This window comes from Capra hircus (assembly GCF_001704415.2).
Source record: "Capra hircus breed San Clemente chromosome X unlocalized genomic scaffold, ASM170441v1, whole genome shotgun sequence".
NCBI classification, from domain to species: Eukaryota; Metazoa; Chordata; class Mammalia; order Artiodactyla; family Bovidae; genus Capra; species Capra hircus.
The window spans coordinates 16,708,337-16,780,425 of NW_017189516.1; the positions used below are offsets into that span (position 1 = coordinate 16,708,337).

The 72,089-nt window shown below is 40.3% G+C and overlaps 2 protein-coding genes and 1 pseudogene across 5 annotated transcripts; 2 read left to right on the forward strand and 1 right to left on the reverse strand.

Moving 5' to 3' along the window:
- Positions 1-19,292: 19,292 nt before the first annotated feature.
- ZNF182 (zinc finger protein 182) lies at positions 19,293-42,561 on the reverse strand. 4 transcript variants are annotated; one of them, XM_018043933.1, is made up of 6 exons: positions 42,447-42,561; positions 41,165-41,224; positions 26,576-26,708; positions 26,170-26,262; positions 24,419-24,499; positions 19,293-21,517 (listed from the first exon to the last, which is right to left on the reverse strand). In XM_018043933.1, exons 2-6 carry the CDS (start codon positions 41,177-41,179, stop codon positions 19,887-19,889), a joined length of 1,953 nt encoding a protein of 650 aa, XP_017899422.1. In that variant the 5' UTR covers positions 41,180-41,224; positions 42,447-42,561; the 3' UTR covers positions 19,293-19,886. The 4 variants fall into 4 exon arrangements, with proteins under 4 accessions (XP_017899422.1, XP_017899421.1, XP_017899423.1 ...); XM_018043932.1 differs by lacking the exon at positions 24,419-24,499 and having other exon boundaries at positions 19,293-21,514; XM_018043934.1 differs by lacking the exon at positions 24,419-24,499.
- A 6,215-nt stretch (positions 42,562-48,776) lies between these two features.
- Positions 48,777-51,068, forward strand: LOC102179274 (sperm acrosome-associated protein 5). Its single transcript, XM_005700799.1, has 4 exons — positions 48,777-48,962; positions 49,391-49,549; positions 50,705-50,783; positions 50,887-51,068. The coding sequence occupies exons 1-4, from the start codon at positions 48,827-48,829 to the stop codon at positions 50,981-50,983; spliced, it is 471 nt and encodes a 156-aa protein (XP_005700856.1). The 5' UTR covers positions 48,777-48,826; the 3' UTR covers positions 50,984-51,068.
- A 9,288-nt stretch (positions 51,069-60,356) lies between these two features.
- Positions 60,357-61,377, forward strand: LOC108634346 (annotated as a pseudogene).
- The last annotated feature ends 10,712 nt before the right edge of the window (positions 61,378-72,089 follow it).

A 72,089-nucleotide genomic window follows, 5' to 3' on the forward strand; every position in this document is an offset into this window, starting at 1 on the left:
ATATCAAAGTCTAAGAAAAAGAATACATGAAATAAAAGCATATGCTAGGTCACTCATGAGGACACACATAATCCTAAACAAATTATTAGGACATAGATTACTCATGACAAAATTGGTTTATCTTAGGAATATAAAATTGGCTTAAACATAGAAACCTATCAATGTAATTCAACCTATTATATTAATAGAGGGAAGTGATCATCTCAATAGATGCACTTTAAGTGTTTGATGAAATTCAACATATAATCAAGATGACTACTCTAAGCAAAATAATTATAAAATAGAATGATAATGATAAAGTATCTACCAAAAAAAAGCAGTTACACATCATGGGGAAATACTGAAAATTTTCCATTTCTCATCAGAGATAAAACAAGGATGTACACTATCACCAGTTCTATACAACATCATTTTACTAGGTGAGTCTACCTAATGCCATGAGAAATGGAAATAAAAGCTATAATGCTTAAAATGACAGGAACAAAATTATTATTATTCAAAGATGATATGATTATGTATGTTGAAAATTGAAAATGACCTAAAGGTAAACTTTCAAACTTAATAAGCATACTCAGCAAGGTTGCTGGGTAGAAAAAAATGACACATAAAAATTATGTCTCTATATACCAGATCAAACAAAATACAAAATTTCCCAAAAAGGGGTAATTTTCAGTAGCATCAAATACCTAGAAATAAATTTAACAAAAGATGTATAAGACTTCTTTGGACAAAACTGCAAGGCTTTATTGAATTTTCTGTCTCAAACTTTGTCAATGTTATAGTCGTTTCAGATGCAATATTGAGAGAGTTTTAACAGCCACGTTTCCAACACAAGAACAGCCTGCATGGTTACAGTTTGTCTTCATTCAAATCTGCGGTTGCCCTTCACCTGTAAGTTAACAAACATTTGGGATTATTAGTTAGAACTTTATTGAGATGACACTAAAGGGATACAGAGGACACTACAATTTTAGTTTTATAAAATGGACTAAAACCAGAACCCTAAGGATGACCAACCCTTGGCTTATCTACAGGTAAACCTCTGTAGAGACTTTGAAGGTAGACTTTCAGGCACATTAAGAGCATTTGCTAAACCCATCACTCTTTCTGGCAGTACAGAGAAACAAAGAGACTATTCAAGTTCAGAAGCGATTAAACCCAATGCTTCTATTCAGAAGTAGTTTTAAGTAGAAAGTACAATTTTTTATATTTTTAGTAAAAATCCAACCAAACAACAACAAAAAAACCCAAGAAACAAAAAGAACTTTTTAAAAGTTCATTTAAATGTTTTGACTTGAAAAAATATTCTTAATATAGGGTATCTAAAACAATAATGTCACACTTAGAATTGCTTAAATGAAAAACAGAAAGGTTGGTACTGCATTTGTTTTGGCTATAATGTAGAAGAGTACAAAACTCTCTATGAGCCAGTTTAGCCCTTACCTAGTAGTAGGTTAACCATTTGTCCCTGTTTGCATCCATACTCCTGCTGTAACTATGAGTAGTGACTCTTTATACACACTTAAAAGCATTCTAGTTTGCATAATAAATTATGTGGTTACACTAGTTTTAAGCCATTACCATCAAAGGTAACATCACATTGTGAAGGAAAACAGTACCATTTCTCAGTCTAGGAGAAAAAAACCTAGAAAGCCAAATATCCAGATAGATAGATAATATAGTCAATATTTGTCTTTTTCATAATCCTTATTATGGACACTTGGCATTTTGTATTTTCATTTAAATTAGTGGGTCTTCTACTCACAAATATTTTTTTAAAGAGCAATCTCGATTTATTGGTTTTATTACTTTTCCTTCTCCTAATGATTCATACCTGTCTTAAGAATCCCCTTCCTTTCCCCTTAGGTTTATTTTGTTACCTTTTATTATTTTTTTTATATTGAATGTTCATGTAGTTTATTACCTTTTCTTTTTTTAATAGTATATGTATTTAAGGCTATGATCTTCCTATGAGTACATCTTAGCCATGTTCAACAGGTTCCTGAAAGTAGTCTGAAAACTGTCTTGTAATGCAAAATGTCTTGTAATGTAAAATGGACCAGGACTGCAGGGTAACTTCTTCCCTAAACAACAAGTGCTTCACTTCAGTTATGATCTTTGAAATTCAATCTTACCAGTTTGATGCCTCAAGGCACACAATTTTCATGCCACATTTGACATGGTTAGAGACGATTATATCAGTGTCCACATTTTATTAGGAACAATAGCTTAGTAAGACTGATAGTGGAGACAGCATACTCAGTTATGTTACTAACACTAACCTTGAGCATCCCTGACTACATGCACTCTCTCTACTTGATCAGCCACAAAGATCAGAAAACTAGACTGTCTCTTGATATTTTATTATTTAGTCATTTGAGGCTTCCTTCAAGAAAGGATTTAAAATGCAACTGTTTATAATTTTGTCAATTATACATAAATAGAACAGGAAAAAAATAAAATGCAATTGTCATTAACAGCCAGAAAATTCAGAATTCAACAGAATCTGAGAGGCATCAGAACTTGAACAGAAAAACAAACATCAAGCAAAGTGTTTTTGTTCATTTTCTTAGTAGTGATGAAACTTCAAATGTAATTTGACTCAGGTCAGGATTTGATGATTTATAAGAAAAAATCTCATAAACCAGCTTATCTTTGTATTATATGCAACAGAACCAGAATAAGCAAAAATGAGAATTAAAAATAATTTTTCAATATCTGATTTGAAGTCACTATTTTTAGAAGAGCAAAGATGAGTTTAGAAGTTAAGGGGTTTGCCCAAGAGTCACACAAATTATGTTAAGAGTTGGTACTAGAACCTACTTCAGGATTTCAGTATATTTCATACAAATTGATGTGTGTTACAAATGCATTACATATTTGTTAAATGCAGAGCTCTATAAAAATATCTGAAAATTATTAACTGTTAGTTGAAAGGCTTATGCTTAAAAGAAAATGCTTTTATTTTATAATTCACTATGGCTTTGACCCAATTTGTTTCTATATCTGATGTTCCATAAGTCAGGCATTTAAGCTCTTAACTACATTTCAAATCATCTATATTTATGTGAACTGTTGTTAAAATAACAGTGTTATCTCTATATTATTAAAAATATAATATTGTGGAAAACAAACACTCTGTAATTCACATGCTTAATAAGATAACATACCTGCTTCCAGCATTTTCATGGGCTCTGGATTTGGCAGTCCCTTCCCCTCGATATCAGGACCATCTCCGTGCTCAGGACCATCTCCATGCTCAGGACCATCTCCATGCTCAGGATCATCTCCATGCTCAGGACCATCTCCATGCTCAGGACCAGTCTTTGGCTCAGCCAGTTCCTGTTGAGCAGCTTCCAGGGAAGGCCCTTGCAAATAAATAGTTTATAAATTAAAGAAATAAAACATGAGATATGAATAAGGGAATGGTAATATCCATTCCTTCAGGGTTATGAAATAAAAGCCTTAGGCTACTGCAGTAATAAATGTGATGCATGAGAATCACAAGAGCATTATTTCAGGAGTCTGTTACCAAACACCAGGAAAACAGGGCTTTATTACCCCTCTTCCTTTTGCAAGACTGCCCTCAAACAAATTAGGTACTCCTTTTGTACTTATGCATACTGTAATTGTGACTGTACTTACCAATGACCTGTTGGATCTCTCTGACTAGACTATGAGCTCTCTTACATGGCATGAGCAGGTAACAATAAATATTGAGTCGGGGGAAGAAGTCTTTAGAAAATACCTCAAACTGATCAACATTCTGCAAACTGTTACGTTCCTCTTCAAAAATGTAGTGTTATGAATGACAGAAAACCAAAAGAACTATTCCAGATTAAAGATGATTAAATAGACATGACAACTAAAATACATTACATGATCCTGGACTGGACTCTGGATCAAAACAAATTCTATAAAGGGAATTAGCAGGACAACTGGAGATACTTGAATATACACTGTGCATTTAATGATTGCATATTCTCATTAATTTCTTGATTTTGATAACCATACAGTAATCAGCCAAAGAATGACTTTTTCTTTGTTCTTGGGCTATATATACATCACTGTACTTACAGTAAAAGGTTATAATATGTGAACCTTTATCTAAATGACTCAGTATTAAAAATAGCCAACACATCAGTAAGTGTGTATATGTGTGTGTACATATATACAGGGGAAGGGAAGAGGATATGAAACCAATGTGGTAAAAACTATTAACAATTGGTAAATCTAGATGAAAAGTATCAGTTAATTGTTCTAGGCTTGCAAATTCTATGTAAATTTTATGTTTTAGAAATATAAAGTAAAAATTAAAGAGAAGATATGACATCTACATTGTACTTCAGGAAGACAAGAATTATGTTTAATTGTGGTTTAAAAACATATTAACAGGAAATTCCCTGGAGGTCCAGTGGTTAGGACTCTGCACTTTCATTGACAAGTGCCCAGGTTCAATCTATGGTCAGGGAATTAAGATCCCACTAAGTCATGTGGCATGCTCAAAAAAAATTTTTTTAGACAACAACAACAAAATTACCACCTTAACCATTTTTTAAGTGTATAGTTCAGTAATGCATCATGAACAGAAACTAGGAATAGACTTTACATACTTGTTTTCCTGTATTTTGAAACATTTTAAATGTCAGTCTAAGAATAATTATTTCTGTATTTTGCTGTAGTGTACTAAAAACAGTGAGCCTCAGCTATCTACAAAGCCTGAAGTCTACACCACACATAGGATTTCAATTACAATTAAAATGTAATTTTCTGAAGGGTTATCTGAGTGGATTTGTGGGTCTATAACAAATCTTACAGTTGTGATGCCCACCCTCTATTGTGGTAACCAGAAACTTACTTCATTAAAATAAATAATATTTAAGTCCAAAGGTCCAGTATGTAACTCTCCATAAATGAATCCCACTTTTGGTACCAAAAGTAACAGTGAAATTATGAATAACAGTCAAATATACAGTGAGAATAAAGGAAGTACGATAGAAGGAAATGAATGGGCATAGTTGCCCATCAAATTCTAGAAACTTTTAATAGTGGCCTGAGTTATGTAAATGCTTTGCTTCAAAATACTGTATATATGCAGGAGAAATAATTTGTCTTTATGTTAATCTTAGAATAAGATTAACAGTCCTCCTTCTGAGGACTTTCCTGGTGGCACAGTAGAAAGGAATTCACCTTTCTACTTGCATAGGATATGGGTTCAATCCCTGGTCTGGGACGATTCCACATGCTGCGCAGCAGCTAAATCCATGTGCCACAACTACTGAGCCCCCTTGAGGCACAATCACTGAGTCTGTATACCACAACTACTGAGCACACATACTACAACTATTGAAGCCTGTGCCCTCTAGGGCCCATGAATCACAATTACTAAGCCTGTGTGCCACAACTACTGAAGCCCGTGGGGCTAGAGCCTGTCCTCCACAAATAAAAGCCACCACAATGAGAAGCCTGCACACTGCAACAAAGAGCAGCCCCTGCTCACCGAAACAAGAGCGTGCCCAGGTGCTGCAATGAAGACAGAACAAAACCAAAACTATTTTTAAAAAATCATACTAAACCAGTATGCCAGTACCCTGAACTATTCAGCTTTTATCAAACTTTCATGTAAAAATATCAATTACATAAACAATGGCCATCATTCATGACTAATTTCTCGAGTCTCTGTCTTATTACATTGAACTGGGCCAATACTGAGAAACATTACAGTACAGACATTTGAGTTTTAAGCAAAATCATTCACCTTTTTTACAGCCACATGCACGATAAGGAGACTCAAACTTTGGAGTGAAATACAGATTTTGTATTCAATAGTCAAATGCTCTTTGACAAACACAATCCTTGAGCCTCAATTTTCTCATTTATAAAATGGAGGAAATTGATTATAGTGAGGGATTACTAAGCTGCGAACTATACTCTCTTCACTTTTCCAGCCAATTTTCAGGCCATGTTTGAGATCCCTTTCTACTGCTTTCTTTCCATTACTAGTATATGATAATACAAGAGACATAAAAGTGCGTGCATGCATGCGTGTACACACACACACACACAGAGGCATTTCTCTTCCCTTTCCCTTCACCTGGAAATGCAGATGCTCCTTCATCCTTTTTCTCTTGACCAGGTGTAACGTTCTTTCTTTCAATTGATGGCCCCTCTTGAGGCTCCTCAACCTCGATCTACAGATGTGTGTGGCACAAATGAAAAGCTGTGTTACTAATACATGTCAACAATATAAATATACAAAATATAAACATATATTTGATCATAAATAAATCTAAAGACATTTTTCCAATACTACTCACACTTACTCTTAATAAACTTACTCTTCCCACAGTGAGGCTATTCTAAGAACCATTACCCACAGACTTCAGAAGCTATTTAAATCAACGTTGGGATGGATGTGTGCAGTTTTGTTGTTAATTAGCTTGAGAAGAACGTCATCAGTCACATTCCCCAGGAACATAACAGCATACATCCAGGCAACATCAAAATGGAATCCTCCTGGATCAATGTTCCTTATTACATGGAATACCGTTGTCATTATATTGTTCAACAATACTTACAGGAATTAATGTCTAATAATAAAAAAACAAACATCAAATGTTAAAATACTTAAAGCCACACTTACAAGTGCCTGGGGATATGCACGACCAAAACCTCTTCCTTTAGGCCTGTACGTTGACTTTATTCTCCGACTCATATTTCCCACTGAAAATAGAATATTGTCATTTGGAAAATGCACTTAAGAGAAAAATTATATTTGAACACTTCCCTGGCCAAATCATGATGTATACTGTTTTTGTAAAATTGAAAATATTTTCAAAATAACTCTGAAGGTAATTTAATTATGTGTGCGCTTTCCAGTTACAGCAAATCTGGCAACTTGCAAAAGCAACTGTTTATGTTATGGCTAAGCAGACAGAAAAATCATCTTAAAACACACAGTAAAAGAACATATATATATATATACATACACTTTTTTTTAATCACGCCACGTGGCTTTTGGGATCTTAGTTCCCAGACCACGGTTTGAACCCAGGCCCACCACAGTAAAGCATGGAGTCCTAACCACGGAACAATCAGGTAATTACCAAGAATACATTTCTGATGAGTTTTGATTTCACAACTTGATTCACCATCATGGAGACATTTAGTGAAACCACTGCTGGAAATTTAAAACTTTAGTGACTATCGGTAAGAGTGTCATGCTCTCATTTGCCCAGCCCTTTCTCCTCCCTCCCCCACCATAAAATTTTATTGGAACACAAAACCACACTCACTCGTTTACATTTTGTCTATAGCTATTTTTGCACTAAAACGGCAGAGTCGAGCTATGGAAATGAAGATTCTACGAGACACTCACCTTCCTTCGCACCCTTTTCGAGGCATTACAAATCTCGCAATACAGTCACAATCCCCACAGTGGTCAGTTTCTAGACCTTTCCGTCACCTCCTGCCCCGCCCCCAGGTCCCGAGGCCCGCAACCGCCTCAGGATTCTGTGCTGTGGTCAGTTCCAGAACCTCCAAAACCCAGACACAGCAAATAACGTACCCATGACTCGCCCCACCTTCATCTGACTCCCTGACCTCGTCCGCCCACCACCCTCCCTCTCCACCACCAGGACAAGAGCTATGGCGACCGCGACACCTGTGAGGAGAAAGACAACTCGAGGACCTTTCCCCTCAGGGGCTAAAGACCGCACTGCCCGACTCACCAGAAACCCGCTGGCTCACCCTCACACGCACGCACACTTAAACTCCAGGCAAGGAAGATCTGTGGCCCTACCTGGTGAATCTCAGCCAGGTAGAAAGAACCCAGACGTTAAGACGCAACCCGAACAGCTCGGCACCCAGAGCACGTTACACACGCTGCGTGCCAACGGCCGGCGGGAACGCACGCAACCCTGGGCATGCGCACTATGTCTCTCGCGTGCCACGTGGGCCGGTTTCTCCGCCCCTCCCCCCTCTCCGCATGGATGACTCCCCCCCGCCCCCCACCCCCTCCCCTCAATGGGTAACTCCCGTTTCTGTGCTCTGTCGTCAGTTCTAGGGCCTCCAGGACCGATACCTCCAATAACACAACAAGACTCACCCCACCTTCATCTGACTCCCTGACCTCCGCCGCCCACTGCCCTAACTCTCCCGCCACCAGAACAAGAGCTATGGCGGCTGACCTCGAGGGCCTTCCTCTTCAAAAGTTAAAGATGGCACCGCCTGACCTGCCCAAAGCCCACTGGCTCACCCTGACACACATGCACACTTAAACTCCAGACAGGAAATATCGGTGGACCTACCTGGTTAGTCTTAGCCAAATAGAAAGAAGTAAAAGCTAAGATGCGATCTGCACAGCTCGGCACCGAAACCACGTTACACACGCTGCACCGCAAGGGCCAACGGGAAAGTGCGCAACCCTGGGCATGCGCAGTATGTCTCTCATGCGCTGCGTGGGCTGGTTTCCCCGCCCCTCCCCCTTCTCCTCATGGATGACTCTCCCCGCGCCCCCTCCCCTCAATGGGTAACTCCCGTTTCTGTGCTCTGTCATCAGTTCTAAGGCCACCAGGACCCAGATACCTCCAATAGCACCCCAAGACTCACTCCACCTTCATCTGACTCCCTGACCTCCGCCGCCCACTGCCCTAACTCTCCCGCCACCAGAACAAGAGCTATGGCGGCTGACCTCGAGGGCCTTCCTCTTCAAAAGTTAAAGATGGCACCGCCTGACCCGCCCAAAGCCCACTGGCTCACCCTGACACACATGCACACTTAAACTCCAGACAGGAAATATCGGTGGACCTACCTTGTTAGTCTCAGCCAAATAGAACGAAGCAAAAGCTAAGATGCGATCTGCAGAACTCAGCACCCAAACCACCTTGCACACGCTGCACCACAAGGGCCAACCGGAAAGCGCGCAACCCTGGGCATGCGCAGTATGTCTCTCGTGCGCCACGTGGGCTAGTTTCCTCGCCCAACTCCCCCAACCGATTACCACCCCCCTGCAACCACGGATGACTTCCATATCTGTGCTGTGTCAGCAGCTCCAGTTCTTCCAGGGCACAGGTGCCTCAAGTAACACCTCCAAGACTCGCCCTACTCTCTACTGTCCCTTTCCACTCTGGTGTACTGTTTTCCATTATTCCAGCCCTGCCACTAGGACGAAGGCTGTGGTGGCTGCCTGTGAAGTGAGATATAATGCCTGCTAAAACCAAAGTACAATATGCTCCATAGAATTTACACATTCCCTGGTAGCTCAGCTGGCAAAGAATCCACCTGCAGTGCAGGAGACCCCGGCTGTATTCCTGGGTCAGGAAGATTCCCTGGAGAAGGGTTAGGCTACCCACTCTAGTATTCTTGGGCTTCCCTGGTGGCTCAGACAGTGAAGAATCCACCTGCAATGCAGGAGACCTGGGTTCGATCTCTGGGTTGGGAAGATTTCCGGGAGGAGGGCATGGCAACCCACTCCAGTGTTCTTGTCTGGAGAATCCCCATAGACAGAGGAGCCAGGCAGGCTACCGTCCATGGGATTGCAAAGAATCAGACATGGCTAAGCACAAGCCTCAGAACCTAATATTCAAAATGTCCAACGTATGATTCAAAATTGATCAGAAATACTCAAGAAAATAAAAATAGAACTACCATGTGACCCAGCAATCCCACTCCTGGGTATATATATCCAAAAGAAACAAAAACACTAATTGGGAAAGATGCATGTGCCCCAATGTTCATAGCAGCATTATGTATAGTTGTGAAGATATTGGAAACAGCCAAAGTGTACCCGAAGAGATGAATGGATAAAGATGCGTGATAGATACATACAAGGGAATAATACTCAACCATAAAAAAGAATGAAGCAACCTGGAGGGATTTGGAGGGCATTATGCTAAGTGAAATGTCAGAGAAAGACACATATTGTATGATATCACTTAGATGTAGAATCTAAAAAATACAACAAACTAGTGAATAAAACAAAAAAGCAGACTCACATATATAGAGAACAAACTACTGCATACCAGTGGGGGGAGGGGCAATATAAGGGTAGAGGCATTGAAAGTACACACTATAGGGTGCAAGATAGGCTTAATGTATTATACAACAGAGGGAATATAACCAATATTCAAAACCAATACAATAACTGTAAATGGAAAGTAACTTCTAAAATTGTATTAAATTTTTAAAGTGGAAAAAACTTGCTCAAAATGTGAGAAACCAGGAAAGTCTGAACTTACATGGGAAAGACAATCAACTGACACCAATGTAGCAAAGACTAAGATGCCAAGTATTATCTGACATTGTCTTATTTTAAACATGTGTTTATTTATGGCTGTGCTGGGTCTTTATTGCTGCTCATGGGCGTTCTCTAGTTGCAGAGATCGGGGGCTACTCTCTAGTTGTGGTGCACAGGTTTCTCACTGAAGTGGTTTCTCTTGTGGAGCACCGGCTCTAGGCGCCTGCTCAGTAGTCACAGCTCACTGGCCCTAGAGCGCTGACTCAGTAGTTTTTGACACAGGCTTAGTTGTCCCTTGGCATGTGGGATCTTCCTGAACCAGGGATCAAACCTGTGTCCCCTGCCTTGGCAGTCGGATTCTTTACCACTAAGCCACCAGGGAAACCCTGATATCATCTTTAAAGTTTCTTTTTGTGCTTTGGCTGTGCTGGGTCTTGGTTGTGGCACACAGGCTTTCTCTAGTTGTGGTGTGTGGGCTTAGTTGGCCCCGAGGCATGTGGGACCTTAGTTCCTGGACCAGGAACCAAACCTGCCTCTGCTGCTTTGAAAATTGGTTTATGAACCACTGGTCCACCAGGGGCACCTATTTTTTTAATGCTTCAACAGATTAATCATGAACATTTTTGAAACAAATGGAGAAACAGGAAATCTTGGCACAGAGAGAGAATAGTTCAAGAAATAAATGGAAATTTTAGAAGTGAAAAATATGATAGCCAAATAAAAATCTCAGTGCATGGGTTCAATGGCAGAATGGGGGTGAGAAAATAGTGTTCAACACACAAAAACTAAGCTTATTTCTATATACTATCAAGACACAAAACCAAAATTTAAACAGACACACACAATACTCTTACAACAGCTCCTCGAAAAATCTAACAAAACATGTACAGGATCTGTGGATGTTGAAAACTACAAGAAGCTGATGAAAGAAATAGAAGGCCTAAGCAAACGAATGTAGTGTTTATGGACTGACAGATTCGATGTAGTTAGGATGTCAATTTTCCCTGAATTGATCTTTAGATTTAATGCAATTCCATTCAAAATCTCAGCAGGAATTTTTTTAATACAGAATAATTGGTTCTAAAATGTATGTGGAGGACGTTCCCTGGCTTTCCAGTGGTTAGGACTCTCTGCTTTCACTGCCAAGGGCCTGGGGTTCAATCCCTGTTTGGGGAACTAAGATTGCATAAGCTGTGTGGCATAGCCAAAAAACTTTTTTTAATTAAAAAAAAAAGAGAATAAAATATATGTGAAAAAACAAAGAACTACAACTGTCAGAATAATTTTGAAAAGGAGGAACAAAATTGGAGGACTAATATGGTTTTTCGGGCAAAGTTGCTTCAGTTGTGTCCAACTCTATGGGACTCTATGGACTGTAGCCCGCCAGGCTCCTCAATCCGTGGGATTTCCCAGGCAAGAATACTGGAATGGATTGCCACGCTCTCCTTCGGGGGATCTTCCCAACCCGGGGATCAAGCCCATGTCTTCTACTGTCTCCCGGATTGGCAGGCAGATTCTTTACCATAGTGTCACTTGGGAAGCCCCAACATGGCTTTTAAGAATTACTATAAAGTTACAATAATCAAGACAGTGTAGTATTGGCAAAGGGCTATAGACACACCTTTGTAAAATATCAGTCATATTTGTGTGTGAAGGTGTGGCTATAAAGGGACAGCACAAAGAAGTTCTTTAGGGTGATAGGACAGTCATGTATCCTGAATGTGGTTGTAGTTACATGAATCCACGCATGTTAAAACTCACAGAACTCCCAAGGTCAATGTTACTGTATTATTTTTTTCATTTTTAATTTTTTTTGTATTTATTTATTTGGCTGTGCCAGATCTAAGTTGAAGCATGCTTGATTTCCTATCTTCGTTGCAGCACGTGAGATCTAGTTACTTGACAGGGAATCAAATCCATGCTGCCCCCTCCAAATTGGGATGGCCATCTACAAAAGACCCTGACCTTAGACCAGAGTCTTCCAGGGTCCCCCAGTAGCAAGAGGCAGAGCTGACCTTAGGCTGCCCCCAGCTGTCCACTCACAGAGAAGGAGGCTCCAAGGGACACCCAGGCCTGGGGCTCACACACCCAGAGGCCTGTGACCTTCTCAGGTGTGAATGTTTCTGCCTCTGTCCCTCCTCTGTGTTCTCAGACACTTTCCCAGTCTTGGAGATGAGACGCCCCTGCTGGCAAAGGCAGGTATCGATGTAATGTGGACAGTTGGTGGCTGAGCCATGCCTGGTGATGACAAGACCTCCTGTGGGGCCAAGGCTTCAGGCAGGCTTCTATGAATGAAAACAAAAGGCTGATTTAACTTAGCAGCATCCTCGGGTTTGGACCTGGACTCACCCTGCATCACAGACATCCAGAATGGGAAGTGGGGAGGTTATAGGAGGTAGTCCAGTAACAGCCAGGCTGAGGGCTGAGAGCTCAGGACAGAGAGAGAGGCCACTGTGAGATCAAGATACTGAGCCTAGTAATGAGGAGAAAGAGGGAGATCAGAAAGGCAAAGAACTGTACTCAGGGCTGATGAGAACATGGAAGGCACTCAGAGCCTCAGTTTGCCCATCTGTATAGTGGTGATAAAAGTTGAATTTACATCATGCAGTTGGTGTGAGAAAAGCATGATTCATGTAATGTGATCCACTAACGTCTGGTACGGAGTAACTGTGAGATTAATGGTGATGGTATTGTTATTTTTATTATTATAAGAATCAATCAGTCTTAAATAATTGTTGACATGCTCTTCTCCCCTACGGGGGGGGGCACCTTGTCTCCTTCAGTGGTAAACCCCATTGGTCCACCTCTGTGGCTCCAGTGTGGGGACACTGGCGGTCACCAGAGAGGTCTGGTGAAGGAGGGGGTATTTGATAAGGCAGAATAATGCCCCCTCAAAAGATGTCCATGTCCCAAACCACAGGACCTGGAATATGTCACCTTACATGGCAACAGAGACTTTGTGGATGTGATTAAATTTAAGTATTTTGAGATGTGGAGATCATCCTGGATTATCTGGGTGAGCCCAGTGTAATCATGAGGGTCCTTATAAGTGAAAGAAGAAGGCAAGAAAGAGAGTGATTTGATGTGAGAAAGACTCAACTGGTTATTGCTGGCTTTGAAGATGAAAGAAAGGGGCCAAGGACTGCAGGCCACCTCTAGAAATTTGAAAAGGCAGGGGAATGGTTTCTCCCCAAGAGCCCCCAGAAGGCCCAGAAGGAATGCAGCCCTGAGGACACCTTGTGAGGCTTCTGACCTCCAGAACTAAAAGATAATACATTTGTGTTGTTTTAAGCCACTGAGTTTGTTGTAAATTTACTAATAGGAAACCACTAGATGGGGAAACACATATTCTCTCCACTCCCTTCCTTCTTCCTTCTCAGGCCCCCACTCTATCAGAAATGTCCAGTCCTGTGGCCCTTGGCCCTCGGATGAGATGGTGGCTCTGTCCCTTCCATCAGTCTCTGAGACGGGGAGACAGGAGGGTGCAGGTCCCCTGAGGAGGGTATATTGGGACCCAGTGCTTCTCAAGGAGGCAGAGAGCGAAGGGGCCTGGGATACAAAGGAGGCCCCCAACCTGCCCATTATCCACAACTATAATAATACACATACTTGAGGGTAGACACAAAGTGTCATGAGCCAGTGATTGTGAGATCTAGCAGGGGCTGATAACGACTGATGTTTACTTGCTCAGGCCAAACACTGCCCCAGGTAAATGTGTTATCTCATTTAACCTTCACCACAACCCTGTGAGGAGGGAAAGTTATCACTCCTGATGACAGAGGAGCAAAGGGAGGCACAAAGAGATTGTGTAACTTGCCCATCATGTGACATTGTGGAAATTTAGTCCTGGACTGTGTCATTCCAGAGGCCCACCTCTTGCTCACCCTACTCCACTGCCTGGATTACTAGATTAATCAAATGTGGTCATGGGAAATTCCCTAAAGGTCCAGTGGTTAGGACTTGGTGTTTTCACTGTCAAGGGCCCAGGTTCAATCCCTTATTGGGGAACTAAGATCCCACAAGCTGTACGGTGCTATGAAAAAAAAATGTGGTCATAAATAAGGCCATTACACATGTTTTCTCCAAAGCCCAGTGGGCACTAACCCCCTTTTATGAATGAGAAACAAAGGCCAGGAGAGGACAGATGATTTGCCCGAGGTCACACAACCAGGACTTGAGGTTCTGGCCTTTATAGCAGATTTACCAGACTCTAAAACCACATTTCCTCAGTTATTATGAAAGTGAATGAGGTCCAAGGGAAGATGGATTCCAGAGTCTGAGGACGAAATTAGCAGATTCTATCCATCCCCTCAAACCTGTCAGTCCTAAAGGAAATCAGTCCTGAGTATTCATTGGAAGGACTGATGCTGAAGCTGAAGCTCCAATACTTTGGCCACCTGATGCGAAGAACTAACTCATTGAAAAAGACCCTGATTCTGGGAAAGATTGAGGGCAGGAGGAGAAGGAGATGACAGACGATGAGATGGTTGGATGGCATCACCAACTCCATGGACATGAGTTTGAGCAAATTCCAGGAGATGGTGAAGTACGGGGAAACCCGGTGTGCTGCAATCCTTGGGGTCGCAAAGAGTCGGACACAACTGGGCGAATAAAGTGAACTGAACTGATCCATCCCCTCAGAGAGGTATTCCCACATCATCACTGGTAAGAATAAACAATTCCCGCAAATATGACTTCCACAGACAGGGCTGAGGGAACGTCAGTAACTTCCAGGACTGAAGGTAAGAGGACTCTGATTCCAGAAGAGGTTCTGACGGAACTAGTCTACACTTCGTGGTCTAGACAAGGAGATTGGGGTGGCTCAGAGCCTGTGTGGAGGAGTCCCAGAGAGTCATATTACTTCTACTTCTCACTGCATTTTCAGTTGTTTCTTTGGTGTTTTTTTTTTTACTTAAGAAATGTACATCTTAGTGAATATTAATGAATTTCATATCCTTGAACAACCACCCAGATCAAGCAGTAGACCATTATCCACATTCCAGAAGTCCCCTGGATCCCTTCCCAATCATATTCTTCCCTCCTCCAGAAGTAAACACTATTATGACTTGATTATTATTCCCTTGATTCTCTTTATAATTTTACCAGTAGTAATGGATTCGCTTTACCTGTTTTCGAATTTTGTGTAAGTGGGTCATACAGTGTGTAAGCATTTATGTTTGACTTCTTTTGCTCAACAGCATATCTGTGCAGTTCATCCATGCTGTTCCATGTATTCATAGATCTTTCATTCTCATTGCACAATATTCCATTCTACAAATAAACTATTTACACACTTCATGGCACTTTTGGTTTTTCTACTTGTAGTTTTTAATGTATTCTACATTTGAGTCTTTCATCAGTTAAATGTGTTTCAGTTATCTTCTCCCAATTTGTGGTTTTCATTCTCTTTATGGTAGTTTTGATTAATAGGCAGTCTTAATGTAATTGAATGTTTTATAGTTGTCATTTATGGTTAGTGTTTTTTCTGTCTTAAGAAAAACCTCTATACTATATTAAAGTCTTCAAGCTCTTTTGTCTTTCACATTTAGGTCTTCAATCCATCTAGCATTATTTTTATTTGTGTTGTGAGGTAGGGATCCGATTTCATTTTTTTCAATATGGAAAACAGATTGTTCCATCTATTAGAAATCTAACCATGTTGGAAGTCTGATCCCACAGGACTTCCTTGGCCACATATAGCCTGTCAACACACAAGTGGGTCTGTTTCTGAGACTACTGTCTGTCATTGGTCTATTTGTCTACCCTTAAAACAGTACCACACCATCTTAACTGCTATACCTTAGAATAAGTATAGGTGCCCCGGCTTGTTGGAACTTCCACATAAATTTAAGAATTATCTTGTTATGATACACAGACACAAATCTATTGAAATCATGACTTTATTTGTATCGAACCTATGAAACAGTTTAGAGGGAACTGAGAGCTTTATGACATTGAGTCTTCCATTCGATAAATACGTATATCTATTTAGTATTTTAAAATTTCTTTCTATAAAGTTTTATATTTTTTCCAAGAATGTTGGATTCTTTTAATTCCTAAGAAGTTCATAAATGGTATCTTTATTAAAATTTTCTTTGTTGTTAGCATATAAAAGCAGTAGATTTTTAAATATGGATTTTGTATCAGAAATCTTAAAATTCTTTTTTTTTTTGGCCTCACTATACAGCATGCTGGATCTTAGTTCCCCCACCAGGGATCAAATCCGTGGCCCCTGCAGTGGAAGCACAGAGTCTTAACCACTGGACCACTGAGGAAGTCCCAGAAATCTTAAACTCTTAATAATTCTTATAATTTATCCATGGACTATTTTGAATTTTCTAAATATACAGTGGTATCATCTACAAATGGGGCTTCCCTGGTGGCTCAGTGATAAAGAATCCACCTATAATGCAGAAGACCCAGGTTCCACCCCTGGGTCAAGAAGATCCCCTGGAGGAGGGCATGACAACCCACTCCAGTATCCTTGCCTGGGGAATCCCATGGACTGAGGAGACTAGTGGGCTACAGAGTCCATGGGGTCTCAGAGTTGGACACGACTGAAGCAACTGTGCATGCACACACACATCATCTACAAATAATGGCAATTCTGTACTTCTTTTCCTTGCCTTACTGTGCTTGCTAGGCCCTCCAGTATGATGCTGAGCAGAAATGGTGATAGCAGGCATCCTGTGTGTGTGTGTTAGTCGCTCAGTATAACTATAGACTGTGTTTGTGTCCCCTCAAAATTCAGAAGTTGAAACCTAATCCTCAATGCGAGGGTATTAGGAGGTCTTGTCTTTGGAAGGTGACTAGGTCATGAAAGTGGAGCCCTCCTAAATGGGATTGAAAAAGAGAGAATGAAAGTCGCTCAGTCGTGTCTGACTCTTTGAGACCCCATGGGCTATAACAGTCCATGGAATTCTCCAGGCCAGAATACTGGAGTGGGTAGCTGTTCCCTTCTCCAGGGGATCTTGCCAACCTAGGGATCGAATCCAGGTGTTTCGCATTGCAGGCGGATTCTTTACCAGCTGATCCACCAGGGAAGCCCGTGATGAATGGGATTAGTACTTTAATAAAAGACCCCAGAGAGTATCCTTATCCCGTCACTGTGTGGGGACACAGCAAGAAGAGAGCTGCCCATGAACCAGGAAGTTGGCCCTCACCAGACACCAAACCTGCCAGCACCTTGATCTTGGATTTCCCAGCCTCCATAACTGTGAGATATAAATGTTTTTGTCTATTAGCCACCTAGTCTACACTATTTTGTTATAGTAGCCTGAACAAAGACAGGAAGTTTTCATTTAGTTTAAAACATTTACATCTACTTTCTTTTCTAATATTTATTTATTTGTCTGCTTCAGGTCTTAGTTGCAGCATGTGGGATCCAGTTACTGGGGCCCTGCATTGGGAGTGCAGAGTCTTAGCCACTGAACCACCAGGGAAGTCCCACATCTATTTTCTAATTAATATCTCATTAATATTTCTTTCACTCAGAAGGTTTTAGTATCAAGGTTATATAAGTCCCATAAAGTGAATTAGAAATGCTCCCTCTTTTTCTACAATCTAGAATTGCTTTTATAAAATTGGAATTATTATTATAATTATTATACATTATTATTATTCCTCAGAGCATTTCACCACTGAAGCCATCTGAGACAGTGTTGGCAAGTTATATGTTTGCAAGTGATTTGTCCATTTTACCTAATTTTTCAACCCAATTGGCATAAAGTTTCTTTTTCAGACACTGAGCAAATTATCACATCAGTGGAAGGCCAAGGGCACACATCTAAACTTTGATACTTAACAAAGTCAGAGTATCCTCATTAAAAGGTGAAATATGGGTGTGTTGAAAGAATCCTCCTGCCAACACAAGAGACACAGGTTTGATCCCTGGGTCGGGAAGATCCCCTGGTGAAGGAAATGGCAACCCACTGCAGTTTTCTTGCCTGGAAAATCTCATAGACAGAGGAGCCTAGCAGGCTACAGTCAATGGGGTCACAAAGAGTCAGACATGACTGAAGTGACTTAGCACACACAGCTGTTTTCTTGGCAGAGAAACTTGGGTAAACTCCGAGAGATGGTGAGGGACAGGTAATCCTGGTGTGCTGCTGTCCATGGGGTCACAAAGAGTCGGACACAACGTACCAACTGAACAACAACAACAAGCTGTTTTCTACTTCTAGACCTCAGCAATGCTATTCCCTCTGAAGGGACGACACTCTTCCCTTCATCACCTGGTGGATTCCTTCTTGGTTTGTAGGGTAGAAGGAGGGTTGTTGTTAGTTTTGTTTNNCCTGGGAAGCCTAAGCTCCACCTTAAGCACATCTATATTTAAATGTTATGAAATCCTGTATCTGGAATCTGACTTCCTTTAAACAGTAACAGAATAAAACATGTTGTTAGAAGTTATTTTTTGAGAAGCTAGCACATCCACATAGTATAATTTTCAAAAGTTATCTCACTCCCAATTCTTTCCCTCATGCCACCCACTTCCCCATCCCTTTCCCAGAGGTAATCAGGGTTCCCAGCTTCTTGTGTATCTTTCCAGAGATAGTTTATGCATATACACTCAGTTATGTATTTACCATTTAGTCTCCTTTTTATATACAAATGGCAGCATAGTATTCTCACTATCCTGCACCTTGCTTTTCTCACCCAATAATGTATGTTGGATATCATCCCACATCACTACACAAATGGTGTCCAAGTTTTCATTATCTTTTTTTTTCTTTTGGTCTACCTGAAAGGTTGCTGTATGAACATTCCAGGATTTCATGAGCCATGTGGAAAGCTTCCAACTTTTTGTTTTCACAAGCAGTACATCACTGAATACCTCTATATGTCTGTCTTTTGGTACATGCATGAGTATATACAGTCCTAGAAGTGGAACTGCTGGCTCAAAAGCCATGTGTGTTTTTGGTTTTGACTCTTTGGAATCATTCCTCCTTGAGTAAGTTTTCCTGGACTTGCTGTTTGCTGGAAGTTCATGTAGGGGAAGAAATGGGGCCATGTTCTAGGCAGATCAGAGCTTTTACAACTGGAATTTTTTTTCCCATTTGGTAGTTCTTTCAGACTTCTCCAGAGTCAGTAAAGAGGGGCCAGCTGTTGGGTTCTTCACAAGAACACTCCCTTCTATTTCCCTAACCCCTACCAACTGCTCCTCTCACAAGTATAGACTACTTTCTGCAAATATGGCTTGTCTGAGTACTTCCTTGTTGAGGCCCCTGCCTGTCTCTCCTGAGACTTCCATATGGGTTGAGGAAACATCCCACCTGCCCATGCTCTGTTACCACTGTTATGTATCTATATGATCTTACACTTAGAGTACAGACTAAAACTTGGCTAAGAGTCCTTACCAGTGCTATCCCTTGACCACTCCTCTCTAGCCTTTGAAATCTCCTTGCACTGGTGCTTGATTTCCTCTGCCTCTGGCAGCCCTCTCATCTGTTTTCAGCTATTTCCTAATTTGTCAGATACAAAGTCCTTCCTTTTCTCCTTGTAGCTTCTGGGTGAAGACTGAGATGAAAAGAAAAAAAAAAAGGCTGACTTTACTCCTTATATTTAAACCAGCAGTCAGAATATACTTTTTAAATGTTTAATTAAACTGACAAAAATGTCCTTCAATGAACACAAATGCACCATCAACTCTCTAATGTGCAATGAGCTTGGACTTCCAAGAATGGCCTTTCCCATGGGCTTTCTTTCCTGTATGCGTTCTCTGATGTACAATAAGATTTGATTTTTGAGTAAAGGCTTTCCCACATTCTGTACACTTATAGGGTTTCTCTCCAGTATGAGTTCTCTGATGAACAGTGAATGTTGATTTTTCTCTGAAGGCTTTGCCACACTCAGTGCATGCATAGGGTTTCTCTCCTGTGTGTGTTCGCTGATGTATTATGAGCTGTGACTTCTGGCTGAAAGCTTTCCAACATACAGGACATTCATAGGGTTTCTCTCCTGTATGAATTCGCTGATGTATAATAAGCTTCGACTTTTCTCTGAAGGCTTTGCCACATTCATTGCATTTATAAGGTTTTTCTTCTGTATGTGTTCTTTGATGTATAATGAGATAAGATTTCTGGGAAAATGCTTTTTCACATTCATTGCATTCATAGGGCTTCTCTCCTGTATGACCTCTCTGGTGTAGCATGAGATAGGATTTCTGAGAGAATGCTTTCTCACATTCATTACATTCAAAGGGTTTCTCTCCTGAATGAGTTCTTTGATGAACACCAAGGTTTGACTTTTGGGTGAAGGTTTTCCCACACACATCACATTCATAGGGTTTCTCCCCTGTATGAGTTCGCTGATGTACAATGAGGGTTGACTTCTCGTTGAAAGACTTCCCACATTCCATACATTTATGAGGTTTCTCTCCCGTATGAGTTCGCTGGTGTATAATGAGAGTTGACTTATCACTGAAAGTTTTCTTACACTCATTACATTCATGGGGTTTCTTTCCTGTATGAGTACTATGATGTATAATTAGATCAAGTTTCTGTATGAAAGATTCCCCACATTTGGTGCATTCATAAGTTTTTTCTCCTGTGTGGGTTTTCTGATGGACAATGAGGTTTGACTTCTGAGTGAAGGCTTTTCCACATTCATTACATTCATAAGGTTTCTCTCCTGTATGAGTCCTGTAATGTATAATGACAGTAGATTTTTCTCTGAAAGCTTTTCCACATTCTGGACACTCAAAGGGTCGCTCTCCTGTATGAGTTCTCAGGTGTATAATGAGCTGAGATTTTTGGCTAAAAGCTTTTCCACATTCTGTACATCCAAAGGGTTTCTCTCCTGTATGAGTTCTCCAATGTACAATGAGGTGTGACTTCTTGCTGAAAGTTTTCCTACAGGCAGTACATTCAAAGGGTTTCTCTCCATTTTTAATTCTCTGATGTAGACTAAGACCCTTCTTTTGCCTGAGGGTCTTCCCACACTCTTTATATCCATAAGGTTTCACTCTGGGAGTTGTTTTCTCATACTCAGTATGGAAGAATAATTTTGCACATCCATTATCATATTTCTTTCCCACAGAACTTCTACTATATAAGTCTAAATTATCAACCATATTATATCCAAATGATTCATATTTATGGGGCCTTTGTATTGAAGCAAAAAGGTTTGTACTCAGATAAAGTATGTTTCCAAGTTCATTATAGTCAAGGCCTCTCTTACTGGTAATCGTTTTCTTGTCAGGGAATCCAACTTGCATCAGATATTTATCTTGGTCATCCTGATGCTGTCTCTCAATCTGTTCATCAACCTGGAAGGCTTCTTCTAGAAAGAAGTACAATAAACCACCTTTATACTTTGACATTATGGAATGGACTGTCTTTAGAAATGTTTTGCCATATGAAAGCTGATACTGATATGTCATTTTATCAGAGTTCCTGGAGAGAGAATCTTGACCATCAAATCCTGTTCTTTTACTTAACTCCCACTTGCTAGCCTTTTTGTTACCAAGAACAATCTTATCCTAACACTTCAGTCTTTTTTACTTCTATTTTTATATCACTCTGGGGACCTTATCACCCTTTATCTTCATTTATCATATGAACTCTTAACTATTCTTGATATACTGTTGCTGTTAAGTCGCTTCAGTTGTGTCCGACTCTGTGCGACCCCATAGACAGCAGCCCACCAGGCTGCCCCGTCCCTGGGATTCTCCAGGCAAGAACACGAGTGGGTTGCCATTTCTTTCTCCAATGCATGAAGGGAAAAGTGAAAGTGAAGCCACTCAGTCATATCCGACTCTTAGCGACCCCATGGACTGCAGCCTACCAGGCTCCTCTGTCCATGGGAGTTTCCAGGCAAGAGTACTGGAGTGGGTTGCCATTGCCTTCTCCTCCTGATATACTACTTGCACCTAGATAGAAATGCAACACTGTGACTCATGGACTCAAATCTTCCAACAATCCTGAAATCCACATTTTCAGTAAAATGTGAGAGAAAGATTCAGAATAATTAACCTTACAAAAACAAAGAAACCTAATGATCTTTGCTGAATTTGGATTTTTGCATTCATCCTAATGATCTTTGCATTCATCCAAGTTTGCATTCACAGTTCTTCAATACCAACTTCTACTTTTGCCTATACTATTTCCACTAAAAACTACATCTATTATTAATCCAAATCCTTCCTCATGTTTCATCACCCACATAGCCCAGTCCTTCATGTTTTGCTATATGCATAATCTAGATTAAACTTTCAAGAAGCAGTTTAGTCTTTTCAAAAAAAGCTTACTCTGATTTTATATAACTTTAACTTTCATTAACTTCTAAAGTAGTCAGTTATCTGTACCACTCATTTAGATAGTTGAAAGCACAAAGCCTTGCTTTTAATATATCAATTACAAGATGCATATTACTCCACATTTTAATACCCCTGAATCCAGATTCACCTTACAATCAATGACATGTCATTAATTGGTAGCAAATTTTCTTTCTCAGTGGTGTGTTTTAAAATCAATGGTATCTTGGTCAGTAAATACTTTTTGCACATATATTGAATTTTTATTTTTTGTAGTTTAATTTTATTTTCACCTTTTCCTAAAATTTTATGTGAAAAATTTCAAACATACAGAAGAGCTGAAAGAAGGGTACAGTAACTACTCATATTACCACTTAGATTTAACAGCAACATTTAAGAGTAATACTGGATTTTAAAATAGATCATGCAGCTGTGGCTTCTCTTCCTATGACTTCCTTTCTTTCTTTAGTAAAGCACTAGTTCTTAACTGGGTGGGAACATCATAAAGAAAAGTTTTTACAAAATACATTTGATGGGATCCAAGTTCCACCAAAGATCTGCTGAATCTGGACCTCCTTAGGTGTTAAGAAGCAACACAGCACATGTGGCTAGGGCTGTAAGTTCTCTAGCCCAGGATCAAACCCTGGATCAGACTTTTACATGTTCTGTGACCTTAGGCATATTAGCTAATCTACTTTTATCTTACTTTCACATCTGGAAAACAGGAATTGTAACAGTATCCACCAAAATGTATGTCTGTAGGATTAAATTAATTACAATAGGGCATGTATAGCACTTCAAATGTTTACTAGAACAACTACTACTATAATAATAGCTACTACTATTATGTTAAGAATTATTATACTATAAAAAGAAATAAGGACTGTCTCAGGATATTTAATATGTTCTTGAATTAAATGAAAAAAAGATGAATAAAAATATGCACAGTAGACTACCATTTTCTATGGAGGAAATAAGTATTAAGTATATATTTAAAACAATATAGGCTCATTCTGTAAAAAACAGTAGGATAAACTTTCAAATTTTAATAAATGGTTACCTATGGGGTAAGGAAAGAGTAGGATGGAGAGGGAAAGAGGTTGGACTTCTTTGAATATACATTGTTTTCTAGATTTGATTTTGGAATCAAGTAAATATTTTACAAATATTTTATATAATCATAAAGCAAAACTGAAAATAAAAGGATTACCTAATAGTAATAAGTATCAACTCATTCTGTATTTCCTAACAACCATGCTAAAAATTCTTGATTCTCAATGGCACCAACATGATGAGCTCAAGTGAATCAACCCACTGTACACATTCAGCAGTCTCAGAATAATACTAACAATACTACCATCAGATGTAAAATTAATAAATTAAAAAAATTTAAGCCCAGAATTTGATTTGGAAATATACATTTGAATATATGATGTATTTTCTCTTAAAAAATCTTTTACATAGTTCCTAGCTATGTCAATTTAATAAAAAGCCTAGAAAACAATTCCCTACTATCCAAACTGTGGTCACGAAATATTACCACTAAAAAGAACAAATCAAAGCTCCTTGGAGAAATGGCTGATTTCAGGGTAGGTACAGGAAATACATAATATGAGCCTGGAATATCTTGTAACAACAGAAAGCAAGAAAGCTACCAAAGACTCAGGACCCAACTTAAAGGGGAATCCACTGGCCAGAGATGGAGCAGTTTGATTTATAATAAGGATAAGGCAATGGATCAAAACATAAAAGTGTTTAAATCCGTAAGTCCATAAATGATACTCAAAAAAGACATATTAGGCACCTTTGAATGATGCAACAAAACCAACTCATTTTGAAAACTGGTAAATAAATGGAAAAATATATATAACTCATATATAATCAAATACAGTTGACCCCTGAACAACACAGGGGTTGGGGGCACTAACCCTCTGCACAGTTGAAAATCCAATTGTAACTTATTGGCCCTCCATACAGGCAGTTCCTTCTCCAAGTCTGTGGTCCCATATCTGTGGATTCAATCAACCATAGATTGTCTAGCACGGTACTATTAGCACTGAAAAAGGCATAAAAGTGGACCTGCGTGCTCTAAACCTATGTTGTTAAAGGGTCAACTGTAACAGATGGAGGGCAATCCCTCTTTATGGAAGTATTCCAGCTAATCAACAAAGAAGGGAAGTCCTTAAAAGTGCCAACTTACAAATGCAGAACGAATGATAGAAAATGCATAGTTTTTCCAACCATCTTAGTAACACAGTAAGCACACTACATATGAACCTTCAAGTTTTGAACTTTCAAAAGATGCAAATGTGCGTTCACATGTCCATTCACGTAAGTCAGAGTAGTACCATATAGCTGATTGTGTTAGTTGGGTACCAAGGCTAACTTTGTTGGACTTATGAACAAATTGGACTTACAAATGCACTCTCAGAAAGGAACCTGTTCATATGTAGGGGACTTACTGTAATTGATTCAGGCAAGAATCATCAGTGAACATTAAAACCACTGGGCAAAAAATTTTTGAGAAACAGGATGTTCAGAGTTTGGCAGTTCCACAAAATGTTAAACAGTTATCACACAGTCTAACAATTCCACTATGTATGTACTCACAAAAAATGAAAATGTACATTTCAAAACTTCTGCATGAATATTCATAACAGCATTATATTTAATACAGAAAAAGTGAAAATAACCTAAATGCCCATCAACAGATGAATGGATAAACAAAATGTGGAATATCCATATAATGAAATATCATTCCACCATAAAAAGGGATGACACATACTACAATATGAATGAACCTTGAAACATACAAATGAAAGAAACTGGACATAAAATTCCACATTTTGTATGGTTCTATTTATATGAAATGTCCAGAATAGGTAAAATTAGAGATAGAAACTGGATTAGTGCTTGCCAGGGGATGGGGGATGGAGACTGACTGATAAGGGACAGGAGTTTGAGTGGTGATAATAATGTTCTAGAAATAGATAGTGGAGTTAGATAGAATATTCTGTGAACATACTAAAAATCACTGAGTTTTTGAGTTTCACTTCAAAAGCATGAATTTTATTGTATGTGTATTATCTCTTAATAAAGATATTTTTTAAGAGAATCAAGATGCTTTAGGAGACCAAATCTGATAGGAATATCTAAACTGGATAGAATCAGGTAATCCAATCCAGAATTAGACCACTAGTGCCTAGCCTGTGACTAATGTGGGCCTGGCTTCTGATGAGCAGTGGGAAATGAGAACAACAGAAGAGGCAGGGCTTGGGGCCAGGGGGCTGGCACTTATAAGACACCTGTATTACAGGGAAATGGGACTGTGCAGAAACTTATGGGTGAGCACCAACTTAAGGAGAGTGGCCTGGTGGGTGTAGAACAGGGGAGAAGGTGTTAGTCTTAGGTGTTGATATCCCTGTCCTCCATAAACCATCCCTGAGATATTCCTGAAAGTCATTTCACAGACCCTCACCCCTGACTTCTGGAGAAGGCAATGGCACCCCACTCCAGTACTCTTGCCTGGAAAATCCCATGGACATTGGAGCCTGGTAGGCTGCAGTCCATGGGGTCACTAAGAGTCGGACACGACTGAAGCAACTTAGCAGCAGCAGCAGCACCCCTGACTGACAAGCTGGGATCTCCTGCCCCCATAGCCTGGGTCAATGCCACTTACCTGGAAAGCTCCAAATTGGAATTTTTCCTTCTGGCAGGCATTGCTCTTCCACCTCCAATTTGAGGATAAGATCTGGTTTGGTAACATGATACCCTGCTAATGAGAAATGAAAGCAATACCTCCTTGGTCTTCAAAGATTCTGAGAAAAAGAAAGGTGGAGTGTGGGGCAGTACAAGGGATGTATCACTTGACACAATGGTAGTCAAACCAATTCACCTGGGTTTTGAGTTCCCAAACACCTTGTCAGGAAAGCAAAGGAGGAAAAGGAACTCTGATCCTTGGAATTTAATGTCAAACTCTTCTATAGTTCAGAGGCCTAACAAGTTTCCAACTCGAGAAAGGAAAAGGCATTCTGTTGGACAGAGTAATCATAAATAGCAAAATTACCTGAGGAAGCCATTCTTACCTACAGAGACCAGGTTGCTGTAGGTCTCCAGCATCACGTCTCTGTACAGGGTTCTCTGTGGAGGGTTCAGGTACTGCCATTCCTCCTGGGTAAAATCCACAGCCACATCCTCAAATGTCATGAGTCCCTGTAACTGTATATTCTTTTATTTGAAAACGCTGACCACTGAATGATAAGAATGGGATAAATGTAAGGGAACTTCTGTTTGGGTTCCCAGTTCACGATGATGACAATACAGGATGTCTGTCAAGTTACTGACCTACTTGGTGGGGGGAAAAAAATCACAAGTCATGGTTGAGAAACTATCATACTAAATAATAGAATATTTAAGACAATGTTGTATTAGGATGGACAAGTAGTCCAATAGAACTAAAAAGATAATCCAAATGTGTAGGGACACCTGACTAATGATAAAGTTGAAACTGCAAAATAGTGAAGAGGATGATATTTTCAAATAAATATAGATGGGTTACTGGATATCTATGTGGACCAAAAAGATTATATTTAACCCCTAACTCTCACCATACACAAAAATCAGCTACAGGTAAATTGCAAATCTAACGTGAGAGGAAACACAATGAAGTATCTGGAGAATACTATAGGAAAATGTTTTTGTAAGGTTAGGGTAGGGAAAATCAAAAACAAAGACATGAAAAGCACTACTCATAAAGGAAAAGATATATGTTACAAGATTAAAAATACAGCAGTAAGAGAAGAGGAACTAAAAATAAAGAGCCTCTTGATGAGGGTGAAAGAGGAGAGTGAAAAACCTGGCTTAAAACTCAATGTTCAATAAATGAAGATTATGGCATCCAGTCCTATCACTTCATGGCAAATAGATGGGGAAAAAGTTGGAAACAGTAACAGATTTTATTTTCTTGGGCTCCAAAATCACTGCAGACCGTGACTGCAGCCACGAAACTAAAAGAAGCTTGCTCTTTGGAACAAAAGCTATGACAAACCTAGACAGTGTATTAAAAGCAGAGGCATCACTTTGCTAACAAAGATCCATATAGTTCAATCCCTTGTCCAGGAAGATTCCACATGCCAGAGGGCAAGTAAGCCTGTGCATCACAACTACAGAGCCCACCTGCTACAACTCCTGAAGCCTGCATACCTAGAGTCCATGCTCTGCAACAAGAGAAGCCACCACAATGAGAATCCCATGCACGGCAACTAGAGAAAGCCTGTGGGTAGCAACAAAGACCCAGCACAGCCACAAAGAAATAAAAATTTTACAATGCATACCAAAAATCTTAAAAAAAGAATATACAGTACTGTTAGAAAAAATACAGCAGTAAAAAGGTAAGTACAGATGGGGAGATTATCTTCAGCTTTCATAAGTGATAAAGGGTTCTTATCTGGAACATATAAAATAACCCCTACAAATCAAAAGAAACACAAGCAGCACAGAAAAATAGACAAGAGATGTGAATACTAAAATGAAAATCATATGAACATATGTTCTGTGAACAGAAAAAAATGTACTTAACCCCATTAGCACTTAGGTAAATGAAAATTTAAGCTCCATTGAGACACCACTTGGCACTCACCAGAAACATTATAATTACATGATTAAAATGCCATAAAACTGTGTGGACATGGGAACTCTCACACACTGTTAACAGGAATATAAAAACTGGTATAACTGCTTGGGAAAACAGTTGCATTGTTTACTAAAGTCAATGACTGCAAATACTATGATCCAGCAACACCTTAGAGAAAATCAGGCACATGCACTCTAGAAAACAAGCACAAGGATGTTCACAGGAGGACTATTTCTAATGCTAAGTTGTGGGGAAAACCCAAATGTCCCTCAGCAATACAATGGGCAAATTGTGGGACAATCTTTCAAAGGAATACTATGTGGTAACAAAAAGGAATGAACTACAACTGCATATCCAACACAGATGAATGCCACAGATGTACTAATGAGCAAAAGAATCCAAACACAGAAGAGCACATACTGCATGACTCTGTTTATATACAGGAAGAGAACAGGCAGGCCTAATCCATGCTGTTAGAAGTTAGGAAGTGGTTACCTTTGGGGCTGGTACTGATTGGAACAGCATGAAGGGGGATTTGGAGGTCCTGATTATGTCCTAATCTTGACCTTGTTTCCAGGAGTGGCTCCACAGGGTGTTCACTTTGTAATAATTCATCAAGCTGTACACTTATAAACCATACCTCAAGTATGTTATAATTGTATACCTAAAATTATTTTAGACAAATGCAAAGACACTTCAATGGAAAATGGGAGTTCCATTTCAACAAATGGTATTGGAACAACTGACTATCCATATGCAAAAAAAAAAAAAAGAACTTCAATCATACCTCCAACATATATAAAAATTAACTCAAAATGGATCACAAACCTAAATGTAAAATCTAAACCTACAAAATTTTTAGAATAAAATATAGGAGAAAATCTTTTTAACCTTAGATTTGCCAAGTATTTCTCTGATGTGACAGCAAAACTCAAGACACTGTTAAAAGAATAAAACCCATGGAATGGGAGAAAATATTTACAGATTGTACATCTGACAAAGAAGTTGTATTGAGAATACATAAGAACTAGAACTCTCAAAACTTAAAAAAAAGCCAAGAGACATACTTTATCAAAGTTAAATGGCAAATAAGCACATACCAAGATGCTCAACATCATTAGCCATGAGGAAACCAAATCAAAACCACAATGAGCTACCACTACATATGTATTAGAATGGGAAAAAACATGACAATGGCAAGTGCTGGTGATGATGTGGAATAAACAAAGTCTCATTTACCACAGATAGAAATGCAAAGTGGCACAGACACTTTGGAAAACAGTTTTCCAGTTTCTTATGAAGTTAAGCATATACTTCCATAGTATCTGCAATCCAACTCACAGGTATATTTACCCAAGTGAAATGAAAACTTATGTAAATCCCAAATCCTGTACATGAACATTTATAAAGCAGCTATATTTGTAATCACCAAAATATGTAAATAACTCAAATGTTATTCAACCTGTGAAGGAATAAACTGTAATACACATAATGTAATCCAACTCAACAATAAAAATGAAAGAACTAATGATACATGCAAAAACATGGGTGAACCTCAAATGTATTATGCTAAGTGAAAGTAGCCAGACTCAAAAAGCTACATACTATATAGTAGTAGTAAGTAGTGTTAGTCACTCAGTCATATCTGCCTCTTTGTGACCTCATGGACTGTAGCCTATGAGGTTCCTCTGTCCACGGGATTCTTCAGGCAAGAATACTGGAGTGGGTTGCCATTCCCTTCTCCATGGGATCTTCCTGACCTGGGGACTGAACCCAGGTCTCCTGCATTGCAGGCAGATTCTTCACCATCTGAGCATACTATATGATTTCATTTCTATAACATGGAAAAGGCAAAACTATAGAGACCAAAAATATATCAATGATTACTAGGGGCCAGGGTGTGGCAAGGAGTGAACTACAAAGGGGAAATATAGTTGACCCTTGAACAACACAGGTTTGAACTACATAGGTCCACTTATATGCAGATTTTTCCAATTAAATATATTGGCAAATTTTTGGAGATTTGCAACAATTTGAAAAACTCACAGATAAACTGTGTGCCCGAGAAATATAGAAAATATTAAGAAAAAGTCTTGAAAAAATAGTATATATGTAGATACTGTTCTATCCTTACATAGACATAAGGTGATTTTTTTTTTTTGCCACACTATGTGGCTTGCAGGATCTTAGTTCCAGGCCATGGAGTTGAACTCTGGGCCCTCAGCAGTGAAAACTCAGAGCCTTAACCAGAAAGACTGATGTGAGGTGCTCTTCTCTGTTTCGCCTAACTCAGAACTCAGGCCGAAAAGCAGTAGGCATTGCTCTAAAAGACTGCAAGGCAAACTAACATCCCACAGATGCCTGGGGCCAAAGATTACAGTCCAGACAGACAACAGACTGCCTAAGGCCTGAGATTCTGTGGGAAGTTGGGATATTCAAAAATACCCACATACAGGGAAAGGTAGAAAGCCACATACATGCCCAGGATAGGACTTTGGCTCAAAAAAAAAAAAAAGACGTGAGAAGACTAACTGCTCTAATTCTTCATGAGCATAGAAAAATGAAAAGCTTCCAAATTCTTACAGGAATTGAATGTAAAATTGACACATAAACTTATTTAAGATTGTACAAAATAGGAAAATGCAGACTAATCTCACTTATGAACAACAGTGCAAAAATCCTAAATAAAATACAGTTGATCCTTGAACAACTGAGGGTTAATCCCCGTATAACTTATATTGGCCCTCCATATCAGAGGTTCTTCCACATCTATGGATTCAACCAAGTCCACAGGACTGTGTAGTACTGTAGTACTCACTATTGAAAAAATCCACATGCAAATGGACCCAAACAGTTCAAACTCACCTTGTTCAAAAGTCAGCTGCATAAGCAAACAATAGACCCACATTAAGACAATAATACATCATGACCAAGTAAGATTTATTCCAGCCATACGATGATAGTTCAATATTAGAATATTCATTAACATAAATCACCATTAAACAGACCTAAAGAAAAAACTTATATGAATATAACTAATATAAGAAATGCTAATACAAAAATATTGAAACAGAATTCAATACCCAATCCTGATCAACGAAAACTACAGATTAGAATAAATGATAATTTCCTTAAAATAACCAAAGATAGATAAATACTGGTAAATAAGATAGGAAGGAGGGAAGGAATGAAGGAAAGATTAGAATTGAAGGTAGGAATGGAAGGAAGAAGGAAAAGAAGGAAGGAAAGGCAAACTGGAATGGAAGAAAAGAAAGGATGGACAGAGGGATGGACTGGACTGGAAGGAAGGACAGAATGTATGTTTTGCATAGGGGCCTTGGATCACCATGGATAATGTAATGATGTGATTTAGGGTTGGGGCTGGCTATACCAGAAAGATCAACCACATGATTTACGGTAGGGGCTTTGGGTCACTCCCAGAGGGGCTGGACAGAGAGAGCAACCACATAGACAATCACGCCTATAAAAGTGGAAGTGAAAGTGAAGTCGCTCAGTCGTGTCCGACTCTTTGTGACCCCATGGACAGTAGCCTGCACCAGGCTCTTCTGTCCATGGGAATTTCTAGGCAAGAGTACTGGAGTGGGTTGCCATTTCCTTCTCCAAGGAATCTTCCTGACCCAGGGATCGAACCCAGGTCTCCTGCATTGTAGACAGACGCTTTACCGTCTGAGCCACCAGCGAAGTCTATAAAATGAAGCCCTAATTAAAAACTCTGAATACTGAAGCTCACCAGAGTATCTCTGGTTGACAGAATTCCATGTGTACTACCAGACATCAATACCAATTACACAAAGTCATGCATCTTGACCTCATGGGGAGAGAAAAATGGAAGCTCCATGTTTGGTACTTTCTGGGGATCTGCCCTATATACTTCTCTCTTTGGTAGGTTCCAATCTGTGTCCTCTCCCTGTAACAAGCCATAGCCATGAGTATTACTGCTTTCAGTGAGTTCTCTGACTTCCTCCAATGAACTGTCAAACCTAAAAGTGACCTTGGGGACCCCCAAACTTGCAAGTGGTGTTCAGAAGTCAGGGTGGTCTCTTATCAGGACAGTTTTCTCTAACTTCAGAGTTGTCAAACTCTTCATAGATAGAATGACACAAAGTCACAAAGATGCAGTTATCCCTAAGTTAATTTATAAATGTAATGTGATCCCAATTTAAAACACAAGGTTCTTAATGGTACTAAACAAGGTAGTACTAAAGATCATATCAAAAAATAAATATGCAAGAATAGCTAGAAAATTTCTGGAAAAGAAAAACTGTCTAGGGAGGAAGCAGCCCTACCAGATACCAAAACATATTTTGATACAGGCATTCTATCAAAGCACAGGGTTCAGAAGACCCACTTTTTAATAAATGGTGCTGAGTTAACTCAAAAGCCATTTTGGAAAGACTAGATTGGATCCACATCTCATTGCATAAGGTATAAACACCAAATGGATCAGAGGCCTAAATGTAAAAAAAAAAAAAAAGAAGCTAAACAAAGTACTAGAAGAAAGCATGGGTGAATGTCCATATAACCTGGATGTTGTTGTTGTTGTTTACTCACTCAGTGGTGTCTGACTCTGCAACCCCATGGACTGTAGCCCGCCAGGCTCCTCTGTCCATGGGGATTTCCAGGCAAGGATACTGAAGTGGGTTGCCATTTCCTTCTCCAGGGGATCAAACCCACATCTCCTGCAAGTCTCCTGCACTGCAGGAGGATTCTTTACTGCTGAGCCACCAGAGGCAGGGAAAGACTTTCTAAATATGAATAAAAATCCAGATATAATAAAAGATTAATAAACATAACCACAAAATACAATATAAAAACACTTTGGTAAGTCCAAGGACAAAGCAGGGGTGAAATATGTTGCAACATATATCACAAATAAAGACTGGTATAACATATATCACAGATAAAGATTAATATCCTTAACATATAAAGAACTCTTGAAAATCAAGGGGGAAAAAAGGACAAATACCTGACAGAAAATCAGGCAAAAAATGTAAGACAATTAACAAGGGAAATAAAAATATCTCTTAAATATATGAAATTATATTCAACTTTACTCATAATAACAGAAATGGCAATTAAAACTAAATAGAGATACCATTTCTTATCTAGCAGATTAGAAAAAGTTTAAAAGCCAGACAACATACTCTATTGGTATAGTCACAGAGAAACAAGGCACTATCATACATTGTTGGTAGGAATATAAAACAGTATAACTCATATAGAAGGGAATTTAGCAATATGTAATCAACTGTATTTACCCTTTGATCAGCAATGCCATCTGTAGAAATTTATATAGAAGATATACCTGAACGAAAAGGAAATAATTTATGCACAATACATTTCATTTCAGCATTATTCTTTTTAAAATTGTATTTATTTATTTGGCTGTGCCAGGTCTTAGCCACTGGATCACTGGGGAAGTCCCCAGCATTATTCTTAATTGCAAAATACTGGAAACAACCAAAAGTCACACATACATAGGAGAATGACTGAACAAACTGGTGCATCCACCAATGGAATACTATGCAGCCGAAGAAATGAATGAAACAGAAATATAGCAATCCTAAAGTTCATATAAAAGTCACAAAAGACCTGAATAGATAAAGCAATCTTGAGAAAGAACAACAAAGCTGCAGGAACCACACTCCATCATTACAAATAAACTGTATTCAAAGCTATAGTAATCAAAATAGCTTGAGTTGATTGAATCAAAATAGTAATCAGAATACTTGCATAAAAACAGACACACAGATCAATGGAACAGAAGGCCCAGAAATAAACCCATGCATATATGGTCAATTAACTTATGACAAAGGAGCCAAGAATATACAATGTGGAAAAGATAGCCTCTTCAATAAATTTAAAATAAATTCTGTTGGGAAAATTGGACAGCTACATGCAAAAGAATGAAACTGGAACACTATCTTATACTACATGCAAAAATTAACTCAAAATGGCTTAAAGACTTGAATATGGGACCCAAAACCATAAAATTCCTAGAATAAAACATAGGTGGTAAGCTCCTTGACATCAGTTTCAGCAACGATTTTTTTGGTTAATAAAAAAATCATTGGTTTAATGATTAACACCAAAAAGCAAAGGCAGTAAAAGCAAAATTCAACAAACAGGACTACATAAAAATAAAGCGCTTCCATACAGCAAAGGAATCCATCAAGAACATGAAAAAACCACCTACCAAACAGGAAAAAACATCTGCAAATCATATAAATTATAAGGGGTTAATATCAAAAATATATAAAGAACTCACAACTCAGTATCAAAAATAAACCCAGTATAAAAAAAAAACAATTAAAAGATAAGCAGGGACTTTTCCCTGGTGGGCCAGTGGTTAAGTCTGCCTGCCAATGCAGGGAACATGTGTTTAATTCTGGTCTGGGAAGATTCCACATGCTGTGGAGCAACTAAGCCCATGCACCACAATTACTGAGCCCTTGCTCTAAAGCCCCTGCTCTACAACAAGAAAAGGCACTGAAATGAGAAGCCCATGCATCACAACTAGAGAGTGGCCCTCATTTGCCAAAACTGGAGAAAGCCCGGGTGCAGCAATGAAGACCCAGTCATAAATATTTTTTTAAATCAAAAAAAAAAAAAAGCAGAGGATCTGAAGAGACATTTTTCCAAAGAATACACTCAGATGGCCAACAGGCACATGAAAAAATGCTCAACATCACTAATCATTAGAGAAATGCAAATCAAAACCACAATAAGCTATCACTTCACACCTGTCAGAATAGCTATTATCTAAAAGATAAGCAATAGCAAGTGTTGGCAAGGATGTGGAGAAAAGGGAATCCTTATGCAGTGTTAGTGAGAATGTAAATTGGTGCAGCCATTATGTAAAATAGTATGGGGATCCCTCAAAAAATTAAAAATAGAATTATCATATGATCCATCCATTCCTTTCCTGGCTATTTACTCAAAGGAAACAAAAACACTGACTGGAGAAGATGTATGTACCTCAGTGTTCACAGTAGCATTATTTACAATAACCAAGACATGGACTTTACCTGAGTGTCCACTGAAGGATGAACGGATACAGAAAAATGTGATAGACACACATACACAAATGGAATATTATTCAGCCATAAAAAAGAAGGAGCTCTTGCCATTTGTGACAACATGGATGGATCTTTAGGGCATTATACTAAGTGAAATAAGTCAGAGAAAGTTAATACCATATGATCTCACTTGTATGTGGAATCCAACCAACAAAAGAACCCTTATAGACACAAAAAACAGATTGGTAGTTGCAAGACGCAGGTGGTGATGGGTGGGGATAGACAAAATTGGTAAAGGTGGTCAAAAGGTACAAACTTCCAGTTATAAAATATCTGTAAGTAAGTCCTGGGGATGTAATGCACAACATGATGACTACAGTTAATAATACTGTATTGTATATTTAAAAGTTGCTAACAGAAGAAATCTTGAAAGTTTTCATCATAAGAAAAAAATGAGTAACCATGGTGATGACTGTTAACTAGACTTACTGTGGTGATCATTTTGGAATATACACAAGTACTGAATCATTATGTTGTACATCTGAAACTAATGTATATGTCAATCATATCTCAATTAAAATGAATGAGGACAATATTTGTAAACATACATGCAGCAACTTTCAGGATATATTATTAAGGGAAAAAAGCAAAGTGCAAAAGAGTCTATAAATAAAGTATGCTACCTTTTTGAGTAATATGAAAGGGGAAATCATCACATGAGTACATCATGCAAAATGCCAGGTTGGATGAAGCACAAGCTGGAATCAAGATTGCTGAGAGAAATATCAATAACCTCAGATATGCAGATGACACCACCCTTACAGCAGAAAGTGAAGAACTCAAGAACCTCTTGATGAAAGTGAAAGAGGAGAGTGAAAAAGTTGGCTTACAACTCAACATTCAGAAAACTAAGATCATGGCATCTGGTCCAATCACTTCATGGCAAATAGATGGGGAAACAATGGAAACAGTGATATACTTTATTTGGGGGGGGGCCTCCAAAATCACAGCAGATGGTGACTGCAGCCATGAAATTAAAAGATACTTGCTCCTTGGAAGAAAAGCTATGATCAACCTAGACAGCATATTAAAAAGCAGAGACATTACTTTGCCAACAAAGCTACATCTAGTCAAGGCTATGGTTTTTCCAGTAGTCATGTATGGATGTGAGAGTTGGACTATAAAGAAAGCTGAGCGCCTAAGAATTGAGGCTTTTTTGAACTGTGGTGTTGGAGAAGACTCTTGAGAGTCCCTTGGACTGCAAGGAGATCCAACCAGTCCATCCTAAAGGAAATCAATCCTGAATGTTCCCTGGAAGGACTGATACTGAAGCTGAAACTCCAATTCTTTGGCCACCTGATGCAAAGAACTGACTCACTAAAAAACCCTGATGCTGGGAAAGAATGAAGGCGGGAGGAGAAGGGGACGACAGAGAATGAGATGGTTGGATGGCATCACTGACTCGATGGACATAAGTTTGAGTAAGCTCCAGGAGTTGGTGATAGACAGGGAAGCCTGACATGCTACAGTCCATGGAGTCACAAACAGTCAGACCCAACTGAAGGACTGAACTGAACTGAAAGGGGAAATTTTTAAAATATACCTTTATCTGCTTCTTTTAAAAAGAAATGTTATAAGCATAAATCAGAAACTAACAAGACTGGTTATCTCCAAGGTAGAATGAGAATTAGGTATTAGGCACAGGAAGAGGTGACAATTCTGTGTATATATTTCTGTCTTCAAATCATATTAACATTTTATATATAGTATAAAGGATAAAGTTAAATCAACAAAGATGGAAAGAAATAAAATCAAAATGGAATACAAACAGAAAAAAGGAACCTAACTGTATACCAAATAAATAACATAACCACACTATATAGGAAAAAATCAAAAGGAAAAATTAATTCATGTAACTTCTAAACAGAGTACTTTGATTACATATCCTCAGTATAAAAGGCATGCAAACAATTCGTGTACTGTACTCAATAGGTTGATTTTTCACAGGTGTGTAGGAATTCTGAGCCTACCTTCTGTATATTGTAAGACTAAGAAAATGAATCAATATATTGATGTTAGGAGCCAGTGCTCTCACTGTTGGTGAAGGGAGATGCAAATATGGAGTAAGAGAGGTTAGGAAGATTCCTGGGATATTGCATAAATTCAAGCTGTGCATGTATGTATGTGTGTGTATACACAGACATACAGAGACACAGTTCACTGAAAAGACCTAGAAGTAATGATGCCCCAACAGCAATGAGCACAACTACCATCCAGATTTTGATTTCTATATATAATTATTTACTAACAGGAACCAGTGCTGCTTGGAGAAATGGCTGATTCTAGGCCTGGGGTAGGAAAAGTAAAAGATGGAAGCTGGAACATTTTATTATGTCGGCACTAAGGTAGTGCTCAGAAAAGTATCAGAATGTGACAAAAGGACACAAAAGCCAGCTAGGGGACCCCCCTGGATAACTCAGGGGCAAGTGAGCAGCAAAATAAATAATGACAATTATAACAGATTATAATCTACCGAAAAGTTAAAATCCATAAAAATTAAAATCCTGTATTAATGATATAAATAAAGAAGAGGGAGCCCCATCTCCTAACACCATCACTGACCTTGGGCATTAGGATTCCAACATGTGAAGTTTGGGGTCACACAAACATCCAGACCATAGCAAAGGTCAACAAACAAAAATCAATCATATTTCTATATACTAGCAATGAATACTTGAAACTGAACTTTTAAAAACAAAACCATTTACAGAGGCTTAAAAAATGAAGCATGCCATATTGTTGTGGAATGAACTGTGCCCCCCCTAAAATTCTTAAGCTGAATGCCCAAACCCCCAGTGTGACTGTATTTGGAGACAGGGTCTTTAAGAAGGTAATTAAGGTTAAATGAGGTCATAAGAGTAGGATCTGATCCAACAGGATTGGTGTCCTAAAAATAGGAAGAAACACCAGAGCTTCCTCTCACTCTGCAGATGCACAAAGGAAAGACTATGTGAGGACAGTGAGAAGGCAGCTGGCTATAAGCCAGGAAGAATGTCCTCACCAAAACCAACTCTGATCTGGGACTTCTAGCCTCCAGAACTGTGAAAAAATAAATTTCTGTTGTTTAAGCCACCAAGTCTGTGGCATTCTATGACAGCCTGAGCAGACTGATACACATACACAGAATCTGTATGTTGAAAATTATAAAATGTTGATGGAGTCAGTAAATGAAGATCTAAATAAATAAATGGATAGGTAAATAAATACTGTGTTCATGGACTGGAAGACACAACATGATAAAGACGTCAAGTCTCCCCAAACTGATCTACAGGTTTAACTCAATTCCTATAAGAATCCCAGCAAGATCATTTTTAGACATGTAAACAAGATTATTCTAAAATGTACATATAAAGACAAAGGCACAAGAATAGCCAAAAAATGTTGAAAAGGTAGAATAAAGCTGGAGAAATCATACTACTTGATTTCAAGACCTATCATAAAGCTGCAGTAATGAAGACAGTGTGGTACTGGCGGAGGATTAGACACACAGATCAATAGAACAGAAGACAGTCCAGAGATGGATCCCACAAATATGGCCAACTGATTTTTGACAAAACCATAAAATCAATTCAATGGAGAAAAGATGGTCCTTTCAACAAACAGGGGTTAGAACAAATAGAAATCCATTTGCAAAATTATGAACCATGACCTAATCCTTACACCTTACATAAAAATTAACACAAAATGGATCTTGAGTCTAAATCTTGAGTAAACCTAAAATTATAAACATTACAGGAGAAAATCTTCATGACCTAATGTGATATTGTGACTCATAATAAGAAATTAATTTTTGGTCTTAGCTCCCAAATTCTGGCAGAAAGAGCTCCTGAAACCCTTGGAGTATCTCAAGCAAGGAAAGCAATAAAAGTGTCTTTTGATATATTAATGAGATGACTTTAGGACCCCACCTAAGGAGGGGGAGCTGGTGGCCAGCCACGTGATTAAAGGACTGGAAGTTTTACTCCCACCCCCTAACCTTGGGGATGGGGAGAGGGACTGGAGTTTAAATCAAAAGTTAATTGCTAAATAAATAACAACAACAAAGCCAATAGCCAATGAGTTAACCAATCATGCCTATGTAAAGAGTTCAGTTCAGTTGCTCAGTTGTATCCAACTCTTTGTGACTCCATGGACTGCAGCACGCCAGGCTTCCCTGTCTGCATAAAAATCCAAAAGGACTGGATTCAGAGAGCTTCTGAATTGTAAACACATGGAGGTGCTAGGAGAGTGGCACACCTGGACCTGGAGGTGTGGAAGCTCTTCCCCATATACTTTGCCTTTACATATCTCTTCCATCTGCATGTTCATCTGTATACTTTAATATATCCTTTAATAAACTGGGAAACATGTTTCCCTGAGTTCTGTGAGCCACTGTAGCATATGAATCTAACTCGAAGAGGGGGTCACTGGAAGTTCTGATCAATAGCTGGTTGCACAGAAGCACAGGTGATAAGCACTGGGCTTTTGACCAGCATCTTAAGTTGGGAGGTGGGGCAGTCTTGTGGAACTGAGCCCTTAACCTATAGGATCTGACACTATCTCCAGGTGGACAGTGTCAGTGTTAAGTTGTAGAACACCCAGCTGGTGTCACAGAGGTTTGCTTGTTGTGGGGGGAAACTGCCACACATTTGGTGACCAGAAGTATCAGAAGTGTTATTTGTGAGAGTAAAGGAAAACTTATGGGAGTGACACAGTAGGAAAGAACTGGGCTTTTCTCTACACAGGAGATACAAGACTAGAGTTTTTCCATCTTAACTGAGGCAAAGAGTTCTTAGACCTGACACTGTTAGGGGAAGCACACTGACTGAAACCGCCCACCTTGGCCAGGCACCATAGCAACCATTTGCATGAGCTGTTTTACAACAGGAGGTCCTGCTAAGGAACACGGAACTAATAAGCTACCACCAACGGGAAGAGTTCGGGAAAGGTCAAAAGGAGACACCACATGTCCAACCACCTCCCAGAATCCTTCTCTCTGGCACACATCTTGGCTGAACAAGGCGTGCATCACCAGAAAGGACTCTGAGTCAGAATGATTGGCTAAAGACAACCCGGAAACCATAAAATCCCATCACCATAAAACCCGAGACTGCAAGCCATGTGGCAGAGCTGTTCTCCTGGGTTCCCTTACCCTACTGCTCTCCACCCGGGTGCCCTTTCCCAGTAAAATCTCTTGCTGTGTCAGCACATGTATCTCCTTGGACAATTCATTTCCGAGTTTTAGACAAGAGCCCAGTTTCGGGCCCTGGAAGGGGTCCCCCTTCCTGCAACAACACCAAAAGCACAACCCATAAAGGAAATAGTTTATAAAATGGACATTTTCAAAATTAAAAATTCTTGCTCTGTGAACAACATGATTAAAAGACAAGCCACACACTTGGAGAAAATATTTACAAATCTGACAAAGGACTTGTACACAGAATATAAAAAGAACTCTCAAAACTCAATCGTGAGAAAAACAATCCAATTTAAAAATGGGCAGAAGACTTGATCAGACACTTCACCAAAGAGGATATGCAAAAAGTAAATAAGCCTATATAAAGATATTCAATATCACTGGCCATTAGAGAAATGCAGATTATTCTGTGATTGAAGACAACTCCACCACCCAAAGGAAGATTCAGCAAATAAATGACTTGAAAGGCAATTGCAGGAAACTTTTACTTCCCTTAGGACTTGATGTGTTCTCTTGGAAGAGTAAATGGAGCCAGATTTCCTCTGGCTGCCAGAGGCTCAAAGAGAAATTTGCAACTCAACTAATATTGTAATGTGTAACTGTCTGTTACACCCTAAGTCATGTGTCTACATTTTAATTTGGCCTTTGCTGTCTCTCATTTTCCCTGATATTAACACTTATTTATAAATAATCTATTTTATGTTTGAGATTCCAACATTGCTGAACACATCCATAGTAAAATAAAAGGAAGAGACAACATCCTTACCTGGGGTTCGGCCATTCCCTCCTCTTCTTGGGAAAAAATAAGAGATGTGTGAAGACTGAGCTAGAAGAGTGGAGAAGTGTAGAGCATATGAGAGACCCCATCAGGCTTCCAGTGCCCAGAAATATCTGCCTAGAAATCCCCTCACACCAGCTGGGCACATGGCTGCTCTGTGGAAGTTTGGGAAACCATTTGGTTTTAACAACCACTTGTGTATTCTTGAGTCTTTTTTTCATGCAAAAACAAAAGTTTTCTTCTGTATATATACTTGTGTACTGACTCAGAAATTGTATTTCTAGGTATTTTCCTTAATGAAATAAATAATGGATCACAATTTCTCCTTAAGTAGTTTCATCTCAGCATTGACTTTTAACAATGCCAAACTTATGATCCATAATAAGGGATTAAATTCTATGTAGCTATTAAAATAATCTTGTATGGAACTGTACACTTATTATGTTTATTTTTCTGTACGTTTCTAAATTACAAGTATTTTAAATGTTACACGATAAATTTTTAAGCTGAATCATAGTAACTTCAAAATGAAAAAAAGCTAAGTTATGAAACTGCAGGAACCCATGCGTTAAATGTTTAAAGATGCATACACCTTATACACACTAAAAAATGTCTAAGAATTACAATATAAATATAGGGGCATAAAATTAGTTCCTTTTTATTCTCCTCTCATTGCTAATCAATCTACAATGCAAATGTTACCTACTTTTAAATCCCAAAAAGAAATTTAACTTTAAAATTATTATTCCCATGCGTTTTAAGCCAGATCCCCCCCAGAATCCACACCACCAGTCCCTGCCCAACCTTCCCAAGCCCCAAACTCTGGGCGAGGCCCTTTATTGGGTGTGTACTCTCTGGTGCCTCTTCTTCCTTCTCCTCACCTCACTGGGGCCCTAGCCCAGGAGTCAGAAGGAAGCCCTCGGGTGCAAATTCACTTCAACTGGAGCATTCAAAACAGGCCCCTACCTAGGGGGCTCGGAAAAGGGAATATGGGCAGGAGAGATGGGGGCGCCTATGCAGAAGCTTGAGGATGCGTATAAACCCTTAGCGCAGGTCACTGTACTAGAAAATGTGTAAAAGTCAACATTTAGTAAGCCCCATTCAACCCTGACTAGCCCCATAACTTTGTCTACAACTGAGCCCACAAACCCTCATTCACTGACCTCTTGGTCCACCATCACTCACCCCACAACCTCCCACGTCAATGACCCCCCCAAACCCGCTTCATTCGTTCTCCAGAACTCCCCATCACTCAGCCCATCATCCCTACCACTCGCTCCCTCAACCTCTTTCTCGACAACAGATTTTCTGCTCGGTGCAAAGGAGACAGTTACGAGAACTAGCGCCGGAGAAGCACTTCCGCTTTGGGACCAACTCAGGCTCCGCAGCCCAAAGGGCTGCAGCAGCCGGGTGTGCGCACGCTCAGTGGGGCCTTTGAGCCCACGTCCGCCAATAGTCAACATGGGGCCCCCTCCCGCCGGCCGGACGCGAACGCAATGGGGCGCAGCGCAGGCGCAGAAGAAAATGGCCGCTCCGGTGACGTCACTGCTCTGACGGGGGGATGGCCGCGCCTACCGCTTCTCCCTTCTAGGGATGCAGTTGTAGAACAGGTGTTTATGATCTACAGAGGCCGTCATTCCTAAGACTCCAAAGACCGGCTTCCTTATTGTGGGAGGGGAAATGCCCAATAAAGAAAACGCTAGCAGGAGGGAATTTGATGTCTTGAACCTGGAGGGCAGCATCAGGTTTGCAGGTGTAATTGAATAGGAAGTCGGCATGCGTGGCAGAATTGTTCAGCGTGCACAAAGGCTGAGAGTAGGAAAAAGTCACTGGCTCCATCCAGTGGCCAAGGCTGGGAGTTTACAGTCTAGCGTTTGAAGGACGGTGTGCAGCCAAACAAGCTGCTGAAGAATAAATAAACGGCCACCTAGTACGTAAACACACACCGGGATGAAGGGGATCTGTTAAGCAGTGGCTAGGAGGCTGTTTTCTCAGGATGGGCAGGAACGATCTCCATTTGTCGGAGGTTACAGTTACGCTGATCAAAGGAGCTAGCCACACAAATATCTGAATCAAAGAGCTTTGTGGTGGAAGGTGAGGTTGTTGCAAAGGCCCTGCCTGAAGTAGGACTGGTTTGGCATATTGGAGGAACAGAAACAATGTCAGTGTGTTGGGAATGTAGGAATTGTGGGCAAGGGAGAAGTGAAAGGGTGGCAGATGCCCTACGGCCTCCCCTGCCAGGGACAGAGCTCCTATTTCCTTCTGGACATAATGGGATGCCATTAACAGGAGAGGGGTCAGATTTTTTAAAGTCCAGTCTGAAGCAATCTAGCATTATATATTAACTTTTAAAATACATGTATATTTGACTCTTTTTTTCTATTGCCTGTATTGCACCACTAGAATATGAGCTGCGCAGTAGCTCCTCCTGTGTGCCTGGTAGTGTTCTAGACATTGGGAATATAGCAGGGAAGAAAACAGAACCGACCAACCAAATAAAATGATAGAAACAGCTATGTAATCTAGGGCAGGACTTAACTCCTCTGGGCTTAATTTCCTCATCTATAAAATGAGGATAATGACAGCACTTACCTATAAGACTGTAGTGACAAATGAACTGTTAATTGTAAATAGTTTAGAACAATCCCTGGCACATAGCAAGTGCTAATATATAACTGATGATGACATACTGATGATTAAGATAAAATTAGACATGTGTCTGTATAAAACTTTTACTAAGAAGAAGGAAAAAATAAAAAGATGACCTGCAGGCTGCTTTGTGGATAACAGATTTCAGAGGGCAAGGATGAAAACAGGAAGAATAGTGAGGAGGCTTCTGCCAATGGGCCCAGTAAGTGATAATGGAGGCTCAGACCTAGCTCATTATCTCCTGTGTGCCAGACACTGTGTGAAGCACATATGACCTGGCTCAGATACTCCCCCATTTCTGTGAACAATCCTGTGGTCCTCCCTCTTGTCGGTTGAGGAAACTGAGTCCCAGAGATACTAAGTAACTTGCCCAAGGTCACACAGGTTCCCAAGATCAGATCTTTAACTTCTATCCAATAATACTTTGTTTATTTGGTATACCACAGAACTTCTGGAAAGTATCTGAGGGTCCTTATTCCAGAACAATTAAAAACAAGGCAACAAATTTTTTTTGGCTAGGAATATATATGGAGCTTCCTAACAGACAAAGCAAAGAGAGAAAGCAGAGAAGTAACTCAGGTCTCTTGCACTCTTAAGGATTTGCACCTCCTAGATACAAAACTTGTCAACTCTGAATGCATCAGAAGGTGGAAAATAGGAGGATCTGGACCTTTAGGGCCCATGTTATTCTGGCCTCTTCCAGCCTGTAAACATAATGTCTCTACCACCTTGTACTTATACATACATACACACACCCCTACATAGAGAGGAAAATCCTACAGAGTTGGTGGGTCTTGGAATACAGTGACTGCCAGATCCAAAAATGTCCCTGAACTAGTGATACAGACCTACAGAAACTGTCCCAGGATTCAGAGTGCATATCCACAAACTATGTGAGACCAATTTTTCTGCTATGGAGCTAGGATGCCCACTCTCTGTCCTAGGCATCCTCTACCATCAGTCCTTATGGGTACAAATTCATTCAGTAGCCTAAGCACCAGATAGCTAGGTGAAGGGGTGTGGAAATGTGACAGCTAGCTGGTCCCACCACAGAATCTGCACCATGTGACACTCTCACTCAAAGCCCCCGCCCCGCCTCACTGGTGAGTCATTACAATTGCTCTTAAGATACATTTTCTCAAAACCATTGCTATTGTGAGTGGTCATTTTGGACCATGAGGTAGCAGGTGAGTTTGGCAGAGGTACAGCACAGGAGCAGCCAGCTCTTTGGTGATCTTGGAGCTGCCGCTCTAGCCCTCAACTGCCTGCCTCCAAGAGAATGATCACTTTCCATCCTGTTCCATCCATTTAGAGTGGTGTTTGTATGTGCAGCCAAACTGAATCCTGAACAATATATCAGACTTTTCTGTCTTGACAGATGTGTCACTAAACAGAGACACATGGGACCTGTGGGGGCAGGAGGGGTGAATAATGATGAAGGACAGATTGGGAATGAAAGGGTGAGGAGAGACAAAGGATGATGGCAGGGAGATGAATGAGCAGTAGAGTGGAGTGAATGTGGGTAGTGTGGGGCATGAGGGAATGACTATGCATTCAATTTTGAATCAATTTGAATCAATTTATGGATGACACTGAGTAAATGATGGGAAAATGAGGTACCATCTAAGGGACAAAAAGTGAAATTGGAAGGGGACTGTGAGTGAATGGGGCAATGAAAGGTGGTGAATGTGAATGGGGTTGATAAAGCAAGAGCGTGCAAGTTGATATGAGTACCAAGGATTGAAGTGTACATGAATGACAGTCTATGGGGCACAGTATGAGTAAAAAGAGGCTAATTTAGGGGAAAAGTAGCAGAGAATGAAAGTCATGCGAGGCACAGAAGGAAGAATGGGGTGCACAAGGGAGAGAATAAAATGAAATGGACATGAATATGTGGTAGAATGTAAATAAGTGAATTGGGTCGAGTTTGTTTGAGTGAGGATACTATGAGGAAGGAAACTGGCCAGAGGTGAATGAGAGGCAGACTGGGATTCAGTTGAGTTCAGTCGCTCAGTCGTGTTCAACTCTTTGCAACCCCATGGAGCATAGCACGCCAGGCCTCCTTGTCCATCACCAACTCCCGGAGTTTACCCAAACTCATGTCCATTGAATCGGTGATGCCATCCAACCATCTCATCCTCTGTCGTCCCCTTCTCCTCCTGCCCTCAATCTTTCCCATCATCAGGGTCTTTTCAAATGAGTCAGCTTTTTGCATCAGGTGGGCAAAGTACTGAAGTTTCAGCTTCAACATCAGTCCTTCCAATGAACACTCAGGACTGATCCCCTTTAGGATGGACTGGTTGGATCTCCTTGCAATCCAAGGGACTCTCAAGAGTCTTCTCCAACACCACAGTTTAAAAGCACCAATTCTTCGGCATTCAGCTTCCTTTATAGTCCAACTCTCACATCCATACACGACTACTGGAAAAACCATAGCCTTGACTAGATGGACCTTTGTTGGCAAAGTAATGTCTCTGCTCTTGAATATACTATCCAGGTTGGTCATAACTTTTCTTCCAAGGAGTAAGCGTCTTTTAATTTCATGGCTGCAGTCACTATCTGAAGTGATTTTGGAGCCCTCAAAAATAAAGTCAGCCACTGTTTCCCCATCTATTTGCCATGAAGTGACGGGACCAGATGCCATGATCTTTGTTTTCTGAATGTTGAGCTTTAAGCCAACTTTTTCACTCTCCTCCTTCACTTTCATCAAGAGGCTCTTTAGTTCTTCTTCACTTTCTGCCATAAAGGTGGTGTCATCCGCATATCTGAGGTTATTGATATTTCTCCTGGCAATCTTGATTCCAGCTTGTGTTTCTTCCAGTCCAGCGTTTCTCATGATGTACTCTGCATATAAGTTCAATAAACAGGGTGACAATATACAGTCTTGATGTACTCCTTTTCCTATTTGGAACCAGTCTGTTCTTCCATGTCCAGTTCTAACTGTTGCTTCCTAACCTGCATACAGATTTCTCAAGTGGCAGGTCAGGTGGTCTGGTATTCCCATCTCTTTCAGAATTTTCCACAGTTTATTGTGATCCACACAGTCAAAGGCTTTGGCATAGTCAGTAAAGCAGAAATAGATGTTTTTCTGTAACTCTCTTGCTTTTTCGATGATCCAGCAAATGTTGGCAATTTGATCTCTGGTTCCTCTGCCTTTTCTAAAACCAGCTTGAACATCTGGAAGTTCAAGATTCATGTATTGTTGAAGTCTGGCTTGGAGAATTTTGAGCATTACTTTACTAGCATGTGAGATGAGTGCAATTGTGTGGTAGTTTGAGCATTCTTTGACATTGCCTTTCTTTGGGATTGGAATGAAAACTGACCTTTTCCAGTCCTGTGGCCACTGCTGAGTTTTCCAAATTTGCTGGCATATTAGATTAGATTGGACTGACTGGGATTAGATTGAGATAATGCAGGGTAGCATTCCAGTAATGGGTAGGGATCCCAGTGAGAATCAGCCCAGGTGAATGAGCTGAAGCATGTATGTGAATGGAGGTGAAGATGGTCAGAGTGATAGAGGATGGAATTAAAGAGCAGAAGAAGGTGAAGAACTGGCTATTATACAGCAAAAGGAGAGAGGGTGCAGGTCACTTGGCCCAAGGTGAGTAAAGTGGGGGAAATGAGGCCCAAGGTGAGTAAAGTGGGGGAAATGAGGCCCAATGTGAGTAAAAAGTGGTATATCTGAGACAGAGTATGACTCAATGAGGGTACTATGGGATGAAGTGGGATCAACTCAACATGAATCAGGAGCAGAACAAGAGTGATGAGTGGAAACAGGAGTTACATTGGGAGGGACTTTAAATGAATGAGATAATGAGAGGCAGTATGCAAGTAAATGGAGGCAGTGAGGATAGAGGCAGTGAAAAATGAGAAAGAACAGAAGGAATCAAGCGTAGAGTGAGTATGTGTGGATAACTTGGGCTAGTGTTTGAGAGTAATACAGTTCCAGGAAATGCAAGTAATATGGGGGCAGCCCTTGGGAAAATAGAAGTGAAGAAGGGGCAGAAAGAGAGTGAATGAGGCGGGAATGAGAGCCAGAGTCAATGAATAAAGCTGAAGGATGGGCCACATGAGAGTGGATGGGAGTCATTTGATGCAGCGTCAGGCAGTGAAGGTTAAAGTAGGAAATGAGAGTCTGAGTGGGAGTGAAAGGAGGTGGAGAAGGAAAGCATGTGAGAGAGCTTGGGTTATAGCAAGTAGAGGGTTACGGAATTACAGTAACACAAGGCCCAGCGTGAATGAATATAAGTGGATACAAGACAGTGTAAGGGGACAAGGGAATAAAAGGTAGAATGAGAATGGGGGTGAAAAAGCAGTAGAGTGAACATGCATATGTAATATATAATGTGGGGCAGAGTCTGATTAAACGGGTGTAATGTAGGGCAGATTCCAGTAAATGAGGGTGGAACAGAGCACATTAAATGAAGAGAGGTGAAGGAGGTGCTGAGAATGAGTAAAGGGAGGTAATGTGGAGCAGAGGGTGAGGGCACAGTAGTCATATTTTATAGGGCATGAGGAATCTGAGGTAGTAGTAGGCATGGTGCAGTAACTAGAGGCGGCTACTCAGCGGAGTGGGGGAAATGGAGGTGACCAAGTGGTAGAGCATGATTAATGGGAGTAGGGTGGGACAGCGTTAAGGAACATCGGGGAATATGTGCTGAGTGTGAGGTCTAGCACTTGGGTCCTGTCAGTCCCTTGGGTGTTCCAAGCCCCTCTCTCCTTGCATCCCTTTCTGACATCTCTGGGTTTCTCCCTGTCCCTGTCTCCTTCCACCTCTGTGCATATATCAGTATCTTTCTTTTTTCTTAGTGTGTGTCTTTAAGAGAGCTGGCACAGGGGAAGATGGTGAGATGCCCAAACCTCTCTCTGGCCTCTGTGTTCTAGAATCTATCACCTAGCTCTTTGCTCATAAAGCCCAGAGTTCCAGTAACCCCTAGTTCTGCATACTGCAGGGTGAGTCTGGAGCAGGGGAGTAAGTTAGGAAGACTTGTGGCTGTCATAATGCAGGTCTCAGGCACTATTGTGGTGATCCTCATGGCTGCCAATGTGGAGGCCAAGATCTACGAACGCTGTGACCTGGCAAAGAAGCTGGAAGCGGCAGGCCTCAATGGCTTCAACGGCTATACCATTGGAGACTGTGAGACCCCAGTTGCCCCAAATCCTACCCATGCAGTGAACTGCCCACCACACTCAGACCCAGACCCCACCCCCTTGCTATCTGTTGTCTCCCCAGGCTAGGGAATGATCCTCTTGGTCACCCTCTGACTGTTATGAGTAGTTTAACTCTAGTTTCATCATCATTGCCTTCCCAACCATTTACCCTCATCTCTACTAACACCACCATCATTACCATCAATGTCACCACTGCTTAAATCACCATGAATGCCATCACCACTGCCATTACTGACACCTTTCCAGAATCACCAACATCACCACCGCCACCAAACCAAGATCATCACCCCCACAACTGAGAGGAAAACCATGCCTGCCCCATTCCCTCCTCCTACCCTCTTCCCTCTTCCCAGGACTCATGCCTCTCTGCTACCTTTTCCCTCCCTGCTCCAGGGCTGTGCATGGCACACTATGAGAGTGGCTTTGACACTTCCTTCATGAACCACAATCCCGATGGCAGCAGTGAATATGGCATTTTTCAGCTGAATTCCGCCTGGTGGTGTTACAATGGTGTGACACCCACCGAGAACCTCTGCCACATGGATTGTCATGGTGAGGCCTGGCACTACTCCCCAACATGCAGAGGGCAAGACTGTCTAAGCCATAATCTTGAGTAACAAGCAGAAGAATTATAGGGAAAGGAGCAGAGTTGCCTGGAGTGTTGCAGATACCAACCAGCCTGTATCCTTATCCAGACTGCCTTGTGGTGCTGTCTAGGTCAGGAGGACTCAGAGCTCCCAACCCTCACCTAGAATGGAGGCTGCCATTTTCTAGGACTAGGAATCAGGAGGGGGAAACTGTTCTGATTTGGGATTGGGGTTGTCCAGGCCTGGAGGGAAGAAGCTGCTATCTGTCTGTAGGAACAGAAACAAGGTACCTCTGTGCAGAAAGGAGAGAATTTTCCAGACAAGAGTGTTGTATTGTTAAGGACAAAACTGAAGTTCAGGGTTGGCCAAAATGGAGACTGAGGTTATCTGGGACCAGCCCAAATGGAGGTTGAAGCTGTCCAAGTCCTGCCACAGTGACAGAAGAGATTACCCAGGATTTGTCCACTTGAAGGTTGAGGTCATCCAGGACTAGTCAACATGGTGGTTGAGATCATTAACTAGTCAGAATTACAGTTAAAGTCGTCCTCATCGAGCCACCATAGCAGTTGAGATCATTTAGGACCAGGCACCATGGTAGCTGCAGCTGAACAGGACTACTCAACATGGAGACTGAGGTCACTCGTAGCCAGTAAGAATGGGTGTTGAAGTTATCCAGGACCTGAAAACATAGTATTTGAAGTCCCCAGGACTGGCCAACCTTGCAGTTGAGTGGTTTCCTAACAAGCCAACATCCACTGCAGTTGAGATCATTCATAACCACACAAAATGACAGACAGTTGAAGTCATACAGAATTGGCCAATATGGAGTCTGAGGTTGTCCAGGACCAGTCAATATGGTGGGTGAGGTCATATATAACCAGCCAACATGACAGTCAAAATCACCTAGGATCAGTTAATGGGTTAAGGTTCTATAGAACCAGTCAACATGGTAGTTGATGTAATTCATAACAGGCTGATAAGTAAATCAAGGTCATCTAGAATCAGGCAATATAGTGGTTGAAGATATTCAGGTACCAAGAAACCTAGAACCCCTGGTCCCTTCATATACTGTCACCCTGTTCCTAGTACCCCAGATCACTCTGTCACCTCTTCCCTTTAGAACTGCTCAACCGCCATATTCTGGATGACATCATGTGTGCCAAGAAGGTAGTGTCCTCAGAGAATGGCATGAGTGCTTGGTACGTTCATGGGGATGGCTTGGACCCTGGGTAGCTGGGATAGTGCCACTGTCACCCCATCAGCCTGTCCACTTCATCCTCCCTCTCTCCCTTCATTTCCCAGGGATTCTTGGAACCAACACTGTTATGGCCATGATTTATCTGAATGGCTCAGGGGATGTCATATGAATGCAAAACCTAACAAAAAAATTATTTCATGAGTCAGCTTCCCAGGAATGGAGATTTTATTTTCCTTTTCTGTTCTTTCTTCTGTGGATATAATAAAGGATGATATCTATAAACAATGCAAACAACCTCTGATGTCTGGCTTTCTTCATTTTTCCAGTGCTTGAAGGTGCCCCCTATTCAATCACTCCCTCCATATATTCAAAGCTCTAATCAGGGGACATGAGATCACTTGGGGTGGGGCTGGAAGATAATGTAGTGATTAAGAATATAGGTTCTCCTGGGTTCAGATACCATCTCTACCACTTACTAGCTGGGTTGCCTTGTGTAAGGCACTTAATTTCTTTGTGCCTCTGTTTCCTCATCTGCAAAATGAGGATGATAGTGGTAGTAACTATCTCCTGAGGTTGTTGAGAGAATTAAATGAATTAATGTTTGTAAGTTACATAAAGTGGTACACAAAACAGTTCTAAGTCTGGAGGTAGAAGAGTGGAGTAGGGAGGTATGAAAATTGGCTTCCCTTAAAAAGTATCACTCCTGGTTGAAGTAACTACAGAGTGTTTAATTAAGGCAAATACAGAATCTTCAGGGGAAAATGGAATTGGTTTCAGCTTGCACAGGAAGCTCAGTAGGAATTGGGATTTTGAAGCATTCACATTCTCTCACATATTACCATTCTAACTCTCAGCCCCCAACTCCTTCTTTCATGATCTATAACCAAAGTTTCAAATGACAAACTGGAAATTTAAGCCAGGAATTCAACAGCTGCACAAGGTAATAATTATTTTTACAGTCCATTTTGAGCAGAGAATTTAGGCATTTGAACTTGCCATTCTTTCCCTTTATGATGGCCAGCCCCATTGGAAGCAGCCACCCCCATGAGGAAACAGTCTCTCACATTCTTTGTACTCTTTGGTTGTGGTGGATATTCAGCTACCCAAAGCCTTGTTTTCAGTGCTGACTTCATTCAAGATAAGCACAGATGATCATTAAGGCAGCTATCTGTACTGCATGCTGAGAAATGCCAGAGCCCCTTCCTTAATGCCACCTGGATTTCCCCTGCCTTCAGCCTCAACCAGCCTAGATAACCAAATTTCACATTTCCTCGAGGGTCCAATAAAAGGTACCATCACCCTGGATACCAATTTCTGAATGAGATACTTATTTATCAAATGAAGCATAGATAAACTCTGGTGAATTTAAGTAAAAAGCAGATCTAAAACCCTAGCAGGTAGCTCATAGTATTTCTGGGAAGATTGCATGATCAAATTCAGAAAGGGGGAAGGTCCACACACAGAAAAAGCCAAAATCTTGACCACAGAATAGGTCGGGGCAGATATACTAGCACTGGGACTTCCCTGGTGGTCCAGTGGCTATGATTCTGCACTCCCAATGCAGGGGGCCTGGGTTCAATCCCTGATGAGGAAATTCGATGCCACATGCGGTAAATGAAAAGATCCCGCGTGCCCCAAGGGAAGATCAAAGACTGCAAGTGCTGCAACTAATACTGAGCGCAACTAAATAAGAAATACGGGCATTATCAATTGTTGTTACTTTTGAAAACTGGATTTGATGCCCTACTGTTTCCTTCACATTGTTCTGATCATGTATCCCTTATATTTATTTACATTTATAGTATATCATTGTTATTCCTTTAGTGGTTATCTCCCGATCTCTAATTTTATATCATGGGGTTTACTGATTCTTCCTGACCATCAAGGTGTGCTCCCTGAATTGAGCCAGAACATAAGAGAGCCCCTTGTGCTGGCAGGCCTTTGGTTTCCTGAAGAGTTGCATCTCTTCAGTTTTGCCCCAGCAGGACACCTTTGACTGACATGAAGACATTTTAAGTCACACATAGAGCAATGTTATCCCTGCATTTATCACAAGATTGCAGATGAGGCTGAACTATCAGAAAAATGTCTTCAAACCTCAATGCCAGGAAATCTTTGCTTCTGAGAAGTGGCTCACTTTCTCTATATGGTTGAGATAAATAAAGCAAATGTTTTTCCATCCCTTTATGTCATGGCTTCCAAGAAGCTCAGAAAATAACTAGCTCAACATAATTATGAAAGATCCTATGATCTACATATATACAATTTCAATTTTGCTTTGGTTTTTGCCCCACTTTTCTAGTCCTAACTAATAATAATATACTAAAAACATAAGGCTTATTATATGTGTGCCAGGTATTGTTTAAACACTCAATTGATTTTCACAGCAACCATAATGGTGTAGGTATTATTATCACCACTCTCTTCATCATCATCCCCATTTCACAGATGGGGAAACTAAGGCACAGAGAAGTTGGAGACTTGCCTAAACTTAGAAAGCTATAAAGGACACTTTGGCTCCAGAGTCTGTGTTCTTAATCACTATTGGTTCCTTACCTCTAAGTGTCCTAACAGGTCACAGGGAGGGGAGCAAATAACAACTTGCCTGGAACTTAGTCATGTCTGACTTGTGGAGTGAGGGCAGTGGTCTAAAAAGGCAGAACAGTTGAGTGAAGAAAACAGAAGAGTTGGAGATGGCATGGAAAAGTTAGATTGAAAGTTCACCAAATCATCAGGCTAGAAGTCCATAAATGCCAGCTAAAATGGCCATACCTGTAGCCAAAAAATGGGAAAGAACATGTTTTCCCCACAGACCTCCATCCATCATTCAACATCACCACCGTATCAGGGACCTCACGGGACCTCCCAACACTCGTTCTCACCCATTACTGACTCCAGAGACCAGCCCCCCATTTCACACCCTACAGACCCTCCCATCACTCCAAATACCCTCATCATTTACTCTACAGATTCCCCCATCACTGACTTTAGAGACTTCCCATCACAAACCCCACAAATGTGTCATCACACCCCCCCAAAAAAAAACACCCTACACACCCTATCACTCACCCCACATCCCCTGTCACGCATTTGACAGATGCTGTCACTCAGCTTACAGACCTCTCACCACGTACCCCCAGAGACTTTTATTGGTCATATCCGAGCACCCCTCCAAGTAATCGCCCAGTAAATTCACGTCTTTACAAAGCCCATACTCACACGTATAACTTTGCCCACAGCCTGGTAGACTATAGTCCATGGGATCACAAAGAGTCAGACACGACTGAATGACCTCACTTTCACTTTTTATATTAATCATACTCTACTACTTAGTCATGTGAAAGGCAAAATGCGTGGGACACTAAAGGACATTGTTTTTTCCAGGCTTTTGCAATAGGGAAGACTTTCTTTAAAGAGAAACTTCTCAATGGCAAGGAAAGGAACCTAGGGTTTTGTGTTGTTATTGTTCAGTCATTCAGTCACTCATTCATGTCCAACTCTTTGCGACTCCATAAACTGCAGCACACCAGGCTTCCATCCTCACTATCTCCCAGAATTTGCTCAAACTCGAGTCCATCAAGTCAGTGATGCTATCTAAAGAAGCAGGTAAAAAAAAAAGACTCATATGTGAGTCATGAGGAAGGACGAGGACAGGGTTTATCTTGGAATATGCAGAAGTATGGGGGACTGCTATGGACTGAATTGTGTCCCTCCTAAAATTCATATGTTAAATCCTTAACCCTCAAGGTGCTATTATTTGGAAATAGGGTCTTAGGGAGTAATTAGCATTCAGTTATATCATGAAGATGGGACTCAGGTCAGATGGGATTAGTGCCCTTATAAGAAAACTGCAGAAAGGAAGAGGCTGTGTCGGGGCACATTGAGAAGCCAGAAAAAGAGCCCTCCCCAGGAACCAAATCAGCCATCACTTTATCTTGGAATTCCCAGCCTCCAGAGCTGTGAGAAATAAATTTCTGTTAAGACCCCCAGTCTATGGCATTTTGTTATGGCAACCTGAGCTGATTAACACAGGGAACTTTGTAGTTCCCTTTTCAGGAACACAAAAGGGTTGGGGGATTTCTTCACTACTTTCCAGAAGCACAGGCCTCCCTCAGGTATAAAGTCCAACACTTCCAGTCACCTCCGTTCCTGCTCACTCTGCCCCTCATGGCTCCCATTCCTCCTGACTCTAGCAATCATTTAAATCTACTCCTTCTCACTGTGCCCCAGATTTACCCCATTCAGTACCACTGTTTATTCACTTTCATTTACTCTGCTTCATGGCTACTATTCACACACTCTGTACCTCATTTTTTTTTAAGTGAACTATTTTTTAATAAATTAATTTTACTTATTTATTTTTGGCTGTACTGGGTCTTCATTGCTGCGTGCAGGCTTTCTCTAGTTGTGGTGAGTGTCAGGGTACTCTCCAGTTGCAGTGCACGGACCTCTTATTGTGGTGGCTTCTCTTGTTTCAGAGCACTGGCTGAAGGGCAGGTGGGCTCAGTAGTTGCAACTCGTGGACTCTACAGCACAAGCTCAGTAGTTGTGGTGCACGAGCTTAGCTGCCCCATGGTGTGTGGAATCTTCCCCAACCAGGGATCAAACCCATGCCCCCTGCATTGGCAGGCAAAATCCTAACCAGTGGACTACCAGAGAAGTCCTGTACCTCATACTAATACCTTTTTATTTCAAACAATGTTCTCACATATTTATTACTGAACTAATCTGCTAGTGAAGAAACAAAGAGAACATAGAAACAAAGGGGAAAAATCACTTTTCTAATAAAACCTGTGCAAATGTCCAGATAGTAGTAATGTTGTCAGCTTGCTATGGTAAGATGCTAGTGACTCTGATAGAGCATAAATATGTGTGCCATCTCATGTGCAATTCCTTGCAGACCCAGCTTTGTTAGTCTCCAGTGTCTCCTCTTGGAGTTGTACCTGATTTTATTACCAGTTTATTCCCAATCCATTAGGGAATGGGACTATTCTGCTTTTGTTTCTTGGCCAGGAATCACTTGATCCTGAAAGTCTTATGAGAAGAAAGTCATAGCGAGGAACAGAATCAATCAAACACACACCACAACTGTGGAGAAAGGGAGAGGCAGTCAACATCTCTTTTACTGCGGTAAAATACACATAACATGAAATGTACTATTTTAATCATTTTAAAGTGTACAATTCAGTGTCATTTAGTACATTCACAATGCTGTGCAACCATTGCCACTATCTAGTTCCAGACCATCTTCATCACCCCCCAAAAAAGTGCTTACCCATTTCCTATTCCCTCCTACTCCCAGCCCATGGTTACTACTAATCTACTTTATGTCTCTATGGATTTGCCTATTCTGGATATTGCATGCAAATAGAATCATACACTATGTGGCTTTTTGTATCTGGTTTATTTCACTTAGCATGTCTTCAAGATTCATCCATGTGGTGGTATGGTATCTGTAATTATTCCTTTTCATGGAAAAATTGTACAGCTATACCGCATTTGGTTTATCCACTCATCAGCTGATAGACATTCGAGTTGCTTCCACCTTTTAGCTGTTGTGAATAGTGCTGCTATGAACATTTGTGTACAAATCGTGTTTGAATTTCTGTTTTTAATTTTATTGGGTACATTCCTAAGTGTAGAATTGCTGGATCATGTGGTATTTCTATGTTTAACTTTTTGAGGAACTATTTTCCGCTGTTGCTGCACTATTTTACATTCCACACCAGCACTGTAGGTGTACGATTTCTCCACATTCTCCCAAACACTTGTCATTTTCTGTTTGTTTTTATTATAGGCATCCTAGTAGCTGTGAAGCGGTACCTCATTGTGGTTTTGATGTACATTTTCCCAATGACCAGTGAGGTCTTTCCAGGTGGTGCTAGTGGTAAAGAACCTGCCTACCAATGCAGGAGGCATAAGAGATGCAGGTTCAATCCCTGGGTTAGAAAGATCCCTTGAAAGAAGGCATGTCAACCCACTCCAGTATTCTTGCCTGGCAAATCCCATGGACAGAAGAGCCTGGAGGGCTACAGTCCATAGAGTCAGACATGACTGAAGCGACTTAGCACGCATGCAATGCCTGAAGACAGTGAGAATATTTCATGTGCTTATTGGCCATGTGTATGTCTTCTTTGGAGAAATGTCTTTGGAAAAAAAATGTCTTTTGTAAATGGATTTTTGTTGTCAATTGTAAGAGTTCTTTATACATTATGGACACCAAACACTTATCTAATGTATGATTAGCAAATACTTCCTCTGATTCTCTAGGTTGCCTTTTGACTCTCCTGATAATGTCCTTTGGTGCACCAAAGTTCTTATTTTTATTTTCTGGTCACACTGTGCAGCTTGCAGGATCTTGGTTCCCTCACCAGGGATTAAACCCAAGCCCTTGGCAGTGAAAGCCCAGAGTCCTAACCACTGGACCACCAGTGAGTTCCCAAAAGTTTTAAATTTTGATGCGGTCTAATTTCTCTAATATGTCTTTCATTGCTTATGGTTTTAGTGTCATATCTCAGAGACCATTGCCAAATTCAAGGTCACAATGATTTACCCCTATGTTTTCTTCATATAAGAATGTTTTACTTCTTATATTTATGTCTTTGGTAAATTTTGAATTAATTTTTACATGTGATATGAAGTTAGGTTCCAATTTCCTTCTTTTGTATGTGGAAATCCAGATGTCCTCGCACACTGCTGAAGAGACTTCTCTTTCCCCCATTGAATTGTCTTGGCACCCTTATTGAAATCAATTGACCATAAAAGTGTAGGTTTATTTCTGGATTTTCAATTATATTCCATTTTGACAGGTACATCTATCTTTGTGCCAGTATCACACTGTAGCTTTGTAGTAGGATTTGAAACCAGGGTCCTTTGTAATTTCATATAAATTTTGGTACCTGAGTATCCATTCCTGCAAAAAAAAGAGGCCTTTGGAATTTTGATAGGAATTGCATTGAATCTATAGATTGCTTTGGGGAGTATTGCCATCTTAACAATGTTAAGTCTTCCAGTCTGTAAACACTGGAAGTCTTTCCATTATTTAGGTCTTTCATTTCTTTCAATGATGCTTTGTATTTTTAAGTGTACAAGTCTTGTACCTGTTTGGTTAAATTTATTAATAAGTATTTTATCCTTTTTGATCCTATAAAATGGATCATAAACAGAATTACTATAAATAGAATAAAATAGATTATAAATAGAATTGTTTTTCTTAATTTCCTTTTCAGATTGTTCATTGCCAGTGTATAGAAATACAAGTGATTCTTATATGTTGATTTTGTACATTGCCACTTTGCTGAATTTAGTTATAAGCACTAATAGGTTTTTGTGGATTCTTTAGGAATGTGTGTGTGTGTGGTCATATCATCTTGGAATAGAAATAGGTTTGCTTCAATTTTGGTGCCTTTTATTTCTTTTTCTTGACTGAAAATCGCTCTGGCTAGACCTTCAAGTACAATATTTAGCAGAAGTGACAAAACTGGGCTTTCTTGTCCTGTTCTCCATCTTAGGAGGATATTTTCAGTCTCACTATTGAGAATGAGATTAGCTATGGGTTTTCTATTAATGCCTTTTAACAGGTTGAGGAAGTTGCCTTCTATTCCTGGTTTGTTGAGTGTTTTTTTAATCATGAAAGGATGTTAGATTTTGTCAAATGGTTTTTAATGCATCAATGAGATGGTATTATGTGGTTGAGATATTTTCTAGTTTCAGTTGTAATTTGCTCTTGATCTATGGCTTATTTATAAGTGTGTGACTTATTTTCAAACATTTCAGGATTTTCTAGTTATCTATTATAGACATGTAGTTTAATTCCACATGGTCAGAGAATTTACACAGTATAACTTCATCCTTTGAAATTTGTTGAGACTTTCTTTATGGACCAACATGGGATCTATTTGGATAAATACTCCTCATGCACCTGAAAGGACTGTGAATTCTTTAGTTATTGGGCATAGTAATTATATGAATTTGTGCTAATTATATGAAGTTGGTTAACTGTGATGTTCAGCTCTTCTATATCACTTCTGATTTTCTTCTGTTTGTTCTATTCCTGACAGAGGTGTGTTCAAATCTGTAGCTATGTTATGGGTTTGTCTATTTCACTTTTTAATTCTATCAACTTTCACTTTATATGTTTTGAACCCTATGCTATTACGTGATGTAGTAAGCAAAATAAGGAACCCCCAAAGATGCCCCGTCCTAATCCTCAGAAACTGAATATGATGAGTTACCATGCACATGAATGTTTTTGACCTGACAGAAAGGACATTACAGATGTAATTAAGATTATTAATCAGTTGATCTTAATTTAAAGAGATCATCCTAGATTATCCATATAGGCCCAGTGTAATTGTATGAGCCCTTAAAAGCAGATACTGGTGCAAGAGGAAGGCAGAAGGGAAAGTCAATGATTCAAAGCATAGAAAGAAGTTGCCATGCTATTGTCATCTTAAAGATGGAGGGGACTATGTGAAAAAATAAATGAATTATGACAACAAACTGTATGACTTTGGAAGTATATTCTTCCCTAGAGCCTCCAGAAAGGAACACAGCCCTGCCAACACCATAATTTCAACCTTATATGAAACCTTCAGAAGAGAACCCAGCTGAGCCACATTTTGCCTGGGCATCTGTCCCATGGAAACTGTGAACTAATAAATGGGTGTTGCTTTAAGCTGTTAAGTTTGTGATAATTTATTACAGCAGCAACAAAAACTAATAATACAGGTAGATTAAAATTCGAGAACTGCTGAATCTTCTGAAGCTTTTATCACTTTTATCATTATGAAATTTCCCTCTTTATCTCTACCAATACTTCTACCTTACAGCCTACTTGCTTTGCTATTATTATAGCTAGAACAGCTTTCTATTAGTGATTTCATCCTTTTATGTTCAACTTTTCTGTGCCTCTTCATTCCTTTCTATATTTCTTGCTTTCATTTGGGATCAGATTAAAATAACTCCACTTAGTATTTCTAGTAGTATAAGTCTACTGGTGATGAATTCTCTTAGCTTTGTATTGAATTTTGTAATAAATATTTGTATTTATTTCACCTGCTGTTTTGGACTACCAGTATAGAATTGGGTGTAGAATTCTCAGTTGGCAGATTTTTTTTTCCTTTCAGCACTTCAAAGATATCATTCCGTTTTTTTCTGATTACCAGAATTTCTCTTGAAAACCCAGCCATCTGTTTTATTGTTTTTCCTTTGTCCTTTTTTCTCTGACAACTTCTAAGGTTTTCTTTATAACTTTGGGTTTCATCAATTTGAGTATGGTGTGTTTAGATGTGGTATTATTTGTGTTTATAGTACTTACAGTTTGGTGTGGTTCTTGAAACTATTCCCTGATGACTTCTATTAATGTTGTAAAATACTCAAACAGTACTTCTACAAATTAGGTTGGTGCAAAAGTAACTGTGGTTTTTGCATTGTTGAAATTTGCCATTGATATTAGAATACATTCTTAAATAAATGTGGCTATATTATACATCATTTTCATGTGCATTTCTCACTTTATGTTTTTTTGCTAATGACCTATTACTTGTTATTTATTTTATATTTATTTTAGACTATGGAAATGATGTTAGGCAAAGAGCAAATTGCAGCAAGTTTCTTGAGTTCAAAATGGGTTGTAAAGCAGCAGACTCAACTCGCAACATCAACAACGCATTTGGCCCAGAAACTGCTAATGAATGTATAGTGAGTGTAGTGGTGGTTCAAGAAGTTTTGCAAAGGAGATGAGAGCCTTGAAGATGGGAAGTGTAGTGGCCAGCCATCAGAAGTTGGCAATGACCAGTTGAGAGCCATCATTGAAACTGATCCTCTCCCAACTACAAGAGAAGTTGCTGAAGAACTCAATATCAACCATTGTATGGTCAGTCGGCATTTGAAGCAAATTGGGAAAGTGAAAAAGCTCGATAAGTGGATGCCTCATGAGCTGACTGAAAATCAAAAAAAATTGTCATTTTGAAGTGTCATTCTCTCTTATTCTATGCAACAACAACAAACCATTTATCAATCAGATTGTGATGTGTGACAAAAAGTGGATTATATACTACAACCAGCGAAAACCAGCTCAGTGATCAGACCAGGAAGAAGCTCCAAAGCACTTTCCAAAGCCAAACTTGCACCAAAAAAGGGTCATGGTCATTGTTTGGTGGTCTGCTGCCCGTCTGATCCACTATAGCTTTCTGAATCCTGGCAAAACAATTACATCTGAGAAGTATGCTCAGCAAATTGATAAGATGCACTGAAAACTGAAATGCCTACAGCCAGTATTGGTCAGCAGAAAAGGCCCAATTCTTTCTCACAACAATGCCCGATTGCACATCACACAACCAATGCTTCAAAAGTTGAACAAATTTGGCTACAAAGTTTTGCTTCATTTGCAATATTCACCTGACCTCTCACCAATCAACTACCATTTATTCAAGTATCTCAACAACTTTTTGCAGAGAAAACACTTCCACAACCAACAGGATGCAGAAAATGCTTTCCAAGAGTTAGTTGAATCCCAAAGCACAGATTTTTATGCTACCGGAATAAACAAACTTATTTCTCATTGGCAAAAATGTGTTGCTTGTACTGGTTCCTTTTTTTTTTTTTTTTTTGCTAATAAAGATGTGTTTGAGCCTACTTATAATGATTTAAAATTCACAGTCTGAAACTGCAATTACTTGCACTAACCTAATACTTCTTCCTCTATTTGCTCTATCCTCTTGTCAAGCACAAAGCAAGGCCAGGCCAAAGCTTGACAGATTCAGCTGGTAAAGAAACAATGAACCCTTTTTAAGATTCAGACTGTTTATTACTGACTTGAGTAGCAAACAAAAGGATCAACCAAAGATTACAGCTCCCTAAAACCCTATGCAGGGTAGCAACAAAACAAAGGGGCCTGATGAATGCAACAAAAATAATAGGACCCTCTGATACTGAAACACGCTGCAGCTAAGAAGTTTTATAGGCTGCAGTTCTACTTTAAGAGAATAAGGCAGAAAATCTCATAGCTCATTAGAAGCTCGGAGGAGAGAGAAGTGGTCTCCCAGAGGCGACAGGGAGGCAAGTAGGAAATGAGCCTATAGAAGCTCCTCACAAGCCTCTCATGCTCTCATTTTCCAGGAACAACACAGCATTCTGCCAAGACATCAACTCAGCTCTAATTCCAACCTGCTCTATGTGGCTCATGTGGATACATACAAGGCCACCAGTACATGGTAGAGGAACTCTTCCACTATAGCTTTCTTCCATTCAGGTCTTATATTATTTATATCATGATTATTGTTATGCTTTACTTTTTTCTCTTTGTGTTACTTTTTTTTCCTATTGTCCTATCTTCTAATTCATTAATCCTGTCTTTTGCTGTGTTCAATACAAAGTTAAGCCCTTCCAATGAGTTCTTAACATCTGATATTAGAATTCTGAGCTCTAGCAGTTCCATTTGATCCTTTTTTTCTTTTAGTGATTGTAGTTCTCTGTTGAATTTTTATATCTTTACATTTATTTGTCCATCCTTCCCTCCATATTCTTGAACTTGTTAATCATAGTTTCTTCTGGCTGCATATAGAGTCTGGTGAAATCATACTGATCCCATTGAGACTTGATTTTAGCTTTGTTGAAGCTAGTCTATTCCACTTACACCCTCACTCATAGGGTGTAACCCTTAGTACTAAATTGTAGCTCTTACTCCAAGGACATGGCTCTTTTGAGTCTCAACTGAAAGCCTAGAGTGCTTGCCAGGGCCTCTCTACCTTGACGGGGTTTGAACTCCATTGTTTCTCTAGCACCAAATAGCTACCAAAAGCTCCACTCATCTCTTTACTATCCAAGATATAGTTTTCTGTTGGGTTTCTTGGAATCTTACCCTGCACACATAGAACTTAGACAAAAGGATATTTGTACCCAGATACTTTGGCTCTCTCTCTGTCTGCAGCGCCTTCTTCTCTGAGGTTTTTTAACTCCTACTTCCAACTGCTTTGGTAAGGTAGTCACTTTCTAATGGTCCCTCTTCCCTCTTATTGTCTTGCACTGCCATTTGGAAAATATCAAGGTAAAAGTAGAACTCCCTGTGCTTCCCTTCTTTCAAGAATTACAGCTCCTCAAGTCCTGTATGCATTAGTAGGCTTCCAGTGCCTTCAAACAAGTTTTATATATACTTATTCAGCCTATATAGTTGTTTCAGCAAGAGAGTAAGTCCGATACAAGCTACTCCATTATGGCCAAAATTAAAAGATCCCCCACACTTTAACCTCTACTTTTAGATCTTAGTTTTCATATCTCTAAATGATATTGAATGAGAAAAATTTTACAGTGATCATCCTGACAAACAAAGCCTTACACAGTCAAGCTTCACCTATGCATCTAAACGTGCATTATACAAGTTCCCAACAAATGTCATGTTTCATTCTATTTAAGAACATCCATTGTTATTCAAAATGAAACATCTGTGAAATCAGGTTGTTTTACTATTAATGGGAAGAAATGACTCCATTGGCAAAGGTTTTTTTTTATCCTCAGTGGTACATGAAATAATGTTACATCTTAAAACTGATGGTACTGTAAATTAGGTGAAATAAAGTTGCTGCTGTTCCATTGTATTATAATTAGTTCTTCCCTACAAATAATGCCTTGTTCATATCTAATCCGGAGAAGGCAATGGCACCCCGCTCCAGTACTCTTGCCTGGAAAATCACATGGATGGAGGAGCCTGATAGGCTGCAGTCCATAGGGTCGCTAAGAGTTGGATACCACTGAGCGACTTCACTTTCACTTTTCACTTTCATGCATTGGAGGAGGAAATGGCAACCTACTCCAGTGTTCTTGCCTGGAGAATCCCAGGGACGGGGGAGCCTGGTGGGCTGCTGTCTATGGGGTCGCACAGAGTCAGACATGACTGAAGTGACTTAGCAGCAGCTTAGCAGCATATCTAATCACAACCCTTTGCTTATATGCATATGTTCCCTTAGTTTATTCATCTTTCGCCCTGTTTAAAACTTCTTGACATTATTTGGATGCATGTGTATGTGCTAAGTCACTTCAGTTATATCCAACTTTTTGCAACCTCATGGAATATAGCCCACTAGGCTCCTCTATCCATGGGATTCTCCACGCAAGAATCCTGGAGTGGGTTGCCATTTCCTTCTCCAGGGGATCTTCCCGACGTAGGGATTGAACCCGCATCTCCTGTGGCTCCTAAATTGAAGGCAGATTCTTTACTGCTGAGCCACCAGGGAAGCCTATTATTTGGATAGTAGCTACTAATCAAAACTTTCAAAGAAGGCCTTCTCCAAACTCTCTATGCCACTTTAACTCTCATTTTTCAGGACTTTCTAAAGTAAATACTATATTTACCATTTATTTTGAAGCTGAAAAGTTGCAGAGCATTATACTACAGTATAAAGGTAAAATACTCAAAGTGTTTATTTTTAAAAATTATTTCACATTGTACATTAGAAATCTAAACTATCATCTAAAGTAAAAATCTCTCTGGAATGACCTTGAAATTAGATTTTTATTAACTCTTCTACCATTAAGGTCCTTCTGATTTCACCTTGAGTCAGGGCTACTGTTATGTTTTCCACATTAATATCTCACTGGTAGAGATCTTGAGTCCTGGGGCTTTCCTAAATGTTCTACCATCTGCTCTTCTGGTCTGAACTTGAACTTGAGCCTTTTAAAATTATTCCACTGTTGGTGATCACTTGGTTGAAATTCAACCTGGTTGTATGTTAATTCATCCATAATCATTACCACTGTGATCTTGAAATCAAACCTTTGCTGTTCAGTCTAGGCTCTATCACTGTTACAGATGCCTTTCTGGACCATCAATGGACCCTGGTTTGTCCTTGTCCTCTGATAACTATTCCACCATTAAAACTCCATGGAAAAAGGAAGAGAGTTCCAGAAAAACATCTACTTCTGCTTTATTGACTATGCCAAAGCCTTTGACTGTGTGGATCACAATAAACTGTGGAAAATTCTGAAAGAGATGGCTATATCAGAACACCTGACCTGACTCTTGAGAAATCTGTATGCAGGTCAGGAAGCAAGTTAGAACTGGAATGGAACAACAGACTGGTTCCAAATAGGAAAAGGAGTACATCAAGGCTGTATATTGTCACCCTACTCATTTAACTTAGATGCAGAGTACATTATGAGAAATGCTAGGCTGGAAGAAGCACAAGCTGGAATCAAGATTGCCGGGAGAAATATCAATAACCTCAGATATGCAGATGACACCACCCTTATGGCAGAAAGTGAAGAGGAACTAAAAAGCCTCTTGATGAAAGTGAAAGAGGAGAGCGAAAAAGTTGGCTTAAAGCTCAACATTCAGAAAACGAAGATCATGGCATCTGGTCCCATCACTTCATGGGAAATAGATGGGGAAACAGTGGAAACAGTGTCAGACTTTATTTTGGGGGGCTCCAAAATCACTGCAGATGGTGACTGCAGCCAGGAAATTAAAAGACGCTTACTCCTTGGAAGGAAACTTATGACCAACCTAGATAGCATATTCAAAAGCAGAGACATTACTCTGCCAACAAAGGTCCATCTAGTCAAGGCTATAGTTTTTCCAGTGGTCATGTATGGATGTGAGAGTTGGACTATAAAGAAAGCTGAGTGCCGAAGAATTGATGCTTTTGAACTGTGGTGTTGGAGAAGACTCTTGAGAGTCCCTTGGACTGCAAGGAGATCCAACCAGTCCATCCTAAAAGAGATCAGTCCTGCGTGTTCATTGGAAGGACTGATGTTGAAGCTGAAACTCCAGTACTTTGGCCACCTCATGAGAAGAGTTGACTCATTGGAAAAGACTCTGATGTTGGGAGGGATTGGGGGCAGGAGGAGAAGGGGACGACAGAGGATGAGATGGCTGGATGGCATCACCAATTCGATGGACGTGAGTTTGAGTGAGCTCCGGGAGATGGTGATGGACAGGGAGGCCTGGCGTGCTGCAATTCATGGGGTTGCAAAGAGTTGGACATGACTGAGCGACTGAACTGAACTGAACTTATATGAGATTTCAGTTATATATTGCTGTGTAACAAATGACCACAAAACTTAGTGACCTACAACAACAACCATTTTAAGGAGTCTGAGGATTGCCCGGGTGATTCCTCTGCTGTTCTCACCTGGGCTCACATATGCAGCTGCAGTCAGCTGGAACGTCCAAGAAGGCCTCTCTCGCGTCAGGGGCCTTACCTGGGGTGACTGTAATAGCTAAAATGGCTGGGCCTCTCTGCTCCACTTAGATTTCCATCCTAGACTTCTTTGCATAATGGAGGAAGAGTTCTACAAGAGTGAAGGCAGAAACTGCAAATCTCAAACTCTTGAGATTTGGGCTATAACAAGCATAACATCACTTTTGTGACATTGTACTGCTGCTGCTGCTGCTAAGTCACTTCAGTCATGTCCGACTCTGTGCAACCCCATAGACGGCAGCCCACCAGGCACCCCCGTCCCTGAGATTCTCTAGGCAAGAGCCCTGGAGTGGGTTGACATTTCCTTCTGCAATGCATGAAAGTGAAAAGTGAAAGTGAAGTCGCTCAGTCGCATCCAACTCTTCGCGACCCCATGGACTGCAGCCTTCCAGGCTCCTCCATCCATGGGAGTTTCCAGGCAAGAGTGCTGGAGTGGGTTGCCAGTGCCTTCTCCGACATTGTACTAGTCAAAGTAAATAACCAGGCCAGCCCAATGTAAGAATGGGAGAAAATGAAAAGGACTGTGGCCATTTTAAACTTACTACATGTGACAAAGAAATAATGTTCCTGCTAATTTTTCCAATACCAATGCCCATCTGATCTAGATCTTAAATCAAATTAGCTATTAATTCTTCCACCACCAATGCTTCTCTGTTTCTTAGACTCTTGAATTTGTTACTACTTCTACGATCAACATCCGTGAGGTCTAAACTGCATCTTTGGTATTGATATAACTACTCCCTATAACTACTCCTCCTGACTATTCAGAGTGTCCAGGTTTCTCTTAACCCTTCTATCAGCAGTGTTCCTCTTGCCTGAGTATCAAAGGTAGATCTCATACAACCATTTCACAATCAATGACTCTGCTATGGATCATAAAACTGTGACTATGTTAATTCTTTTGTAATTAATGTATGGGTTTCAAATTATGAGTCCCTTTTCCACCATCAGTATTGATCAAATGTGCTCTTGAATCTGTATCTTGAATCTATTCTGACTTTTGTTAACTCTGTCAGAGACTTTAGGATTCCAGGGGCAGAAAGATTGTAAAGTGAAAGTGAAAGTTGCTCAGTCGTGTCCGACTCTTTGTAACCCCATGAACTATACAGCCCATGGAATTCTCCAGGCCAGAATACTGGAGTGGGTAGCCTTTGCCTTCTCTGGGGGATTTTCCCAACCCAGAGATGGAACCCAGGTCTCCCGTACTGCAGGCAGATTCTTTACCAGCTGAGCCACAAGGAAAGCCCAGAAAGATTGTAAGTGATAGGCAAAGATTGGCGTTGGCGGATCTCAGAGGAGCCAATGGGAGGCCGAGAGGATATTAGTACTGTGATTGACAGGCAGAGGTGAACTGTACCCATTTGAGGGGCCAGTGGCTGAAAGTGACAGGCAAGGATAGACACTGGGAAGACAATGGAAGGCCTGGAAGACAATTATGCTTGGGCTATAAGTGGCAAGCAGGAGTTGACTCTGCCCTACTGAAGGGGCAATGGGAGGCTCAGGAGACAGTGACAATGTGACACTAGCACTGTGAGTGACAGCCTGGAATGGGCTCTGTCACACTGAAAAGCCAGCGAAGGCTTCCCTGGCGGCTCAGTGGTGAAGAATCTGCCTGCCAGTGCAGGAGACACAGGGTCCATCCCTGGTCCAGGAAGATCCCACACGCCGTGGAGCAAATTAGCCTGAGGGCCACTACTATTGAGCCTGTGCTATAGAGTCCGGGAGATGCCAATACTGAGCCCACACACCCTAGAGCTCCACCAGAGAAGCCATTGCAATGAGGAGTCCATGTACCCACCACTCGCCACAACTAGAGAAAAGGCTGTGCAGCAATAAAGACCCAGAATAGCCTAAAAAAAAAAAAAAGCCAACTATAGGCCTGGAAAGTGGTAATGTTGGTGCTGCAAATGACAGGCTAGGGTGGATCCTGCCCAAATAAAAGGGTCAGTGGGAGTCCTGGAGGGTGCTGACCCTGGGGCTGCAAGTGACAAGCAAGGGTTGGCTCTATCAGCAGTAAGAATCTGTGGTAGATTTGAAGGATTGCAGTGCTGGGGTTTGATGGTCAGATGAGGTGGGCCCTGCCAGCACTGAAGGAACAGTAGAAATTCTGGAGGGCTGTGAGTGATAGGCAGAAGCTGGTTTTATCCTACTGAAGCCCAATGGGAGGTTACAGGGAAGGTGATACTGGATCTAAGGACCAATAAGAGATATGGAAGGTGGTGATGCTGGGTCTGAGTGACAGGCCAGGTCAAGTTCTACTGGATTGAAGACTCAATGGAAATTGTAATGCTAAGGCTATGAGTGACAGCCTGGGAGCACACCCTGAAACCATTAAAGGATCAATGAAAAGCCTAGACAGCAGTGACTCTTGGGTTGTGAGTGATGGGCAGGGGCTGACTTTGCCAACATATAGCCCTGATATGAGGCAGTGACCCCAAGCCTGGGAGAAGTGGTACCAGCATTGAAGCCAATAGGAGGACTACAGGTGGTGATGTTTGGACCAAGAGTGACAGGTGGGGATAGGCTCTGCCACATTGAAGAGCCATCAACCAAATCCCTTTGCTTTAACCATGAATCTGGATTTCTACAAACTATTCCACCATCACCTGTTTCATATTCCTGACCATAAACCTGAGACTTTCTTATCTATTTCACCATAATCTGACATCCCAACTGTACCTTAGTAAACACTTTCACCAACACTTTTCTGGTCTAACATTAAACCCAGTCAGTCAGTTTAGTTCGCTCAGTCATGTCCCACTCTTTGAACCCAGGTCTCTGTTAAATATTGTGCCATTAATAGCCTTATGATCTCACATCAATTCCAGCCCTTTATGAACTATTCCATCATAAATGCTATTTTGGTGTAAATCTTGAATCCAGACTGTTATTAACAATACCACTATCGATACCCCTCTGCTCTAAACTTGTATCTGGCCCTGTGTTAACTATTCCAACATCAATTTCATTTTGATCTGGATACCAAATCCCAAGCATCAGACAACTCTTCTATCATCACTGTCCCCCTAAACTGACCTCCAATTTGGGTCTCTGTTAACTTGACTACCATCAGTTTCCTTCTTTTTTAAAACTTGTCTTTGGTTCTATTATCTTGTCTTTGATCAATGCCTCTATTAAGTTTTTCAGTATCTCTGATATTCTAGACTGATTTCAAAGTCAGCCTCTCTAAACTATTCCACCTATACCTTGAAACTATAGTAATTAACTCTTTAATAATTAGTGTAATACAAACAATAATCACCCTTGGGTCTAGGTCTCAAATCCTTGGCTTCTGTCAATTCCTTCATCAATGCCTCTCTGCTTTGAAAAAGATCTCTGTCAACTTCTCCACTGTGAATATCCATCTGCTGTGACCTTGAAGTCAGGTCACTTTACCACCATTAATGCCCCTTGAGTCTGACCTTGAAAGTGAATTTCTGTTAACTATGTCTCCATTAGTGTCCCTCAGCTGTAACTTCAAACCCAGAGCCTCTATTACCTCTTCCAACATGAATGCCCCTTTGGACAGACCTCAAACTCAAGTATGTTTTAAACTATTCTACTACCAAAGTCTCTGTGGATTGACCTTAATCCCAGACCCCTGTTAACCACTCCACCACAAATTACCTTCTGGTCTAGATCTCAAATCCCAGGCATCTGATTTATCTACCTCTATCAATTTTATTCTCGTCTGACTTCAAATTTTGGTCTGTGAATTCTTTCAAAATCAGTGCCCATTTGGCTTAGATCTAAAATCATGAACCTCTGTTACCAGTTCTATTATTAATGTTCTTCTCAACTCAGGACCTAGAATGAATGCTTTTACTTTCAAATTCTCTCTGTGCTGATACTGAACCTGGACACCTGTTACCTGTTCCGCTATCAGTGCTCCTCCTGTGACCCATGTGTCTGTTAACTATTCTTCCATTAATACCCTTCTAGTCTAACCTTGAATCTGGGTTATTGTTAAATATTTTAATACCCAGCTTTTCAGGTATGAACTTGAACCCAAGCTTCTCAGTTTTGCCCTATTTATTGAGGTATAACTGACAAACAAAAAGTATATATATATATATGTATATATATATATATATACACATACATATATATATACATATATATATATATACATATATATATATACACACACATACATACATACATACTGGCTTCCCTAGTGGCTCAGTGGTAAAGAATCTGCCGGTAATGCACAAGACCCAGGTTCAATCCCTGGATCAGGAAGATCCCCTGGAGAAGGAAATGGCTATCCACCCCAGTATTCTTACCTGGAGAACTCCATAGACAGAGGAGTCTGATGGTCTACAGTTCATGAGGTTGCAAAGAGTCAGACACGACTTTGAATGAGCACCACAATTAAGTTAATTACCTTGGGAGTGGTGGTAAGAACAGTTAAGATCCACATTCTTAGCAAATTTCCAGTATACAATGTAGTATTATTAACTATAGTAACTATGCTGTAAATTAGATCCCCAGAACCTATTCCTCTTTTTACTGAAACCTTGTATCATTTTACCAACCTCTCTCCATTTCCTCCGTCTCTTAACCCCTGGCAACCAACATTCTACTCTCTGTTTCTATGAGTTAGCTTATTTTAGATTTCACATATAAGTTATACCATACATATTTGTATCCCTCTGTCTAGTTTATTTCACTAAGCATAATGCCCTTCAGGTTCATCCATGTTGTTGCAAGTGGCAGGAGTTTCTTCTTTTATTGCTGTATAATATTCTATAGTGTGTGTGTTCATGTATTTTCTTTATCCATTCATCTGTCAACAGGCAGTTAGATTGTCTCCATACCATGGCTATTGTGAATAATGCTGCAATGAACATGAGAGTATAGATATCTCTCAGAGACTCTGACTCCATTGCCTCTGGATATATACCCAGAAGTGAGAATACTGGATCAGTTTTTAATTTTTCAAAGAATCTCCTCACTTTTCCTTATAGTGGCTGTTGTTGTTCGGTTGCTTAGTTATGTCTGACCCTTTGCAACTCCATAGGCTGCAGCACACCAGGCTTCCCTGTCCTACACCATCTCCCAGAACTTGCTCAAACTCATGTCCTTGAGTTGGTGATGCCATCCAACCATCTCATCCTCTGCATCCCCTTCTCCTCCTGCCTTCTATCTTTCCCAGCAACAGGGTTTTTTCCAGTGAGTTGGCTGTTCGCGTCAGGTAGCCAAAGTATTGGAGCTTCAGCTTCAGCATCAGTCCTTGCAATGAATACTCAGGACTGATTTCCTTTAGGATTGACTGGTTTGATCTCCTTGCAGTCCAAGGAACTCTCAAGAGTCTTCTCCAGCACCACATTTCAAAAGTGGCTGTACCAATTCACATTCCCACAAACAATGTATAAATGTTCCCTTTTCTGCACACTCTCACCAACACTAGACATCTCTTGTATATCAAGCCTCTTTTAGTATTATACCATCTATGCTGCTCTGGCATGACCTTAGCTTGGGCTTCTTCAAATTATTCCATCAGTAACTCTCTGTTCTAGACCTTGAAACTGTTCCTCCACCTTCACTTATACAATCAGTGCCCCTTGACTCTGAACTAGAACCTATGTCTTTGTTAACTATGCTATGTTAACATCAAACCAACAGCCTTTCTGGCCTGATGGCTTGGGATTTTGTTCATTCTTCCTCTATCAATGACTCTGTGATGATTAATTTTTTATATCAATTTTACTGGACCATGACTTTGGCTGAATATTATTCTGTGTGTCTGAGAGTGTTTCTTGATGAGATTAACGTTTGAATTGTAGACAAGTAAGGCTGCCCTCCCTAAAGTGAGTGGCCCTATCCACTCTATTGAAGGCATGAATAGAAGAAAAGACTTAGTAAGGGAAAATGCACTCTCTAAGCCTATCTTTGAGATGGACACCATTCTTGTGCAACCTGACTGTAACTTACACCATTGGCTCTCCTGGGTTTCCAGCTTTCTGATTGTAGATCTTGGGGCTTATTAGCCTCCATAACTGTGTGAGCCAATAATTTTACAATAAATCTTTTTATGTATGCATGCCCATGTGCACAAATGTGCACACACCACTAGACACACACACACTCATACACGCATACACACA

Coding starts and splice junctions, on each gene's coding strand:
- ZNF182 (XM_018043933.1), bottom strand. Junction 24,500..26,169: donor TCCAATTTGGAGCTTTCCAG/GTAAGTGGCATT, acceptor TTGAATCCACAG/ATATGGGACCACAGACTTGG. Junction 21,518..24,418: donor GATTTTCAACTGTGCAGAGG/GTTAGTGCCCCC, acceptor ACTTCTTTCTAG/AAGAAGCCTTCCAGGTTGAT.
- LOC102179274 (XM_005700799.1), top strand. CDS start 48,827: ATGCAGGTCTCAGGCACTATTGTGGTGATCCTCATGGCTGCCAATGTG. Junction 48,963..49,390: donor CGGCTATACCATTGGAGACT/GTGAGACCCCAG, acceptor TCCCTGCTCCAG/GGCTGTGCATGGCACACTAT. Junction 50,784..50,886: donor GAGAATGGCATGAGTGCTTG/GTACGTTCATGG, acceptor TTCATTTCCCAG/GGATTCTTGGAACCAACACT.